The 70,141-nt window shown below is 41.0% G+C and overlaps 3 protein-coding genes across 8 annotated transcripts; 2 read left to right on the forward strand and 1 right to left on the reverse strand.

Moving 5' to 3' along the window:
• Window positions 1-8,129: 8,129 nt before the first annotated feature.
• On the forward strand, window positions 8,130-10,259 carry CCDC89 (coiled-coil domain containing 89). Its single transcript, XM_072610650.1, has one exon. It carries the CDS (start codon window positions 8,229-8,231, stop codon window positions 9,345-9,347), a length of 1,119 nt encoding a protein of 372 aa, XP_072466751.1. The 5' UTR covers window positions 8,130-8,228; the 3' UTR covers window positions 9,348-10,259.
• Window positions 10,260-32,019: 21,760 nt separating this feature from the next.
• On the forward strand, window positions 32,020-37,821 carry CREBZF (CREB/ATF bZIP transcription factor). Of its 2 annotated transcripts, XM_072610668.1 has the most exons (4): window positions 32,121-33,401; window positions 33,609-33,686; window positions 34,842-34,910; window positions 36,731-37,821. In XM_072610668.1, exons 1-2 carry the CDS (start codon window positions 32,260-32,262, stop codon window positions 33,622-33,624), a joined length of 1,158 nt encoding a protein of 385 aa, XP_072466769.1. In that variant the 5' UTR covers window positions 32,121-32,259; the 3' UTR covers window positions 33,625-33,686; window positions 34,842-34,910; window positions 36,731-37,821. The 2 variants fall into 2 exon arrangements, with proteins under 2 accessions (XP_072466770.1, XP_072466769.1); XM_072610669.1 differs by lacking the exon at window positions 36,731-37,821 and having other exon boundaries at window positions 32,020-33,401; window positions 34,842-34,923.
• Window positions 37,822-47,140: 9,319 nt separating this feature from the next.
• On the reverse strand, window positions 47,141-57,799 carry TMEM126A (transmembrane protein 126A). 5 transcript variants are annotated; one of them, XM_072610671.1, is made up of 6 exons: window positions 57,651-57,783; window positions 56,421-56,471; window positions 51,764-51,860; window positions 49,127-49,320; window positions 48,057-48,171; window positions 47,141-47,426 (listed from the first exon to the last, which is right to left on the reverse strand). In XM_072610671.1, the coding sequence occupies exons 3-6, from the start codon at window positions 51,850-51,852 to the stop codon at window positions 47,204-47,206; spliced, it is 621 nt and encodes a 206-aa protein (XP_072466772.1). In that variant the 5' UTR covers window positions 51,853-51,860; window positions 56,421-56,471; window positions 57,651-57,783; the 3' UTR covers window positions 47,141-47,203. The 5 variants fall into 5 exon arrangements, with proteins under 5 accessions (XP_072466772.1, XP_072466773.1, XP_072466771.1 ...); XM_072610672.1 differs by lacking the exon at window positions 57,651-57,783 and adding an exon at window positions 57,008-57,183; XM_072610670.1 differs by lacking the exon at window positions 56,421-56,471 and having other exon boundaries at window positions 57,651-57,799.
• Between the last annotated feature and the right edge of the window lie 12,342 nt (window positions 57,800-70,141).

Here is a 70,141-nt window from a genome sequence, read left to right on the forward strand (position 1 = left end):
TTGTCCAGAGGGGGTCCTCCTTGGGTGAACTTGTCCCAGGGTGTGTCTCAGCTGTCTGTGGCTGGCAATCCAGAGGAAGGAAGAGGTGTGGAGGATACCCAGAAAGGGGCAAGGTAAGTCTTATGGAGCTGCAGGTGATGAGAGGATGCCCGTCTGAAGCATGGTGGAATGGTGAAGAGCAGAGAGACCTTCCTTTGACTGAGAACCTTCTGTCTCCTCTAAGAGAAAGTGGCAAGGGGCCAGGTTGACTTCCATCTTCCACAACAGGACTTCTCTCTTTGCTCAAGATTTCCACCGCACTGCTGCACCTGCGTGATCTCCCACTGCAGGCTGCAAGGGGACAGCCAAGGTGATTTCCACCTCCTGCTGAACCTGTCAGCCTGGTCTCCTGCCTTCTTCAAAGTAGAAAGTCTCCAGTGCAAGGAGGAGTGACCTTCCCTCTGACCTCAGGCTTTCCATATCCTGCTGTGCCTGTTCTCTGAGGGAGAAAGGAAAGGAAAATCAGTGGAGAGGAAGACTTCCATCCCCCACTATGCAGGTTTGACTTCTGTCTCCTGCTGCTACATCTGCCGAATCTCCAATCTTTGAAGGAAAGAGGAGAGGAATAAGGCCTTCCATCTGACATGTGCCTTCTATCCCCTGCTGCATTTGCATCCTGCCTGACTCCAGCTTTTGACAAGTGAAGTAGCATCTCCTACTCAGTGATGAACATACATACACCTTCTAGTTATTCTGAACCTCTGTAGATTATCATCCAAGCCCTATTCCCCATCCCCTACCACTTGATCCCTTATTCCCATTCCCCTCAATTGTCCCACTCCAAAGTTCAACCCAACACCATCCGCTCCTTATACTGTGTCCTTTTTTGGAATGCCTAGGCAACATACACAGGCAACTAGCATCCCTATATTATAAATCTTTTCCTTTCCCTTCCCACTCCTTCCTTCTACTAGCAATCACTGAGACCTGGCTTCCTCTGATACTGCAGCCTCCCTGGTTGCCCTTTCCAGTCCTGGCTGCACCTTCACTCATTCTTCTGTTCTCCCTAAGTGAGGAAGGGGAGTTGGAATACTCTGTTCTCCATTACCCCTTCTAGGTTTTCCCTTTGGCTTCATCACTCACTAACCTCACCCTCTTTGAGATTCATGCTATTCATATCTACTACTCAATCAAAATCCTGGTAGCTATTGTCTATCCACCTCCAAGTCACTCCCCTTCCTTCCTCAACCAGTTCAGTACCTGGCTCACAATTTTTCTCTCCTTCCCAATTTCTATTCTCATACTAGGGGACTTCAATATAAATACTGGCTCTTACCTTAAACACCCTGGTCTCTCAGTTCCTCAACCTACTCACTTCCCATGAGCTATTCCTCCACTCTACTTTAGCTACTCACAAAGATGGTCATACCCTTGATCTAGCCTTCACCCACAAATGTACCATCTCTATTCAAGTTCCAAAATCACTTATCTGACCATAATCTATTGGCTTTCCACCTCTCCATCTACCCTCCATTGCATAACCTAGTCTTCATCCACACTGACCTCTAATCCTTTGATCTCTCAGTTGTCTCCCAAGCTATGGCCCCTGCACTAGCCACTCTCTTTTCTTTTTTCTCTATCTTGACTTTTCAGTAAAAGAGTTCAACTCTACACACTGTCCTCTTCTCTTGAATTCATGGCCCCCTTGTGTCACTAATTGTCCCCTGCCAAGTTTCAACCTTGGATCATTGCCACCATGTACTATTTTCATTCCTACATACATGCTGAATGAAGGTAGAGAAAAATGCACAACCATTCTGACTAGGCCCACTACAAATTTATGTCATACAGTCTCAACTGGGACCTTACTGCTGCTGGGCAATCCTGCTTGCCTCCCTTATCAACTCACTGTCCTGCTCCCTACAGTAGCTGTTCCAAACCTTTTCATTCCTCCTCAAACCAAAGTTACCAGTGATCTCCGAACTGCCAAAGTCAATGGCCTTTTCTCAGTTCTTATTCTTTATCTCTTTGCAGTCTGACACCATTGATCACCCTATTCTCCCTAATACTGTCTTCTGTCTAGGTTTTCAGGACACCACTCTCCCATTGTTCTCCTACCTATCTGACTACTCCTTATCAGTCTCCTTTGCAGGATCCTCCTCGAGGGTACGCCCTCTAACCAAACCAATGACACTGGCCTTTTTGCTCTTCCACAAAGAAGAAACTCTGTCTCCTGGTTCTGGGGATTTTCTCTGGTTGTCCCTCATGCCTAGAAATTTCTCTTTCCTCAGCCTTCTGGCTTTCTTCAAGTCCCAATTAAAATCTCTTCTTCTACAGCAAACCTTTCCCAACCCCTGTTAATTCTAGTGCCTTTCCTCTCAATAATTTCCTATTTATCTTGTATATATAGCTTGTTTGTACATATTTGTTGACTTGTCTCTCCCTTTGAATTGTGAGCTCCTTGAAGACAGGGACTGTCTTTTACAAACTCTTTTTGTATCTCTACACTTAGCATAGTGACTAGCACATAATAAGCACTAATAAATAGCACATAATAAGTGTTTATTGACTGACGGGTTAATAAGCATAGACTCCACAAAGCAGGCCCTGTGGAGCTGCTGATGGCCAGAAAGTGTGCCTTACTGGAGTGAGATAAAAAGGAGAGAGGAGGTAACTCTTATAATACAAGAAATAACTATTTTTGAGAGGAAGTAACTATTTTTTCTCTTGGGTTGTTGTCCTTCGTTTTCTAAGAGGACCAAAATGACATCACCATGATAAAATGAAGTTTCAGTGTGTCCAGTTGTGGCTGATCAGACCAATACGAACTCGAAATGCTCTAACATGGGTTGGTCACAGATAGTCCATGTGAATATTTGGAGTGGATACTCCAAATTTGTGCATTCTACATTTACTTTGTGCTGTCTCAGTTCTACTTCGCTCATAGAGCACAGCACCTTTTCTGGTGTGGGCACGCCAATCTGAGCCGTCCTGTGCCAGTGTCTCCCTTGTTGCACAGTCAAATCCAAAATTCTTGGGAGAGACTTTGAGAGTGTCCTTGTATTGCTTTTTCTGACCACCATGTGATCGCCTGCCCCATGGGACTTTTCCATAACATAGTCTTTTTGACAAATGTACATTTTGCATTTGAACAATGAGGCCAACCCATCATTGTTGTGCTCTCTGAAGCATAGTTTGAATGCTTGGCAGTTCAGCTCGAGTAATGACTTCAGTGTCTGGTACCTTATCTTGCCAGAAGATCTTCAGAATCTTCCTAAGACAGTTCAAATGGAAGCAATTCAGTTTCCTGGCATGGCGCTGGTAGACTGTCCATGATTCACAAGTATATAACAATGAGGTCAGCACAACGGCTCTGTAGACCTTCAGTTTGGTAGTCAGTCTAATGCCTCTTCTCTCCCAAACTTTTCTTCGGAGCTTCCCAAACACTGAACTAGCTCTGGCAATGCATACATCAACCTCATTGTCAATGTGTACATCCCTGGAAAGTACACTACCAAGGTAAGTGAACTTATCCACAGCATTCAAAACTTCTCCATTCGATGTGACTGATGGTTCCATGTATGGAGGGTGCGGTGGTGGCTGATGGAGCACCTGTGTTTTCTTGGGATTAATTATCAGGCCAAAATTAGCACAGCCAGCAGAGAATTGATCCATACTTTGTTGCATTTAAGCTTCAGAGGTTTCACTGAGTGCACAATCTTCTGCAAACAGAAAATCATTTACCAACACTCCTTCCACTTTGGTCTTGGCTTGTAGCCTTTTCAAACTGAAGAACTTACCATCAGTATGGTAGCTGACCTTGATGCTGTGTTCATCCTCACTGAAAGCATTTGACAACATAGCTGAAAACACCATGCTAAAAAGCATGGGAGCAAGCACACAGCCCTGTTTCACTCCATTGGTGACTGGAAAGGCACTTTTCTTATAAAGTGTATTGGAGGATAGGGGAGTTTTTCTTTTTTCCCACCGCCCCCCCCCCCCATCATCATGTTTTTCCTTAGTTTTCAAAAAGGATCAGTGACATTATGGGATGTCTTGACTTGCTTGTAAATTGGATTTAAGTGAGGCAGAGTTACACAAAGTAGTCAGCCTCACTCTCCCTGAATCATCAAAATCCAGTGGTAGGAAAAAAGTCAAGATGACTGGAAATGGCCCCCGATGCTGCAAATGACCTTGGCATCTTCAATGCCTGAATATCCTCTTAGTGCTACACAACACCTGCTTCAGCCACCTTCATGGCTACTGGAGCAAGTTGTTTACCCATTCTTCCAGGGAAAATCTTTACATGGTTAGGGTAGATAGTCTCCTAAGTCACCAACAGGTTTAAGACCTGTCATTTACCCTCAACCAAGTTTTAGCCCATCTGCTGAGACAATTCACCAGGGTGTAGCCACTGCATGTGCTACAGCTTCTTGGAGCTGCAGTTGGGTGAAGGTGGACACCCAAAGTGAATGAGCAGCCCTGAAAAGGGCTTAGTTAACCCTCACAGAGGTACATCTTGCTAAAAAGTAACTCACCCAATATACAAAGGAGAGAACAGGTCTAGAGAGCCCAACAGGGTAACCCGCTCAATAGATACACTGCTACCTGGGATCACTGAAAGAAAAATAGACATTGCAACACTGCAATACCTTGGGTGTAAATTGCTTTGGCCATATGCACTCCCTCAGGCTGTGCTTTTCTGCTAGAGTAGTTAATCTGTGGGTGTGACTGTTCTTTCCACTGACACTGTATTTGTGGGACAGTATTTGTTGTGTTTGTCCTTCATTCTCAAAGAAGACCATGACATCAAGATGATGACATGACTTGTAGTTGACTTTGATTTGAATGAGGGAGGGCTGTGCAAGGTCACCAACCTTACTTTCTTCTCCTGAGCCATCTGGGTCTACCAGCCTGATATTCATCAGGATGACTGGAGATGGCCCAGGATGCAATGGGAGACCCTGGCCCTTTCAGACTAAGGTCTTATCACATTCTAACTTTGAGTGAGATACACACATTCAATGAATAGGCTTCTTTAAGTTACTCCAGGGGTGGCCCCTTTAATCCAAAAAAAAAAAAATCAAAATGGGAGGGGAAGATCCTCAGGGTTCCTCGGTCAAAGAGAAACAATTATTATTTAGTTATTACATTCACTCTGTGCTAGGTAGATGGGGACTTGTCTAGTCTATGAGCTCCGGAGAGTACTGGGCTTAAGGTTTGTTCTTTGAGCAAGAAATTGAGTGAAACCAGGTTAAGTGAAAGTCCCTCAGGCATGAACTCCCCCAAACCCCCACCCTTCTTGCCAAAGCTAAAATGACTAAGTCTCTTAGGGGACCCAGCCTATACAAGCATGAATCAAGAATGTGGTTAGACAAAAGGGGACATTTCAGTTACATCTTTTCAACTTTCCTACAAGAACATCGTGATAGACTTTATCAAATGCAGTTTCCCCCACCCTGGGCGACCAGTCAAGTAATGGTATTTTTTAAAAAGAGAGAAATGGCATTAGTCTGGCATGGCTATTCTTGATAAATCCATGCAGTTTCTTTTTGTTCATTGATCCGCTTCTGAATATTCACTAACTCTTCCTTTAGTAATACATTTATACAGCACTTGAGTTAGGCTTTAAGCCAAGAAAAGAAATGGCTAGAAGGATATTTCTGGGTGTGAGAGCAACCAGTTCCAGGTTTTGAAAGGTTGCCTGGAAGAGCAGGAGCCTAGGAGTTGTGCATAGAGCACAGATATTGTGACATCCTGCTTTTCTTCTGCTAGGTGTATCATGCATCTCTAGGTTCCTTTTGTGTAGACACAGGACTTCAGGTTTACAAGTCTTTGTAAACAGAAACAAAGGTTTGTATGGCAATGAAAATGAGACCTCTAAACTTAAATATGCATGAAGCCTATCCTGATGCCCATTGGATAGATAGCACATTTTGTTAAAGAGTGTATCTAAGGAATTTTATTTAAGATAAACAGTTATGGGATCTTCAATGATAAAAGATATTGTTTTTCTTGATCAAGTTAAAGAAAGAAAAACAAGTAAAATGAACTTTTTAAAGAATTGCTAAAATTTGGTTTTTAAAAGCAAATTTTGTAAAGGGCCCTTTTTAAATTGAATGTTTCTTTCTTATCCCAAAATGCAGAGGAGTCTTTTCAACTTTATCCTCTTGTTTATAAAAGACTCTTTTCTATAACCAGACCCTGTTGCCCTGTCCCCACACTGCCAGCAGTGGAATTTAAGGACTAAACTAGAAGGCTACCTTTTTCAAACCTTAAAATTTTAATTTTTTGCCTTCTTTGTTTGAAGCAACCAGAGCCCTGGAATTAGCAAATACAATCTGAGCCATGTTTTAAAAAAAATAAGGAGGAGGGGAGCTGAGCATCAGAGAAGGGGAAAAATTGTTGAGATGTTTTAGCCTGACTGCAGTAGGCTGGAGTCCTAGAAGCAGCAGACAGCCTCCTGGGGTGGAAAGGAGGAGGGCAAATACCCTATCATATGGAGAGGAATTGGGCTGTACGTGCAGAAGTGCTTTTGAGCAGGTGAGGCAGCCCTGCTGAGAGTCTGAAAAGTCCTATATATTGTATATCACCAATTGAGTCACTGATCAAATCTCCTTTCTTCTGCTCCAGAGCCTTCCAGAAATGATGAAGGTGAAAAGTAGGCACCAGAGGAAGAAGGCAGCAATAGAGGTAGTGGTAGCTGAGTCACCCAGCGGTTCCCAGAGACAGCCCTTCCCCCGCCCATAGCAGACCCTTGGACAGCCCCACTGCCATGAAAGCACTGCTGGCACATTGGATCAGGCATTCTGGTATACCCCTTATTCATGCCTGTGCTAATATCCCAGTCTAGACGTGCTCTCTTCCTCCTCAAATTTCCTTAAAGCACTTTGGTTCTCTCATTTGCCCCCATCATTTACCTACTTAGTATTACATGTATCTGTGTACATCAAAGTGCCTAGTACATAACTGCTTTTAATAAATATTTGTTCATTGAGTAGAACAGGGCTGGGGAACCTATGGCCTGAAGGCCACATGTGACCTTCTAGGTCCTTGGGCATGGCCTTCTAACTGAGTCCAAGTTTTACAGAACAAATCCTTTCATTAAGGGGATTTGATCTATGAAGTTTGGATTCAGTCAAATGGTAGCCCTTGAGGACCTACAGGGCCATATGTGGCCTCGAGGCCTTCGGTTCCCCACCCCTGGACTAGAACTTCCTTTTTTCTATCTTACTTTCCTCAGCATCTTTCAGATACAGAGGGTACTTATATATTGAATTAAATTGAATTGTTTTCTCTAGGACCAGGTTGCTCAGAGAGAGCCTTGCTAGTCTAGAGATAGAATCAAGGTGGTACCAGGAAGAAAAAATTAACTTTAGAACTTGTCACAGCAGAGCTCTTAAGTTGAAAATTACTTGGTTCACAATTGTGCTGTACATGCTAAGTCAACAAGTACTTATTGAATGCTTACTCTGTGTGCCAGGCACCTAGCTCTTGCTGGGAAAACAAACACATTCACTGTCCTCAAGAAACTTACATTTTAATGGAGAAGGCAACACCAAAAAGGAAGTTGGAAAGGGATGGGGGAATAGGATAGCCATCTCAGGGCAGAGTAGGGAAAGTTCAGAGGGTCCAGGATGCAGCCTGTACGTGTAGTTGGCAAATCTTCCTTTCCAGTATTTGATTGTTTCCTCCAGTTATTAATGTTCAAACATGAAAAGTATCTTAAGCACCGTATGGATCTGTAGGATATTTTTTAAGTTATAATTTTGGCTCAGAGCTCAGTTACTACTTAGTAATTATACATCATGAAATATTAAGGAACCTGATATGTTTTCCTATTCTCATTGTAAGAAAGGAAGGAAGAAAGGGCAAGAGAAGATTTATTACATCCAGTGTGCTTTGTTTATTCCTGGTTAGAAACTAGGCTGTCAGTTTTCTTTCTACAGCAGCTGGCTGGTCATTGAGTTAATGAGTGAATGACGGGTAGGGTTTTGTACTGTAGGCTAAGAGCTGAGACTGGGTGCAAAGCCAAGGACCAACTGACCACAGTGGTCTTTGCATTGTTTCAGCCCTGCCTTCATTACATCACAGCATTCTGAGCTTTTCAACCAATCATAGAGCTCCCCATGGAATAATAAAAACAGTTGGAGAGTCCAGAAGCCTCCATAGCAACACTAAACATCCTTTGAAATTGCTGCAACTAGAGAGAGACTGAGCTGAGCACCTTTTGGGGAGGCAGTGCTCTCATGCCTCAAAAAGAGAAAACTCCCAGGATGAGCTCTTCGACCTCATCCTCCAAAGTCCCAGGGGTAGGAAACCCATTAAAAGATCTGGATGATGATGATGATATGGATTGTAAAGAACTAGAAGGTTTGAAAGAAGCCTTGGAGAACCTCCGTGGTCTGTCCAGTGAGGAAAAAAATGAAAAAGCAATGTTACGCTCCCGCCTCCAGGAGCAGTCTCAGCTCATCTGCATCCTGAAGCGCAGGGCTGATGAGACGCTGGAGCGCTGTCAAGTCCTGGAGCAGCTCAACACGGAGCTGGAGGAGAAAAGGATGAATGATGCTGAGCGTCTGGAGGCCCAGACCCAACGCACGATGAAGCTGGAAGCCCGCTTCATGGACTTGGCTGCCAACCATGAGGAGATGATCCGCTTCAAGGATGAGCACAAGAGGCAGAACATCAAACTGAAAGAAGAGAATGAAATCTTGAGGAGGGAGAACAGAGAACATTTCAGCCAAGCCCTGAAGGACCAGGAGGCCAAAGTGTGTCAACTCACAGCCCAGGGAGAAAAGTTGTCCAAAGAGCTAGAGGCTCTGAAGGGGAAATGTGCTGAAGACGCCGGCCGAGCCAAAGCCCGAGAGAAGGAGCTGGTGGACCTACAGCACCAGCAAGCCAACTTTCATGCTAAGGAAACCAGCTCCCTCCAGAACCAGCTCCACATGCTGGAGGAGGTGCACCGGAAAACCCTGGCCAAGATGGCCAAGACCGAGGAAAAGCAGAAAGGTGTGAGCTCCGAGCTGAGCAGCCGGCTGGAAAAAGTGACCAAGGAGAAAGACGAGCTGCTTCAACTCTCCATGGAGAGGGGCAGAGTGCTGCAGAACAAACAGCTGGAGATCCAGCAGCTGGAGGAGAAGCTGGAGATGGCAGAGACAGCCCGAAAGAACGCACTGGATCGTTTTGAGCAAGAGGCTGCCACCGTGAACAGCAGCCTGAGAGTTCAAGAACTGAGCTGGAAGGTGGAAGGAATCCAGAAGGCCTATGATGAGCTTTGGCTGCAGTCTGAAGCCTTCAAAAAACACAGTCTGGATCTTTTAACCAAGGAGAGGGAACTCAATGCCAAACTCCGACACCTCTTTCCATAAGGCAGGCCTTGCTTCTGCTGGCCTCAACCAAAGTGTTTTCTTCTTTACTGGAACAGTAACCAGCCTTCCATTTATTATATTTCTGTTACACAAAAACATTGTGACCCACTTTATTGTCACTATTTCTGTTGTTTCGTCATTCAATTTTTGGTTCCACCACCTAGAATACACAGTTTTGTCAGATGTCATTTGCCTCTGAAATTCCATCCTCTTCAGAGCTGCTTCCCTTCCCCTGACTTTTGTGCGGGTCTTTACAGGCTCCTGGAAATTCATTTTCAGCTCTTGAGATGTCCACAGCAAGTGGGAATTTCACCTGGTTATAGTTTCGAGGGATGTAAAATTATTCTTCATATGCAATATTTTTTGTTTCAAAATGGAGATTTATGTCTTTAATATGTACCCAGGGCATATTATAAGTCCATCTGCAAAGTGATGCTATGTCACTAATGCCTGTGGGATAGAGTAAATACTGTTAAGTTTTTCTCAGAGTAGGTAGACTTTACCACAGTTAATCTGTTCAAGAAGCATAGTTCACATAAGTAAAATGGGTTTATTTCGAAGTTGTTTTTTTCTTTAATAGAGTATTGAAATGGGAAACAGTAGTGCAAAAAGCTGCAAATTGGTTTAATATTGCCAACACAATATGCTAATGGGAGAAGAGTAACTTAATACTTAAAATACCAGGGAATACAAACTTCTATATTTTGGCAGACTTCTTTTGTGAGATTATAAGTTTTGTCACTGTTGAGTATACTGTGCATATTATACATTAGACTTTTTCTTTTCTGTTAGTATACTTCCTTCCATTGAAATGTTTAGTTTTTAAAAATCAAACAAAATATATACTTATGTATTTGGAGTAATGTTTCTGGGAAACCACAGAGAGCTATAAATAAACAGTACTGTTATATACATCTTGGAAATTTCATAAGTGTCTTTAAAGTATTTATTTATGCGTATATTTCCCTATATTTGTGTAATCAGATAAATTAATATTGTTTCTGGGCATATTTAACACCCCTTTATTTTATAGTAATTTTCTACCTCCCCACCCCACACACATCTTATAAGGGTGACTTATCAGTATCAACTTTCTATAGCACCGAAGATTGCCAACTATTCTATGTTTTAGAGATAGCATTGTTTAATAATAGATTAATAAATAAACATCCAGAAGATCCAGGGAATACAAGTTCGCACACTTAATTTTTAACCACATTTCCCAAACATACTACTACTTCCCAACACTACTATTCTCTCACTTTCCCAAAGGGATTCAGGAAAATAGATACTCTATCAATAACCGGTTTGCATGAGGTTCTGTTTCTATACAGAGTGTCCAGAAGTCTTAGTGCAGTTCATATATAATATATACACATATATCATATATGATAATATATTATAATCATAATATATTTATGTTACATAATATATTATATTATCATATATATAATATCAAACGGATATTTAAAATGATGTGGTTGGTGTTAATGCTCTGCAAATAGAATGTGTTATTTGTGGGTCTGATATGAAATAGCTGATTCTAAGTTCCTTGAGCAAAGTGACTGTCATATTTTCATCTTGAGGCAGCTAAAAGACATAGTGGATAGAGTACTAGACATGGATTAAGGAAGACCTGAGTTCAAATCCAGCCTCAGACACTTTACCATTGTGTGAGATCCTGAGCAAGTCACTCAAATTTTATCTTCCTCAGTTCCCCCATCTGAAAAAATTGGGATAATAAGAGCACCTACCTTCTAGGGTTGTTGTAAGTATAAAATAATATTTGAAAAGCACTCTGCAAACCTTAGAGTACTATGTAAAGGCTAGCTATTATTATGCTAGTACTATTATTATGCTAGCTCTTAATAAAACGCCTTGCAATAGAGCATGTGTTTAATATTTGTTGGAGTAAATTAACCTCTCATATTGCTTCAAGTCTAAAAGGGAAGATAAGATTTCTATAAAAAAAAATTTAGCTATAACGCCAGCTACAATGTGGAATTGCAACAGAGAGGTATGAAGGGTTGCAGGTGTTAAGAAGAATGAAAAGATCTCTAACTTTGACTTCCCTTTTTATTTTCCATCATTTGTTCTCAAAGAGGACCAAAGACATTACAAAGGTGAGGTCTTGACTTATGAGTGAATTGGATTTAAGTGAAACAGAGTTGCACAAAGTTGTCAGCTCACTCCTCCAGAGCCATCAAAATCCAGTGGCAAGATAAAAGTCAAGACGACTGACTTGGGCCTTTCTAAGTTAAGGTCTTTCCCAGACCAGAACCATCTCTCCAGTGTAGCCAACTGAATATCTTTACCTGGGCATTCTGCCAGCCTTAAAACTAAATATGTCCAAACTCCAACTTTCCCTCTATCTCAGAACATGATCATTCATCCGATTTTCCTATTTCTCCTAATGAAATTCTTGATGAATTCTCTTCATCAATCAGACCCATTTCAGAAATGTTAGTCATTTCTGATGTCTCTTTCTCCCTTGTCCCACAAACTTAATCAGCAGTAAAGCCTTAGGTTTGGAAGGGCTGTCAGAAGTCATCTAGTCCAGCTCCGGCACATAAATCTATGTCAACAAGCAATCATATCACCTCTTCTTGAACTTGGCCAAAGACAGGAAGCTCACTATTTTATGGCAGTCCATCATCTTTATGGACAGTCTTAATTGCTGCTAATTATAGAATTTATGAGCTGGAAAAGATCTTAAAGATCATCTAAGCCGGGGGTTGGCAAACCACTGCCCTGACCTACTGCTTGCTTTTAATTCCCCAAGAGCTAAGAATGGGTTTGTTTTTTTTTTACATTTTAAAGTTTAATTATATTTTAAAATGCAAAAACCACTCTTGGCTGAGGAAATTTTTTAAAAAGGGCAAAATCAGGATTTGACCATTTGGCAATAATTTGCTAACCCTGGTCTATTCCACCCACCCTGATTTTATAAGGAAACAGAGGCCCAGAGAAGTAAATGACTTCCCCAAGGAAGTCATTTCCAAACCATTATTTTATGTTGTTGTTGTTACCCATTTCCTTTTTTCTTAAAAATTATTAATTTATAAATTAAAAATTTATTATTGAAAAAATAATATTTTATTTTCTCCAGTGACAGGTAAAGACAATTTTTAACATTCATCTAAAATTTTTTTTTGAGTTCCAAATTGCTTCCCTCATCTCCCCCCCCCCCTAAGATAGTAAGAAATTTGATATAGGTCATAGATATGCAATCATGTAAAACATTTTCATATTAGTCATGATGTGAAAAGAAGAAAATCAAAAGTAAAAAAACATGAAAAAAATAAAGTGGAAACAGTATGCTTTGATCTTCATTCAATCTCCATCAGTTCTTTCTCTACATATGGATAGCATTTTCCATCATGAGTCCTGTGGAATTATCTTAGATCATTGTGTTGTTGAGAAGAGCCAAATCTATCATAGGTGATCATCACACAATGCTGTTCTTACTGTGTACAATATTCTCCTGGTTCTGCTCACTTCATTTTGCATCAGTTCACTTAAATCTTTCCAGATTTTTCCAAAATCTTCCTGTTTATTTCTTATAGTCCAATAGTATTCCAATGGACTCATATACCATGACTTGTTCAGCCATTCCCCAATGGATGGGCATCCCCTCAATTTCCAGTTCTTTGGCACCACAAAAAGAGCTGCTATAAATATTTTTGTATATGTAGGTCCTTTTCACTTTTTTATGATCTCTTTGGGATGTAGACCTAGTAGAGGTATTGCTAGATCAAAGAGTATGCACAGTTTGGTTATCCTTTGGGTATAGTTCCAAATTGCTCTCCAGAATGGTTGGATCAGTTCACAAGCCCACCAACACACATTGTGCATTAGTGTCCCAATTTTTCCACATCCTCTCCCAACACTTATCATTTTCCTTTGCTGTCACATTAGCCAACACCCAAATCATTATTATGTTAAACCCACATCTGCCCAATGGTAGCTTACTCTCAATTTCTCTTACCTTTTACAGACTGCTTTCCATGCCCATTGTTACCATTCTAGCTTAAATCATAATCTAATTACCTGAATAACTGCAACTAATCTAAAACATTTTTGAAAGTGCTTAATAAGTTTAAAGCACTGGATGAGGTGTAAGGATATACAAAGAAAATGAAAAAATCTAGCCACCAAATAATGTATACTCTCCTGAGGGTATACCATATGAGAACGTTTAAGTCTATATACACTTTGGCTACATTAAGCATTTATCAAGTATCTGCTATGTGCTAGGAACTGCATCAGACATTAGAAATACAAAGACGAAACTGAAACAGTTCTTGCCCTAAAGGAGCTTACATTCTGCTGGGAGGAAACAAATATAAAGATAAGTTAATACATTTTTTTCTTGTTGGAAGCTATGTTTTCATTGATATAGGTAACTTCCAGTGAGAAAACTCACTGTACCTGTACAGACCAACAACTGTCCTGCAATTGAGCATATTAAGTTGTCTAGGGCACTAAGAGGTTAAGTAATTTGCACAGGGTCATAATATCAATAGGTGTCAGAAGCAGGACTTGAACACAGATCTTTTTGGTTTGACTGCTTTTTATATAAAATACATATAACTAAATACAGAGTACTTTTGAAGGAAGTAGGGGAAGATTAACACTAACTAGTGGGCATAGGAAAGGTTTCCTTAGAGGAAATGGCACAAACTAAGTCTTAAATTCCAAGAGGCAGAGGAGGAGAGGAGGCAGAGCATTTGAGGCATGGGGGATAGCTGTGCCAAGATGGGAGATACAATGACAAATATGAGGAATGGAAAGTGAGCCAGTTTGGCTGGAACTAGGATGTATGAAGGGGAGTAAAGTGAAATCAGTCTGGAAAGAAGAGCTAGAGTCAGATTGGGAAGCACTTTAAAGAAATCAATAGGGATTTATTAAAAGCCCACTATGTGCCACTGCTGGGGATACAAAGACAAAAGATGACAGTCCCTATTCTTAAGGAGCTTGCTTCATAAATGCAAAACAAAGGAGTTTATTTTATACTGGAAGAAATAATCACTGAAGCTTCTCAAGGAAAGGAGTAATGTGATTAGAACAGAACTCTATAAATATCAGTTTGGTAGATATACAGAGAAAAACGAGATTGGAAGCAGGAAGACCAATTAGCAAACTGTTGCAATAGTCCAAGTGAGAAGCAATGATGTGCAGGTAGGTGGCATGGTGGATAGAGCAATAGCCCTAGACTCAGGAGGACCTGAGTTCAAATCTCACCTCAGACACTTGACACTTACTAGCTGTGTGACCTTGGGCAAGTCACTTAACCCCAATTGCCTCATCCTGGGTCATCTCCAGTCATTCTGATGAATATCTGGCCACTGGATCCAGATGGCTCAGGAGGGGAAAGTGAGGTTGGTGACCTGCACAGCCCTCCCTCACTCCACACAAAGTCAAGTGCAAGTCATGTCGTCATTTCTCTGATGTCATGGTCTTCTTTGAAAATGAAGGATGAATACAGATTTGAATAAGAAGAAAATATTACCAGCGTCCCTCCCCTCCACTCTTTCCTCCCTTCAATCCTTCCTATATACTAGACATTTAATGGCCAGTAAGGACAGCTAGGTGGCACCAGGGATAGACTGCTATGCCTGAAGTCAAGACCTGAGTTCAAATTTGACTTCAGACACTTACTAGCTGATCCTGGGTAAGTCATTTAACGCAGTTTTTCTCAGTTTTCTCATATGTAAAATACGTGGGAGAAGAAAATGGCAAACCACTCCAGTAAAACCTCAAAAGCGACCACAAAGAGTTGAACACAACTGAAATGCCTGAACAACAATAGCCAATGTCCGCTAATATCAAATAAGAATAGAAAGTATGCATTAGAACCTCACACAAAGCCTTATCATTCAACAATGCAGAGCCAAAGGCAGTGTGGTTCAGTGGTCTGAGTGCTGAATTTGACAGTAGGAAAGGCCCATTAGTGCCTTGGGCATCCAGAATATCAACTATGATGCTGAATAAGTTGTTCACCCTCTGTCATCTCTCATTCATCTCTAAAACAAGGACAATAACTGTAGCACTTCACAAGGTTGTGGGGAGAATCAAATGACAAAATGCCTGGAAAGCACTTTGCTAGCCTTGGAATGTTATGTGAATGACAATCATTGCTAACCAGTCACTGAACAGAAAACAAACAGAAAAAGTCAGGCATTTTCTATGAATTTTCCCTCTCTGCTTTTCTGGGCCTTCTTGGACTTCTGTTACTTCTGGTTTCATTTTCTTTTTTAACGTATAATTTTAGTTTATATACATATAAGCATGATTCTAGTTCTGTCATTCTCATGCTGCTTTACCACAACCAGACCTTTCTGTATTTTCTTATATTTGTAAGTCTTAGTTTTTTTAAATAGCATGACATTATTGTATGACATTAACATATTACAATTTATTCAACCATTCTCTAGTCATTGGACAGGTAGGTTGCTTTTTTTTCCTTTTCTTTTTTTCTTTCCTTTTTTCCCTTTCTTTCTTTTTTCTGCTATTGCTAATAAAAAGAATGAATGAATATTTTTATATGGCATGAACATATTGGAACAAATTTGCCTTTCCCCCTTTTCAAAATATCTTTAGGATTAAATATCTTAGTAAAGAAATTGTTGGATTAAAACAATGATCATTTTTGTAGGTTGTACTACATGCTTTCACAACATGGTACAATGGAAGAGAGTTCGGGATTCGGAACTGGAGAAACTGGGTTCAAATCCTGCCTACTTACTGCCTCTGTGACTGTAGGCAAGTCACTTACTCTCTCTGGCCTCAGTTTCTCCATGAGTGGGAAGTCCTAAATTAGGGGAACGTAGCTTATTATGCTGTTCAAATCTAGATTCAAGAGAATGTTTACCCAGTCTACAATTTTCAACAACAATTTCTCAGAAGGCCTGTTTCCCAAGCCACACATAATATTTTATCATTTTTTTAAAATTTCTGTTTGCTGTTCTAATGGGCACTGATATTACTGGTACATTGCTATCTCTTGGTGTGCTTGTCTTTGCTTTCATGTGATTATTAAGAGTTTATGCTGTGTTCTTTAAAAATTCTCTTTCCATATTCTTTGAACATTGATTCTCTGGAGAGTGTATATAAACCCCATACCAGGAAGAAAGAGCAAATGAATCTCTCGGTCCTTGGAGAGAGAGAAGGTAAAGAGAGGAGAAAGATGAGATCAGAGAGTTCTGGGAATTACAGGGAGAGGGAGCAGAGAGAAACAGAGGTAGAGACAGAGAGAGATAGAATGAAAATGAAAGAGAGGAAAGAGAGAGAAGGAGAGAAAAGGGGTCAAGAGCAAGGAGGAGGAGGGCGAGAAAAAAGAGAGGAGAGAAAGAGAAGAAGAGAGAGAGAAAGAATTTTTTTTTTAAAATTAGAGAGCATAAACACCAGTTCCTCTTAAGGGAGAGAGGGCAAGTGTTCTTTGGGATCCTTTCCAAGCCAATATATATATATATATATGAAACTCAAAATCACATTTCCTAAATTAAAACGAAACCTCCAGAAACAGAGAAAAAGAGGTAGGGAAGTTAAAATCTGTCTCTATTTTTCAATGCTAGTTTTCAAACTGCAGGACATATCTTATCACCAGGCTAATCCTAGGATGATGAATTTTTTTGGCCACAGGAACTGAGACCAAACTATAGAGGAGCTGAATTCTATTAGGGAAGGGAGCACTCATGTTGATGAAACTACAGATCCTTGAAGTAGTGAATTGGAAGCAGAACCCATAGGTAGCATTACCACTCACTCTTTATCCATGGTGAGTATGTACTAGAAAGGGTTCTTTGTTCTATTGTATCTCTTTTTTGTTCCAGTCTGACCTTGTAAACATTTGTTCCTTTTCAACTTACACAAGTTAGCTAGCTCACAAAAAGATCATTCCCTGTAGAGCAGTCAGGTATCTTTGGACTGTTTAACAATTTTATCAATGACTGGAAATAATGGCAGAGATGATAATGCTTATCAAATTTTTAGCTACAAAAACTGGGTGGGAGAGCTAATCCATTGGATAGCAGCTTTAGGAGTTTGAAAGATTTTGACAAGTTAGAACATTGGGCTGAATACAATGAGATGAAATTTACTAAGGATAAATGCAAACTCAACGATTTGAAAGTTCTTATTAATTGGTTCATGAGTATGAGAGGGGAAAAGTGTGACTGAATAGCAATGTTTTTAAAAGATCTAGAGGTTTTGTTGTCGTTCAGTCATTTTTTTCAGTTGTGTCCAACTCTTCATGATCCTATTTGGGGTTTTCTTGGCAGAGATACTGGAGTAATTTGCCATTTCCTTCTCCTGCTCATTTTACAGATGAGGAGACTGAGGCAAACAAGGTTAAGTGACTTGCTTAGGGTCACACAGCTAGCAAATGTCTGAGTCTTTCTGACTCCAGGTTATGGCATTCTATTTACCTAGCTTCCTACCATCTAGCTGCCCCAAGGTATTTTAGGGGGCTACAATCTCCACATAAATCAGCAGAGTGATGTGGCATCCCAAAATGCTGATAGCATAGCTAAATTGAGAGTTGGTCTCCAAGAATAAGGTAACAATAGTCCTGCTTTTTTATGCTCATGTCAGACCATATTGGAATTGTTGTGTTCAATTCTGGGGTATAGAGTTTAAGAAAGGACATTAATGAGCTGGAGAGCACCCAGAAGAGGCAAACAGGTTAGGAAAGGGTCTTGAGCCTGCTATGAAAATGAGAAGTAGCTGGGGGTGTTTAGACTGGAAAAGACTCAAGGGGAATGGGGCAGCAATTTTCAAATATTTTAAGAAGAATTAGATTTGTTCATTTAAGAAGGTAGGACTAGGAGAATTGGGTGGGAACTATAAAGGAAAAATTTAGCCAGGATGTAAGGAAAAGCTTCCTTACACTTAGAGCTATCCAAAAGTGGAATGAATGGAAGGTCTTGGGAGATAATCAATTTTTCTCATATTGGAGGGCTGTTTGAGTGTGGGCATGTGTTGGACTAAATGGCCTTTCAACTCTGTGAGTTAGTGAATTTTGAAGGGATGGGACCAATAGCTTGTGGGAACAGTTTGTCCTTTGCATTGTGTCAGATCTCAGTCAGGGAATTAATTACACACAGAATTTTCATCATTTTTTTGGAGCTGGTGTCTCTTAATCCCTGGGTACAGTTTGGTACCAGAATTGTCAGTTTACTCACTGTCTTCATGCCATCCCTAGGGGTTTGTGGGGCTGACCCTTTTCAACCAGGTGGGGCCTTTCAAGGGAAAAGAACAATGAGGCTTTCAGACAGTCTTACTTACCTGCCACCTTCACACAGTCCCTCCTCTGTCCTCCTTACATAGTCCCCATATATTTACAAACAGGACCGGTTTCAGTATTCAGATGTGCCACTCAAGACTCTTACTCCATCGTCAGTATTTTTCCATGAGCACGTCAGTAAACATCAAGATAGTAGAGCCAACTATATATAGAACATCAATAACTTTTTTAAAAAGAAGAAAAATCCGAGCCTCTGTATCTTTTATATTCAAGAAGAAAGGAGAAAGGAAGCCTTAAAAAACAGATTATGTGAAGCATTTTGGGGGGTAGAGAGATTAAGTGGTGATGAGGAATAGAAAATGCTTATTGCAAATGAAAATCCCTCTGAGTGTTCTACCTTAAAATTCAGTGCAGCTGAATCCTACAGTAGTATTCATAAACAAAATGTGACTCAGGCTGGTTGGCACTGCACTCCTCCACATACCCTATATCCAGTCCTTTTGTCCTTTCCCAGAAAATCTCATGAGAAATATATATCTTCTGAAAGGTTAACCCTTTGAAATGTCCTCTGAAACAATTAATAAGAATATATTAGATATCATTCTACATCCTTCAGGGTAGACAGTTGGCACAGTGGATAGATGCTGGGCCTGCAGTCATGAAGACTCGTCTTCATGAGTTCAAATCTGGCCTCTGATGTGTACCAGCTATGTGACCCAGGGCAAGTCACTTTAACCCTATTTGCCTCCATCTCCTCATCTGTAAAATGAGCTGGAGTAGGAAGTGGCAAACCACTCCAGTACCTTTGTCAAGAAATCCCCATATGGGGTCATAAAGAGTCAGACACAACTGAACAACAACAACAGTTCTATGTAGTGGGCATATAAAAACAGAAATGATATAGTCCCTGCCCTAAAGGAGGCTACATTCTTTCCAAGGAAATAATATGTTTATTATTTATTAATTATGTAATTATGCAATTAATTATGTATTAATATGCATAGTATATTATAATATATACTATACATAGTATGTATAGGCAAATTCAAAGCATATAGGAAGTAACTGAAAAATAAATTTATTTTGAAAAAGGAAGCATAGGGAATTCAGGAAAAAGCTTTTGTAAGAGGCGTTACTTGAACTGGGTTTTGAAGAGAACATGCAAATTCTAAGCAGCAGAATTGGGGAGAACATAGAAGGCACCTTGTGGAATCCTACAGAGGGAAGATGGGATGTATATGAAGAACAGAAAATAAGCCAGTTGGAACACAGAGTGTATGAAGGGGAGCAGTACGTGATAAGCCTGAAGAAGAAGGCTTGAGCCAGACCGTGAAGGGCTTTAAATGCCAAAATGAGGATATTCTGAGCAGAGGAATGACCAGGTCAGTTCAATGCTTTCAAAATATGACTTTGGAAGCTGTGTGGGGAATGGATTGGAGAAAGGAAAGACTTAAGGCTGAGAGACAAATTTTTGTGGTTCATTTTTTTAGTTGTGTCTGAGTCTCTGTAACCCCATTTGGGGTTTTCTTGGCAGAGATACTAGAGTGGTTTGCCACTGATGAGGAAACTGAGGCAAATAGGGTTAAGTGACTTGCCCAGGGTCACATAGCTAGTAAGTGTCTGAGGCCAAGAAAACCCTCAATGGGGTCATAAAGAGTGGGACAAAACTGAACCGATTGAACAACGAAACAAAATAATGGCAACATCATTGTCTTCCCAGTCACCCTCCGGGATGATCACATATTAGATCGCATCATCATCTGAAATTTGGCTCCTCCATGATTCTGACTCTGGATATTCCCTGATTATTATCACCATTGGCTCTGCCTCTGTCTAAATCTATTCCTCATACTTAGAGACTTCCATAGGGACACTGATGACCCTTCAAACATTCTTCCAGCATCTGAAGTTTTGCAATTTCCAAGGCCTACACTTTTGTTCCTCACACATCATAAAGAATGATGATAGCACCCTTGGTCTTCCTATCACTTCTTTTTGGTCAACTTCTAAGATCTGCAACTCGGAAACTTCCCTTTCTGATCCTAGCTTCCTACGCATACATCTTACCCTTTGCCATGCTCTTTGTAAATGTATTCTTCATTTTCATTGTGACCTCTAGACCTCCACCTATTCCTGTCATCCCAACCCCTTACCCCCAGCTCTGGTCTCACTTCCCTTTCCCTCCCTTTATAATCTTGACCATATAGTTGTCCATTATTATCCTTCAATAGTTATTATACCCTATGGGCTAATTATTTTGTCAGAGTTTCTTTTTACCATCTATGTTGTTAGGAAAATGTCTAGATAGCCTTAGATGATAGGTTCTCAAAAGAAATGTGGCTTGTAAAAATAATTTTAATAGGCCTACTCAATGTAATCAGTATTTCCTCACTTCTTTGTGACCTAATGAGTATCAGTGATTGTGTTAGTGAGTTAAGTAGAATAGAATTAAGTTTTGATTTAGTTAATGCTTTTAGAATGAGAGCCATGTGGGTTACAGTTAATTAATCTACCATGTATTGATGATAGTTTTACTTCTAATTGATTTGTAGGATAGATTTATCACTGCATTAGGCCTTTTTGAAGGATATATGGTAACTTCTGTTAGAGATTTCCTGTATTGGCGCTACTATGAACCGTGTCAGTAAACTATGCTCAAAAACCCAGTTTCCTTGTTTTATTCTTATCATAATGTTCTTCTAGCCTATGGAAGGCTCCAAGATATCGCTGGCAAAGTCACATGGCCTGTGGAAAGCCCCAGAATACTGCTGACAAAGTTCTTGTGGCTGATGGATATCTCCCTTAGCCAGTCACAGGAGTTCCCCCATTTCTGAAGATAACCAATCATGAAGTGTAACACCTCATTGGTGATCTCCCAAGGGTCATAAAAGGCTCACATGGATGAGCAGAGGGCTCCTTGACTACAAGGAAGGTCTTCAATCCAATTGCTTAGTGATCACAAGTCTCCTTAATAAATGGATCATGCTCAGAGGTCTGTCTCAGTTGCCTTTTGTTGTGGATTGGATTTTTGTGACCCACAGCTTCATCAATCCCTATTAATAGCAGACTATTAGCTATTTCTTCTTTGTTTTCATTGATATTGCATTCCACTTTAGACCTCTCCTATGTACAATTCATATTATTATTAATGCTCCAGAATATTGTACATTTGTTGCTACAGGAAAAAAAAGGATATTTGCATATGGACTTTTCAATTTCTAGGATTATAGAATCATAGAATTAGAACTAGAAGGGACTTTAGAAGCTACCTAGTCCACCCTCCTCCTCTATAGATAGTAACCATTCAGATTTCCTTTATAAATACAGAGACTGAGGTCCCCAGAGATGGACCAGAGTGACTTGTCCAAAGTCAGAAAGTAAGCAGAAGAGCTGGAATTAGAACCTAGGTCTTCTGACTTTGGACTCTTAGCTCTTTCAATGATACCATGTCGCACTGCTAAAATGGGTTGATTTTGAAAGGAAAAATTTCAAAAGGTTTATACATTTTTATTCTATATTCTTTTACATAGAATTACTGCATCAAGCATATAGTTAACATGAAGACTTTTTTTATAGAACGCTTCCAACTCAAATACAGATTGATTTTCATTCTGATGGCTCTATTTATCTTTGTAATTATCATCGTCCTTCTCGTGACAAAAGCCCAGTTGTAAGCCCCACTCAAATTATGCGCAAGCCAGATCTGAAGAGGAGACATTCAGTCTATATTTGGTTCAATGTAGTGATAATATCAACATTACCCTCCCCCAAAAGAAAACTTGGCAGTCGTCCTGATTTCCCTATTTTTGTCAGTGATGTCATCATTCTCTTAGCCAGTCAGACTCCAAATACTGGAATCATCTTTAACCCCTTCCTCCACCCTGCTCAGTCACTCACCAAATTCCTTCAATTCTTCCTTCAAAACTTCAAAATTCCTACTGTTAACACTGTAGCCAAGGTCATCTTTAACTCTCACCTATAGTATTGCAAAAGTCTTTTTAAACTAATCTTGTGCCTTCAATTACTCTCTCCTTCAATTTGTCTGGGGCACATCTGCCAAATTAATCTTACTTAAAAACTGCTTTTGTTATTTCAGAGAATTTCCGAGTTGGATGGGATGCCAGAGGCCATCTTGTCCAACCTGTATCTAAACAGTATCTCTTTTAACTCACCATTAACAAATGCTCTTCACTTGAAGAACCTCCAGTGATAATTTAGGGACAAAAAATTATCCACTAGCTATAGAGGCAGCTTGGTCTACTTTGAGATGCTTGTAATTGTTAGAAATATTTTTTTTGTATCATGCCAAGATCTGTTTCTATGCAACTTCTAACTATGGCTCCTGGTTTTGTCTTCTAGGGCCAAGCAGAACATGTCTAATCCTTCTTCCACAAAAATGAAATAGCCTTGTTCTCAAAGTATTTACATTCTCTGAGGGATTGCAACATGTGGACAGATGGTTACAATGGCCAACCCAGAACAACTTCTTACTCTGAAACTCTCCCCTTTGACTAAAAAGGGAACAGGTCATGAGAGGAGTGTTGTGAGGAATCAACGAAAGCAGAAGGGTGCCAAGCTCAAGGCTGTGGAAGAGGAGAGAGACATCAGGGCAATGGAAGATACAGAGCAATTTGTCCTTGGCAAGTGTAAAAGCAAGGACCCTGGTATACACAGGAGGACCTGCTGCATGGGTTCTTAGATCTGCTTTTCTAAAAGGAAAGCAACTTTTGAGGGGTCAAAATCTACTTTAATCAAACACATATATATCATTCACTTGGTTCAGGAGAAAAAGTCAGCACCCTAGACTTCAGAGAAAATACAAACAGAGAAATAAAGACCAACAGACAGGGCTTCCAACTGTCTGACCATTACATATATGCATAGTTACCAGACAGAGAAGCACCAACATCTGCATTTTCAAAGCGGGGTCTCCTTAGCAGCTACCCAGAGTCTTCTGGTCAAACAAACACTTCCAATGAGTAAGTCCCAAAGCAAAACCTCACCTCAGAGTATATATACACTTTTCAGAGCCAGAGAGCATCATAACCCTTGAGAATCAGTGCCTCACTAGAAATTAACAAAAGGTGTGGGCCTTCCTACAAAACAGATCTCCCCTAATCAAATGTCACTTAATGGGTAGGCTCATTAATGGGTAGGGAAGATCTTTAACTCTCATTAACATAATTAACATTACAGTAAGGCTAGTTGCTGAGTACTTACATCCTGCTCTGGGATGAAGAATGCTCTCTGATAACTATAGGGATTTTAGCACTTATTCAGCATTGCTACCCAGTGGAGCATTTACAAACCACCCATGTGAGCATAGGGACTTCCCAGGCACCAGATTCTTTTTGCTATACAGAAGTGAGTAAATGGTCATCAATGCCACTTGGTGGTTAAGTAAATAACTAATTAATACATAACACATTTATATGGTATACAATTTACATAGCATTTCCCTCATTTCAACCTCTGTAGTGGTTAATATGAGTACTATTATGAATTATACAAGCAGGGAAACTGAGGCTTAGGTTAAGCAACTCATCAATGGTCAGACAGCTTGTAAATAGTGGAGCTAGAGCTTGACCCCACTTGTTCTCACTCCCAGCCCAGTGCACAGCATAGTACAGCATAATTTTTAGATCAGGTATACACCAATGGTATTTTTGCTACTTTAAAAACAGAAATAGAGGTCAGAAAGACCTGGGTTCCAGTCCTTCCTCTGACTTGTGGTTGTGTGACCCTGTGCAAGTTCACCTCTCCATGTTCTAGGCCAGTGGTATCAAACTCAAATAAAAAAGGGGGCCATTAAACCATCCATAAGGATCCCTGTGGGTCATAAAGGGGCCAAGGTCTCCCAGTGCCCCCTGAGTCATCTCCAGTCATCCTGACGAATATCTGGTCCCTGGATTCAGATGGCTCTGGAGGAGAAGTGAGGCTGGTGACCTGCACAGCCCTCCCTCACTCAAAACAAAGTCAAGTGCAAGTCATGTCATCATTTCATCTTCTGATGGCATGGTCTTCTTCAGCAACGAAGGACAAGCACGATAATAATAATAGTCTCTTAGAAAAATAACCCATTATTTATTTATTTATTCTGTTAAATATTTCCCAATTCTGTTTTAATCTGGTGTAGGTAGACACATCTTTGTTGCCTCTGTCTAGTCAACTTTTTAAGACAGTATGTTACTGAAAAAGAGTTGACCAAATGAGTTTCCTCATATCATTCCCCTATATCAGTGAGTTCCTTATATCAATGAAATCACAGGACCAGTCACTATACTCCCTCTCCCCAAGGAGAATATTTATTGAATACTTGAACATAAAGCATATATTTTTTAAAATTAATCAAACAAAAGAAACTAAAATTTGACTAAACTTAATTTTAAACAAATTAACAATTTATCTTTACTTTAAAACGACAAGTTTAAAAAATAAGACAAAAAACTAAACTCTTTTGGCTGACATTTGGGTGTTCTCTGGGTGTAACTGACATAACTCATATTTTAGCAACATCTCTAAATTTATTTCCCACTGTCCACATCTTTCACTTACATCTTTGCCTTTCACTAGAATGAAGCTCTTTTTTCCTTTCTACCTAACTAAATCCTATCTAACTGCATAGCTAAAGCTTTGCCTTTATCTTAAAGCAGATAATAGGTAGAACAGCAAATAGATTTCTAGGCCTGGAGTCTAGAAGATCAGAGTTCAAATCTGGTTTTAGATACTTATTAACTGTGTGACCCTGGGCAAGTCACTTACCTCTGCTTACCTTAGTTCCTCATTTATAATATGAGCTACAGAAGGAAATGGCAAACCACTCCAGTATCTTTGCCAAGAAAACCCCAAATGGGGTCATGATGAGTTGGACACGACTGAAATGACTGAAAAACACATCTATATTATAGATTTGTGAAGACTGTGAAAGAATGTTGTGAAATAATTTTGTAAATAAGCTATAACTGTAAAATGTAAAACCACTCTAACTGCAAATTATAAATCTACTATACAAAGTATTATCATGAATAACAGACTGTACTATACCTGTATATTTCAGATAAAAGCATCTCTTGTATTGCTATTTTTTAGCTTTTCACATTGTGTCCACAAGCATTTGTCAAGTATTTCCCTAAGCAGATTAGAAGATCCCTAAAGGCAAAGACTATGTGTTATGTGTGATAGGTAACAGATTCCATGCTAGGTTATTAAAGCAGGCTTCAGGATGCTTGAGATAGATTCCAAACCTCAATTTTTTTTTCAATAAGCATTTATTAAACATCAACTTTGTGCAAAGTATTATGTTAGGAGCAGAAGAAATAAAGATGAACAAAAACAGTACCTGCCCTCAAGGATGTGACAGAGTGAATATGTATTATGCCAGGGAGAGGGTGATAGGACAAATAATCTATCCAAAGTGCTCTAGGAAAATTCTACTGAAGCTGCCACTTACTTCATTTTTTCTTGCTCCCTCTCCTCCTTGGACAATCTTGATACTTCAACTTTGTATGGTCCCCCCTCTCTCTCTCTCTCTTTTTTTTTGGTTAAAATAAATTATTTTATTTGTTTTCAGTGTTCTACAATCAATTCCATATATCTTAGATTTTTTCCCCCTCCCTCCCCCGCTTCTTCCCTCCCTCCTTACTCCCTCCTTGAAATGGCCCACAATTTTATACAGGTTCTACACATACATTCCTATTAAACACATTTTCACCTTAGTTATGTTGCATAGAAGAATTAAAATGAATGGGAGAAATCACAAAACAAAACATAATATAAAAGAAAATGATCTGCTTCTTTCTGTGATCGAATTCCATAGGTCTTTCTTTGGATATGGAAGGAATTCTGCCTCAAAGTCACTGGGAATTTTTTAAGTCCTTGCACTGCAATGAAGTACTAAGTCTGCCAGAAAAATTCCTCACACGCTGTGGTTTTTGCTGTGTACAAAGTTCTCCTGGTTCTGCTCCTTTCACTCAGCATCAGATCATATAAGTCTTTCCAGGCCTCTCTGAGGTCTTCCTGTTCATCTTTTCTTATAGCACAACAGTATTCCATTACATTCACATACCACAATTTTTTCAGCCATTCCCCAATTGATGGCATCCTCTTGATTTCCAGTTTTTGGCCACCACAAAGAGAGCTGCTATAAATATTTTTGTACATGTGGGACCCTTTCCCATTTTTATTATCTCTTGGGGATATAGTCCTAGAAGCAGTATTGCTGGGTCAAAGGGTATGCATATTTTTGTAGCCCTTTGGGCATAGCTCCAAATTGCTCTCCAGAATGGTTGGATCAGCTCACAGCTCCATAAACAATGAATTAAGTGTTCCAACTCTTCCACATCTTCTCCAACATTTATCATCTACCTATTGTGTCATGTTAGCTAATCTGATAGATGTGATGTGGTATCTCAGAGTTGTTTTGATGTGCATTTCTCCAATCAATAGTGATTTAGAGCATTTTTTCATATGACTATAGATAGCTTTAATTTATTCCTCTGAAAACTGCCTCTTCATATCCTTTGACCATTTATCAATTGGGGAAGTCTCCTTTCTTTGATTACCTAGCTTTCTTATCTTACTTTTGCTCATGCCAAAAGCCAACCCTAGTTACCCTCCTCCCCCATTTTTATCTCTGTTGTTGCTGTCCATTGCTGAGGAAATCACACAACCACCTAGTTCAGTCCAATGCAAGTCTTTGTTCATTTCAACTGGCTCCTCACTGCTGTATGGCAGATCTTCTATTCTTCCTTGATTAACTTACTTCCTCACAGCAGCTGTTCCAAACTTTAAGCCACTAACATCATTCTCTCCCTCCTTCTCAGCAGATCAGGCTCCCTAGTTTACTGAGGCTGTTCATTGTAAGCTTCATTTCTCCTATCCTATTCCCCCAAACCCCTTGAAATATCAACCTCCTTTCCCCCTCCTTTTCTTCAGTCCCTAACAAAGAAGTAGATCTTCTTGCCTAGACTAATCTCTCCACTTGTACCCTTGATCCCATCCTTTCCCACTTCCTCTGGGATTTTTGCCACATCGATCATCCCTACCCACCAGTCCTCTCCCTACAACCAATCTTCAATGCTTATCTATTGGTTTCATCACTGATGCCTACAAACAAGCCCAGATCTCTACCCTTAAAAAACAAATAAACCTTTACTTGATCCCACCATCCTGCATCCTTTTATGTCTTCACCATTTCACAGTCTTAGACAAAGCCACCTACACTTATCATGTCTATTGCCTCACCTCCAATTCACTTTTCAGCCCCTGGCAATCTGACTTCCTATCTTGCTGCTTGAATGAGACCACATTCTTTACTATTACAGACAACCTCTCTTGCTAAACCTGATGGCCTCTTCTCAGACTTGATCTTCTTGAACTCTACAGCTGGGTTACACTCAATGACCTCTAAAATCTCTCAGCTAGGAATCTGTGATACTAAGCTGCTGGGCCCACCAGTGCTTAGCAGAGTGCCTGGAACATAGCAGGCACTTAAATTCTGACTGACTGACTGAATGGTCCCTTCCAACTGGATTCTTTCCTTCCTCTGCTTCCAAGATATTTCCTTCTCTTGGTTCTTCTACTTGTCCAACTTCTCTCAGTTTCCTTTTCTGGATCATGAACCATTCCTCACTCCTTAAATGTATCATTCAAGGTTTTGTCCTTCTCTGCGTATACTTTCTTCACATGAACTCATTAGCCCCTATGCTTTCAATTCTCATTTCCATCCAAGTGAATATAATCAGACTTTGTTTAAGTAAACATTAAGTGTCTAATATGGAGGAGACATTATACTAGGTGCCAGAAATTTGTAAAGTAAAGGTAGTTGACGTTTTGGAGAAATTTGAATAGTGCCTCCATTAGTCAGCATTTTCTGGAATTTTAAACATGATTATGAAGTAGGAAAGGACTTCAGTGGCCATCTAGGCCAATCCATGGGCAGCTAGGTGGTGCAGTGCACCAGTGCAGCAGACAGGAGGACCTGAATTCAAATCTCACCTCAGACACTTGACACTCACTAGCTGTGTGACCTTGGGCAAGTCACTTAACTCCAACTGCCTCATCCTAGGTTATCTCCAGTCATCCTGATGAATATCTGGTCACTGGATTCAGATGGCTCTGGAGGAGAAGTGAGGCTGGTGACCTGCACAGCCCTCACTCACTGAAAACAAAGTCAAGTGAAAGTCATGTCATTATTTCTCTGATGGCATGGTCTTCTTTGGCAATGAAGGACAAACACACAATATCCAAGTAACTCTCAGATCTATATATCTACCCCCAATTTCTCTTGAACTCTAAGCTTATATCATCAAACACTTACAGGACTGTGCTAGGTAGTAGGGATACTCAATATTCAAATCCAACTGAGCATTAATTTTGGTGTATCCTCCAAAGAATCAGATTGCTACTCATCTATGCCTGCTTATTTTGTGTGACTCTTACCCATACATTCCAATATGTTTATCATGGGGGTTCAATATATTGGGTCTTCCTTAATTTTTCCTCATGTTGCATGGATCCTAGTTGAGCGCTTGGGATGCCTTCCTTATTCCTTGCACTTGCTACATGACTAGTTCATCTTTTTCACTCATGCATTTCCCTAATGATGTTTTTTATTCCAATTCTTTGAAATTCTTTATTTTATACAAGTTCCATTCTGCTTACACTCACCACAAACCTTTCCATACTGTTCTCTCTGTAATACCCATTTGCAATTTCTGAAGAGATTATAGTGTTTCATAATTTGCAGCTACATATCAGTGAATACAAAGATAAAAAAGTTCCTGTCCTTAAGAAGCTTATATTCTACTTGGGGATACAAACTGTAAACAGGTAAATACAAGATATTTTGAGAATGGAGAGAGTATTAATAAAGAACTAGGAGAATCAGGAGAAGTATCCTATCGAAGGTGGCACCTGAGCTGAAACCTGAAGGAAGCTAAGGATTTTAAAAGATGATGGAGGTAGTGTGTGTTTCAGGCATAGGGGTCACCCTATGCAAAAGCACACAGGCAGTACATGGAACACCCAGTTGGAGAATAGCCAACAGGGAAGTTTGGCTGGAACAAAGAGTTCATGAAGATTGGTTATTAAATGTTAGGAAGGATAGGCTGGAGTCACATTTAGAAAGATGCCAAGCTGAGAAGATTATATTTTGTACTAGAAGCAATAGGAAACCACTGAAAATTCTTAAGAATCAGACTTGTGCTTCAGAACATTGTTTTGGCAGCTGAATTCATGTGTTGGAGAGGGGATCATATTGAAATAAGGAGTCTAGTGAGCAGACTACTGAAATAGTCCAAGTGAGAGGTAGAGGCTGAATTACAATGGTAATTGGGTGAATGGAAAGAACGTGTAAGAGATAGTAAGAAGAACTGACAGGACACTGCAACTGACTGGATGTGGGGGTAGAGGGTGAGGGCAGAATCGAGGACGAAACAAAGGCAGCGAACTTAGGTGCCTGGAAAGATGTGGTGGCTTCCACAGAAACAGGGAAGCATGGAGCAGGTGTGGGTTTGGGGGGAAGATGAGTTATTCTGAAATGCCTAAGGAACATTGAGGTGAGGTTTAGCAGCTGGTTGGTGATTTGGAAGTAGAATTCAGGATAAGGATCAGAGTTAGATACATAGCTATGAGAATGGCCTTCATGAGTCAAACTTGTTAGTCTGGCGCTTAAGCCCCCTGCTCAAGCCCACCTACTTTTCATTCTCCTTAACATACTCTTCTTTCCAATCATATGGGTTTGGTAGCTGCTTCATGGTTCATCTCAGAATTTCTGCCCAAATGGTTTCCTGGTCCTGGAATGCATCCGATGGGGTGCTTGGGTGATTGTGCTTGGACTCCAATTCCAAGATCACATTTCTCTCTAGCTTCAAAACACTATCCCTGACAGTTTTCTCCCCAGCCCAAGGACACTATGCCTAGCAATAACTCATGAGTGGGCTCCAGTAGAACAAACTGTCTTTCCTCATCACAAAAAGAAGCTGACCTCTGAAGAAATTCTCTTGTAAAAACAGGACTATCCTGTAACCACAGAATTATGCATTGATTCCTAAAGTTATCATATTCAATCCAGAGGTCAAGCTATAGACATCAACTCTCAAAGCTATCTTGCTACAGTCATAACAGACCAAAAATACACCCCTGAGAAACCCCTTCCCCTAGTTTCCAGCAGTGAATGCCACCTGTGACTAAGGTTATAAATGATCACCTAATTAGCATATCTGTCAGATAATCCACTACTTCTCCTATATAAGTTACATAACCTATATAACTCCTGTTAGGTTGCAAGTTCCTTCAGGAGCTCTGCCTGCTATATTGGCATTACAATAAACCTTTTCCAACTTGACTGAATGCTTGAGTCCTAGAATTCATTCCAGATGACCCTGTCCAGTACTCCAGTCTTTGGGGGGATCCCTGAACCCCTTAAGCCTCATCATACCCCCTCCTCTCTCTTACTCCCAGAATCCATACCTTGTAGGCATGGGGGTCAATCAGCTCCTGCAGAAGCACTGAGATGAGTGATAGAATCATGTACAGAGAGCAGCTGGTAAACCCACGTCCTTGGAGAGTGTACCAAAGGGAATATGACTAGAAAAAGTAAGAGTCAACCCAAGTGCCACCTCTTAGGAATGACAATAGCTATCATTTATATTTGTAATTCATGCAGCACTTTATATATGGTATCTCATTTTATCCTCACAACAACCCTAAGAGTGGCAGGTACTATTATTATCCCTATTTGTCGGATGAGGAAACTGAGGCAAGAAGAAATTAAACGACCTGCCCAAGGTTACACAACTAGCGGGCAGATTTTGGACTCGGGTATTCCCGACTCGGGCTCTAGTGTTCTATTACTGGGTCACCCAGCCCCCTCCATTTACTCCCTTTCGTGATCTATTTCTTAGCACACTGTCCTTGAAACTTTGTATCCAGTTACTGGATTGTTACCTTTAGTAATTTCCTCCCACTGCCCCAGCCCTCAGCGGACTCTGAGCGATCCTGGAGCGCAGGTACTGTTTTATTGTGTCTTTGTATCTCCAGTGTTTGGCACTTGATGGGTATTTAATAAAGGCGGACTCGAACCCCCTGGAGGGGAGGAGATGTCTCCCAGAGAGTGATTGTAAAGGATGGATAAAGGGCGCAGCTTTCATTAATCCAGGATCCTATAGAATCCGTGGGTCTGAGCTGTCCTAGAGGAGGGGACTCCTATCCTCCCTAAAGACCGCAGTACACAAAGGAGCGCGTGGTCTGGAAACAAAACAAAGCTGCGCGACAGAGGACGCCCCCTTAAAGGATCCTGCACACAAAGGAGTGCTGGGTCACTGCGAGAATTCTCCAGTCTGCTTTCTCTCCTCGCCGCCTCTCCCCGAAGTCTCGCGATGTCCAGCAGGAGAGAGGGGGGAGCGGACGAGCGAGAGGTGCTGACTTCCGGCTCGCTCCAGTCAGTCGTCGCCCCGGCGATCCGGTCCAGTCATCCCTGTGCCCTGGCTGCCGCGGAGGCCCCCTCCCCCGACTCCACATCCCCCCGGGCTTTCTCCCCAGCGTAGAGTCTCCGCGCTGCGGCTCCCGCGGCCCGCACCCTGGGGCCCGGGGCCCGCGAGACCTGCGGGGCTAGCACCGCGGGGTCGGGGGCGGCCCCGTCCCCGCCTCGGCCCCTGGGACTCGATGAGGCACAGCCTGACGAAGCTGCTGGCGGCCTCGGGCAGCGGCTCCCCGGCCCGGAGCGGGAGCCCGGCGCCGGCGCCCTCCCCGGCCTCGGGCTGTCTGCGCGCCCCGGGCCTGGCCCGAGCGGTGGCCGGGGAGGAGGGCAGCGGCAGCGGCGGCGGCGGCGGCGAGGAGGAGGAGGAAGAAGGGGACGGGCCTCGGCGGCGGCAGGAGGGCGCCCCTGCTGAGGAGAAGATGGAGGAGGAGGAGCCGCCCGCAGCCGCCGCCCGCCCGGAGGAGCCCGAGGACATGGACTTTCTGTCGGGCCTGGAGCTGGCTGACCTGCTGGACCCCCGGCAGCCCGACTGGGACTTGGAGCCGGGCCTCAGCTCTCCGGGGCCGCTGTCGTCGGGGGGCGGCTCGGACAGCGGCTGCCTGTGGAGAGGGGACGACGACGACGAGATGGCGGCCGCCGAGATGCAGCGCTTCTCGGACCTGCTGCAGAGGCTGGTGAGCGGCGGCGGCTCCGGCTCCGGCTCCGGCTCGGGCGCCGGCTCCGGCCCCGGCTCCAGCGGGGGCTCCAGCGGCGGCGGCGGCGGCAGCGCCGGGGCCTGCGGCGGCGGCGGCTCCGGCGGGGGCGGCGAGCGGAGGCGGAGGAGGAACCCCGGGGCGGGGGGCGGTGACGGCGGCGGAGGAGCGGGAGGCCACGGCCCCGCGGCGGCCAAGAGCCCCCGCAAAGCGGCCGCCGCCGCGGCCCGGCTCAACCGGCTGAAGAAGAAGGAGTACGTGATGGGGCTGGAGAGCCGCGTCCGGGGCCTGGCCGCCGAGAACCAGGAGCTGCGGGCCGAGAACCGGGAGCTGGGCAAGCGCGTGCAGGCACTGCAGGAGGAGAGCCGCTACCTGCGGGCCGTGCTGGCCAACGAGACCGGCCTGGCGCGGCTGCTGAGCCGGCTGAGCGGCGGGGGACTGCGACTCACCACCTCGCTCTTCCGGGACTCGCCCGCCGGGGACCACGACTACGCGCTGCCCCTGGGCGAGCGGCAGCAGGAGGCCGCGGAGGACGAGGACCCCGCGGGAGGAGTGTGTCTCCACGTGGACAAGGATAAGGTGTCGGTGGAGTTCTGCTCGGCGTGTGCCAGGAAGGCCTCGTCTTCTCTAAAAATGTAGGGTCAAGTAACCTGCTCTTTATCCGTGTTTACCCCTTTCAGCTCCCTTACACCATGTAAAAACACGTTAGTGGGACATCTTCACTGGACACATTTCAGAGAAGAAAAGTAATAATGAATCATTAAGTGTTTAGCTAAAAGCATGAATGTGACACAGTAACCGACTCTTAATGATAACATGTGACTATTAAATTTCTCTGACAGTTTCTTTTTTAGGTGATTTCCTCCCTGCCAGGCTCCGTTGTAGGGGTTACAGAACAGTCGTACCCGCCTCACAACCTGGTAAGGATCCATCTCTTCCCCTAAAAGCTCATGCACTGCTGGTTAGTCTACTTTAATGGGCAAACATACACAATTGTTTGTATTGGGGGATTTAAAACAAAACAAAAAAAATACAAAAAAAAAAAACCAAACTAATTTGGGCCCTGTCCACCCTGGAAACAGACTTGTGCTGGCCACTAGTGTGTTTAAGATGCTTCCTCTGATTGAAACAGCTGTTGATGTGTATGCCCTTGTTCAAACTTACTTGTACCTAGCTGTTCTGTCCCCAGTGTGGACATGGCCTTCGATGACATCGTTCCAACTGTGCAGTGAAACCTGCTTATAGCCATACAGTTTGGACACAGTGAAAAAGGTGAAGTTGAATGGAAGTTCCAGTTGTACAAGGTGCAAATTGGAATTCCAGTTGGAGTGCAATTTTGCAGGGGTTGGCTATATGATTAAATGCTGTTGTACTTTTCAAACAGCTTTGAGTATTTGGGGCATGAACAAATATTCTGTAGTTCTAATTAGAGATGGTAAAATCTCTGGAATATTCAGGAATGCCTCTTAGTTTCCTCTATAAGACACATAAACTTATACAGGCTCGTTAGATTACAGAACTAAATATCATCGTTAGAGAATTGGAAATAATATGCATACCAGACTCCTTTATTTAGTTACCAGCCATTGAGAAGAGTAATAATGTTTAAATAAAACTGTTTCCTTGAGGACCAGCACAGTGATTTCAGTCACTGAATACGAATAAGTTGTTGAATATCTTTATTTTGTTGTATTAAAATTTATAGGTTAAATTTGTGTCTGTACTGTTAGAGATTTTAAAGATGGTTATATGAATGAAAAAAATGTAAAGTGAGGTTTCACAAAGGATGAATTTTTAGAACTCCCAATATAAAGATTAAGATATTGGTCTCCTTTTTAGTAGATGAAAATTTTGGTGTTAACTAACCAATGAGTTTAAAAACATTTGACACTTAGAGAAGCTTTTTCCATAGCTGGGCTGCTTCTCTTGTGTCTTTGAGTACACTAATTGTACCTATTAGAATAAGTAGGACTATGATGTACTTCAGTTGGAGACTGATAGAAATTCTTTGTGAAACATCACTGTTTGATAAAGTATACGTGTATTTAGCATCCTTGTTTTTCTTTATGCTAAAGTGGATACAGCTGTTGGGGCAGAAGAGACGGGACCAGCTGCTGGCCACATTTCCTGCTTTATTTTAAAAGGTAGTATAAGAAATGAGGAAAAAGAGGTAATATCAGGGCTTCTGCTGTCTTTTTATTTTAAAATTGTGCATAATTAAAAAGTTAATTCCAGCAGTCCAAAGATGTAGTTAACTTTCATTTAACATGTTTTTGTTTTGTAAATGGAATCCTTTTTTGCACAACTGTAAATGTTTTGTTGCTGGAGATAAGGTATTTGAGACTTAATATTGGTCTCTGGTTTGCAATTATGCATCACAACATATTTTGTAAAATCATCTACTGCACTTGAGCATGAATGGGCAATAGCTACACTTACAACACGAAATGATGAATCTGCTTATACCTAAGAGCAGGATTAAGTCCCCAAAATGCAACTGCATGGATTTTTAGTGCCTACTGAATCATACATATATAAACCAAAATTAGTTGGAAAATTATTTGAAACACTGACTAACTTGTGATATCTTTATGGAATATGTAAAACGTAGCTTTGAAACAGAAGCCTTGAATTGGAATTTTAACTAACAATACTTGAATATTTTGTATATATTTCTTTGTATATAATTTTGTGCAGTACCAATGACAATAAGAATATGGTGTCATAATAAAACCAGGTTTGTTGATCTTTCAGTTATGGGCTCAAAGAATTTGTTCATCTCTATCCTTATCTTAATATTGGAAAGAAACAGGAATGGAAATCAGGAAAATGTTTGTTAGAGTTGGCTGTGGGTCTTAAGCAGTTAAGGGTTCTGGAAACAGTAAGTGTGGTGTTTTTTCTAACAACACTATGTCCTCTTGGTGACATCAATATAATTCTTGAATTAATTGAAGTTTGGGGCTGGACGAATGCAGGAGAAACATTGATTAAAGCTTTCACAATTGGGATGCTGTTTGTTTAGAATCACCACACCATTGGAATTTTTGCTTTGCAAAAATGTCATTTTACAAATGACAGTATTTGGAAATAGTTTTACAAAAAACTTTAAATGTGGAAAAAGTTGAAGATACTTTTAAAGGCTGCTTATTTTAGGTTTTATTGTGTCTATTAACTGTCCCTTACTAGTTTCCATTTCATTCCTTTTTCCTGATTTTGATGACTAAGTGTTTTTGTGTCATTTATTACATCAACTTCATGTTCTTGTTTTCACATGGTAATCACTTGTTTTTTAGGACCAGCAAAGGTGTTAGTAAATATGGTCATATTTATATGTAAACACATTTTACTATAAATGTTTGGGCTTCTTAAACTAAGAACAAACTGATTACTTTCAATGTGTAGTGAGTAGAATACCCTAACACATGTCCCCTCTTCTTGTTGTTAATTAAAACAGTTATGATTATTAATATAAAGCTGTTGTCTTACTTTTTCTATAAGGCTGTGCTCTAAAGGAGTAGTGTTTGGATTCTAAAAGGCGATTTTGGAGTACAATAATACTGATTTGGGAAATAGTTACATTCTGATTTTGTTGTGAAATAATTTAACATTTTGGGATAAAGGAACTCTTTCTTGATGGTTAAGATTTGCAGTTCCCTACAGTTACATAGTAAAGTGATGCAGTACCTTAGCATAAATGGATGTTTTATCTATTGAAAGAAAGTAAAAAGTCTAATCAATGCTCAGCTTTTAAAATTTATCTTAGTGAGACAAGCATGCAAATATTAAGTGAATTATAAGAAGACATTGCTTTACATCTACAACTCCATCAAATTAAAAAAAAAAATCTCTTAAAACCTAGTCAGATGAAATCTCATGTGTAATCAGACCAACTTGTTAAGATATTTTGAATTAAATGTGCATTCTGTAATCGTTGAATTAATCTCTCTTTCTTCTCTTTAAACAGCTTAGCAGTGTCTGCAAAAACGAATCTTTTCCTACAACCTGTAACTGACTGGACTGATGGTAACAAAGTAGTTGTGGGAGCCATATCGGTCACAAATTTTGGCATCTGCTGAAAAATGAATGCCATTTCAAGCCCCTAAATTACTTCTATACTGATTTCACTTTCCTGAAGTGGAGATTTGAAAAGATTCTCTGGAATCCTTGAAAGACTTAATAGAAACACATGAGACTAATGGGTTAACTTTTGGATAAACTATTCTTGTCTTTCAGAGGAGTCATAATTCAGTTCTTTGCAGTACCCTTTAAAATTGGAACTGCCCCTTGGACAAGAGAATTACATATTTTATCTAGTACTTTTCGGTTTCTTTAGCAAGGAACATAGACTAGTGAAATACATTTCATAAAAGAGAATTAAATTAGCAAAGCCATCAATGGTTGTAAGGTGTATATAATTTGTGCTCACTTAACTGTATGTAACCTGGCAGTCTTTGTGAAGCTGATGCATTAACTTTGCTGAACTTACTAAAATAATCAATGCAAAGTTCAGTATTTAAAGGGCAGTCCTTTGGTAGATGTTAAATTGTTTTCATATTTGTGGAGGAATTTTGATTGGTAAAATGTGTGGGACTATCTTATATAATTGAGAAGTTACGTAGGCAAGAAATAATGGATTTTTTTCTATTATGATTAATGTTGGGAATAATTTGAAGCTTCTAATAACTCTTGTATTAGTTTTTATTCATATTTTCATGTCAAATGGTCTGTTGTTATGTGATGGCTTGAGCATTCTGGATTTTAGAAGTGACTTCTTTGTAGCAAATGGTTTTATGCCACATAACGTTTTTCTAGCTTATGACGTGATAGAACCTCCTAGGACTTGGATTTCAACAAGTTGTACTTGTTAGTCATCTTCCTCCCCCCCACCATCTTTGGGACTAATGTTAATAATAAGTATGTGTTCTAATTTTAAACCAGTCAATTCTATCTTACTGGATATCTCTGGAGTTACAGCATAAATATGGTTAGATTCAGGGAATAGGTTCCTGTTCTCCAGCAAGATTAAATTCAATAAATACATATTTATTGACGGAAGCATTCGAAACTTAATTTAAATCTGCTCAGCTCATTATTTTGTTCGTAGCAGTGAGGAGTCTTAAACAAGAATTAGTCAGAGGCTAGGGAATTCTGAAGAGCCTTTCTGGCTGTATCCAAGTACGGTGTTGATAAAAGCAGAGCCATCTCTTGGCCATTATTCATGGAGTTATGAACTTCTTTTATGCAAAACTCTTGAATAGTCCATTTAGAATTCTTTTTGACAGGATACCAGATAAAACACTGATAATTAAGAGTTGTGCAGTTCACTGTTCTAGAGGTCACTGCTAACTAACACCTTCATATGTATTATAGAACTTTATAGTTACAGGACCTTAGAGATCTTGGGAACTGAATTGACTGTGAATCAGTAATAAGAATTTTTAAATAGCATTTCTTCCCATACCCGCTGTGGATCTGAAGTTTGGGGAATCTTTGAAAATTTGTAATATTATCAGGTCCTTTGTTTTTATGCTTTAAAGTACACTAATACTTACTTTAAAATAAGCAGAATGTATTGAGAAGGTATTTAAGGATTCTTTCAGAACTCTAAGGAAAGCCATCATTATGAGCATTAATTATTGATGAACAATACTGTGAAAAAGTGATCTGGTTATTTATATTTTGGATAAATTGGGTTTTGCTATTTATACATCCTTTATCCCCCTTGTTATCTCTTAAATTGGTGCCACCTATTGGATTTCTCCGAGCTGGAATATTTGTTTAACACTATAGCTTTTTTCCACACTAGGAAGTATTTTTAAATCATTAAGTTTGAGCAGACAAAGAACTAAGTATATATAATGGACAAAACATTTTGTGTTTTATTTTTAACTCAGAGTTTTTGTTGAATCTTTTCATAATGGCAATGAAACCAGTGAAAACATTCTAGCCACTGGGTGTGTTTTGGAGAGTATAAGTTGTAAATTTTAGTTAAATCATCTTTTGCACTCTTATTAATGTTTTATCTAATTGCAGTGTGCAAGTTATTGGTAGCCTCAAAACAAAAAGACAGTTTCTACCAGACTAAGACACTTGTAGATATTGTATCTTTTCTTGGCTTTTAGAATTGAGTAGTACTTGGGTTATGAAGTTAGTGTATTATGGTAATTAGAGTATAATACAGTGTGATATTTTTTGTTAGAGGCAGCAATGATAACTTTCATACCACTAATTGTAAAGTAATATGCTGTAAGAAATGTCTGAGAATAGTAGAAAATAGATGACTATTTAAGAAAACGTGGGAAATTGTAAATGGTTAATGTGTAAATTAAAAAAATTGAATATAATTCAAAATATTAAGTTTTGAACCAATTTTCCTTCATATGAAACAGAAGGGAACAAACATTTATGTAATTTAAATTCATTGAAACATTTATTGAGCACTCATTATGTGCAAGATACTGTTGGGACCATGAAGGGGAGATGTAGTAAAGGTTTTTAAATAATTTGAATAGTTTTCAGGATCGTTTTAAATGATTTTAACAGGTAGTTCTACCAGTTTCATACATTTTGTCAATCATGGTTTTAGATGTTAGTATTGTGCCTATGTGTTTTGAGAAAACATGCTGGCAAAAAAAGAAAAGGGGGGGTTTTAAAGATATGATTCATTGATTCTTAATTGACCTTAATGTCTTGAGGGTGTTTGGGGGAAAAAAAAGACAATAAAATTAAAAACAAATTGGCTTTCAGTAATCTTTTTTTAAAAAAATCCCCAAATTTTCCATTTAAAAAAAAAAAGTAAATTATTTTGCATTCTTCTGACTCAGAAAATTTTCCCTTTATAAGAGCTCCAATTTCTTTTCTCTTTTGATTTTAATGGTTTTTGAAAATCCTGCCTCTTGCACTGACTTAAGCAGGCATGGCAGCATCCCCGAAAATTCTGCCTCTTGTACTGACTTAAGCAGGCATGGCAGCATTCCATTGCTGCTAACTCCTTAATAATGTACATTAATGTTCTGTATTACTGGCACTAATACTGAAAAAAATTTGTGTTTCATTTTGTCTTATTTGAGCTTTATTATAACCTATGAATAATTACTACAGCTTTCTCTGTTTTGCAATAGTAATATATGCTGCGGGGCTAGAAAATTTAGTAACTCTGACCTTCAGTGGCAGGGTGGGGAATAGATGAGTTGTCCCTAGTAATGTGAATGTATCATGCATATCATGCATCTTTGTTAAGTAGATTGAATAGGATGTAGTGCTATGAAAACTGGAGATTTGGGGAAATGTCATTTGAAAGGTAGAGAATATATTTGTTCTCTTGTATTTTAGAGAGGACAGAGAAATTTGTTGGAAGTATATTTTCGCTTTGTCTAAATTAACTTTACCAGAGCTCTCAAAAAACCTCTTCCAACTCTAAAGGAAAAACTTTTAAAAGCCATAGGAGCCATTTGAGTAGGTGAAAGGAGATGGGTTTTGTAAATGTTAATAGTGGCTGCAGTATAGTATTTCTGTGCACTCTACTTTTCCAGTTTGAGAAATTAAAAAAAACTATCAAACTTTCTGCTTTTTTTTAAAGGACAGTTCTCCACTGTTGGGACTGGAAGCTCAATTCCGTGTGGACAGTCTCGGGCAGGTAAAAGTGGGACTTCTAAATCTTAGAGTCTTACGAGGCCCTCCATGAACAGCGGGGGTTCGAGAAGGTCAGACCGAGCTAGCTCGGCTAGCTCGGGTATTTCCGCCTCTCCCCCGGAGATACCTGATGGGTGGAGTCTCCCTGCCCTCGAGGTCGTCCCGGATTGGAGCACACCTAGTTACCTAACAGCATGGTATTGAGATGCAAACTGTGTGGCTGAAGATTAAGTAGGATTGAGGAAGCCAGAAAGCTCTTAGCACGTGTGGAGCCAAAGAGAAAAGTAGGGCTCCGCTTCTTTTCTTTCCTCTCTCCCCTCCCCCTCTCTCCCCGCTTGTACTTCTACTTCCATTCCCTTAAGCTTAGCCTTCTTAGGAAATCTCCCCCTCTTCGTCCTAAGAAAGAAGAGCCCCTGCACTTGTAACCGAAACCCTGTAATAAAGCTCAACCCCTGTTTGACTCTGGAACGTCCTTTCTCTCATACGTGCATCCGGCGTGGCCAGCCGAAGACCTCGGGAGGTGAGGTAAGAAAGACTCGGGTAGCCCAATACAGGCCTCTAGGCTTGGCAGTTGGCGTCCCAACAGGGATTGGGAGCGTAGATAATCCTGGGTGCTTTTGGGGTACACCCGGAAGGGGCTGTGAAAGAAGCGAGTCCCGAATCCTAGATTCGGAAGGAGAGAAAGGGGAGAGAAGCTTCCCAAACCCCTGGGAAAAGGGCGGAGATGGGGAATCTATTGCCAGTAATAAAGCCAGAGGAACAGGAGGTCTGGGCTGAGACACTTCACAGGGAATGCAGGAAGGCGGGGGTCACAATAGAGTTAGATGACCTCCGAGAATTTTGTGAAAGGATTTGGAAAGTTTCTCCTTGGCTCAAGCAGGCAGGAATATCAAGAGAAAAATGGGGAGCGGTCGGAGAGCAAATGACTGCTTACGAGCAACAATACCCTGGGGAGCTGGAGGATTTAGATTTCCTGATATTCGGTGTAATTAAAAGCATGCTGGAAGGGCCGGAGAGGCCAGGGCGGGATTGGAATAAGAGTGGAAGCGGAGAGAGGGGAGGGGAGGACCCAGGCAAGCAGAAAGTTAAGCGGAAAGTTAAGGAGCATAAAGAAAAAATAGATTCGGAGCTCCATCTAGAGGATGGGAAAGGCGAGGCAGGGGAGAATACGCCGTGCCTTCCCTCCGCGCCTCCTTATAACCTGCTCCATTGGTCAGACAGTTCAGGGCCACAGTCCAGTTTGGAAAAAGGAATAAGAAAGGCTATAGAGAATGGAGAAGATGTAGGGACATTTCCTGTGTTAGAAATAGCGGACCCCAGTGTCCCCGGTGGGGTTCGGAGGAGCCACATACCCATAGAGTGGAAGAGAGTGGCGACTCTTAAAGAGGCTTGTACCAAGCATGGCCCTAATTCACCCTTTGTTATAGCCATGCTTGAAACTCTCAGCGGTCAGTTCGTTCTGACTCCTAATGACTGGAAGAGCTTAGCTAGAGCCTGCCTTACCCCTGGGCAGAATGTGATTTGGGTATCAGAATTTTCTCAGAGGGTAAAGAGCACTACCGGTGGGCTAGGGGCTCAGGCCCCCCAGGCTTATCAGCAATTTACAGGAACAGGGCAGTTTGAGGCTACAGGAAATCAATTACAGTACTCAGCCTCCGATTATGTTTTGATTGCCGGAATGGCTATTGCCGCCTGGAAGGTTATAGCCTCTAAGAAAGAGAGAGAGTTTCCCATGACTAGGATTACGCAAGGAAACAATGAGCCATTTACTAATTTTGTGGCCAGGCTGCAGGAGGCAGTAGGTCGAGATATGGGAGAGGAAAACCAAGGGACAGAGATAGTGTTGAGGACATTGCTGCGGCAGAATTGTAATCATGACTGCAAAAAGGCAATGCTGGGACTGCCAAAGAATGCATCTGTTGAAGAGATGATACAGAGATGTGAAAGGGTAGGAAGTCAGGTCTACTTGGCACAGGTGCAAGGGAAGTACCTGGCTGCCGCCTTAAGTAATATCTCTTTGGAGAAAAAATGTTTTAACTGCGGAAAACCGGGACACCTTAAGAAAGAGTGTAGGAAAGAAATAAGTACAGGGAGGGGCCAGGACCCTTGTTTTTCATGTGGAAAGCCAGGTCACTTAGCTAAACAATGTAGGAAGTCGGGAAACGGGGTGAGGGGCCCCTCGAGGGCCCCGAAAGTGTACCCTTTGGCAGAGAATCGGGATGGCCCCTTGGAGGGAGAATACAGGAGATTATGGGGCCAGAGGAAGGAAAGCAACACCTTTACAGCTTAGAGAAGTGCCAGCTTGCAGCTCATCAGTTTGCCATGATTCCCCTGAGAGACCCCATACAGGAGGAATCCCTCATATTACAGAACCCCTCTCATGCACCCGTAGTTATATATACAGGAGTTTATCCCACCGGCACCACAGCACTTCCATGCTCCAATGTGGTAGCCGAGCCAGCTCATATAGACAATCAGCTTCCCATAGCTATTGCCCTTCCTTTAAAGCACTCAGTTCAAATCCAGTTACTAAAGGAAATAGGACAGAATAGACCTGAGTGTACGATCTGGCTTAATGGAATTCCCATGACTGGCCTCCTTGATACTGGAGCGGATAGGACCTGCCTTAGCGGTCGCTCAGTACCCCGGCACTGGAAGCTTAAAGAAAGCCAGAGACCAGTGTGGGGAATAGGAGGGTGCCAAAATACCTTAGAGACAATGCACCCAGTAAAGTGGGAGGCAGAGGATCGCCAAGGGACCGTATGGCCGTTGGTGATTCCAGGACTTAGTTTTAACATCTGGGGCAGGGACATTATGAGCCGCCTCGGGATGAAGCTATCAAATTTTTAGTAAGGGCCATTGCAGTTGCACTGGAGTCCCCACCCTTGAATTGGAAGTCAGACACCCCGATTTGGGTGGAGCAATGGTCCCTGACCCCAGAAAAACTCCAGGCACTACAACTATTGGTTAAGGAGCAATTAGAAAAAGGAAATATAGAACCATCAAAGTCACCCTGGAATGCTCCTGTGTTTGTTATAAAGAAAAAATCCGGGAAATTCAGGTTCCTTACAGATCTAAGGAAGGTAAATCAGTCTCTCATGCCTATGGGAGCCCTGCAACCAGGTCTCCCTTCTCCTAATGCCATCCCGGAGGGTTGGTCACTTATAATCATTGATATTCAGGATTGTTTTTTTTCCATTCCTTTAAACAAAGTAGATTGTCCTCGGTTTGCTTTTACAATACCTCACCCCAATAACGAAGGACCTGCAAAGAGGTATCAGTGGAAGGTATTGCCCCAAGGTATGAGTTGCAGCCCCACCATCTGCCAGTGGTATGTTAATCAAGCCTTAGAAAGCCCCAGACAGCAATACCAATGCAAAATCATCCATTATATGGATGACATCCTTATAGCTGCACCTCAGCTCAAGGAACTGGAGAAGTGTTTCCAAGCAGTAGAAAGGAACCTTTTAGGACTAGGATTAGTTATTGCTCCTGAAAAGATACAGAGAGGACCCAATTACAAATATTTGGGATATCAGATACAGGGCACCATCATTCGGCCGGAACCCCCAAAATGGGATATAAAGATCCAAACACTCAATGATGCTCAGAAACTAGTAGGAGCTATCCAATGGATAAGATCAAAGGTGCCTATACCTTTACCTCTCATGCAACCTTTATATTCACTATTGACAGGAGACTCTGCTTTAAATTCCCCACGAACATTGACTCCTGAAGCAGCCAAGGCCATAGAGGCAATAAAAAAACAATTTTTAGAGTCCACCACATTTCGGTGGGATCCAGGAGGAGATCTGGAGGTATCTATTATCTCCACCACACCTCCCTATGCCGTCATACATCAAAAAGAGAAGCCCCTAGAGTGGGTATATTTAAGTAAAACAGGAAGCAGTTTACTAAACAAGTGGGAATTTCTAGGACGGTTAGCACTAGAGGCAGTAAGAAGAGCCACCCACATATACCAAAAACAGCCAATTCTTTATGCTACACTCACCACTAAGGATGTAGAAGAGTTAGCTCAGAATCATGTTTCTTGGGCCACTATACTCCACTGGGCCCAGATGAAACCAAATTCGACTTTTCTATTCAAAGAATTATTACAGTGGGCCCCAGCACCAGTGAAAAGGTACTCACCAAACCCAGTAGAAGGGCCTAACATTTTTACAGATGCCACGAAACATCACAAGGCATCTATTTATAATTCGGCCTCCCAAGAGATATATATAGTTAACACACCCTACACCTCTACTCAACAGAACGAATTGGAAGCTATAATCCAAGCTCTCCAAATATATAGTGACATACCCATTAATATTATCACTGATAGTCAGTATGCATCTTTATTAATTTCACGGATTGAGGACTCTATTGTAGATTATCGGTCCAATATTTTTTCACAGTGTGAGCGGCTATTGACCACCATTAATAACAGAACACACCCTTTTTATGTTTTACATGTGCGCTCACATACAAATGGCACAGGACCAATTTTTGAAGGAAATCAAATAGCAGACAATTCACTATACCTGGTAGGGCACACTGTGGAACCACAAGAAAGGGCCCAAAAGGCTCATGATAGGTTCCACCTAGCCACAGAAGCCCTCTGCAAATTATATGGGATAACTCAGGAACAGGCCAGAAAAATTGTTAAGAGCTGTCTCCAATGTATCCCATTCCACCCATCTCTAGACCAGGGTGTCAATCCTCGTGGCTTGGCACCCAATGAAATTTGGCAAATGGATGTCACCCATCTTAAGGGCCAGTGCATACATGTGACAGTTGACACATGGTCCGGATTCCTTATGGTGACTTTACAGCCAGGTGAATCAAGTGCTAAAGTAATTCAACATCTTTGGCACTGTTTTTCTGTTTCAGGCTTACCCTTAGAAATAAAGACAGATAACGGCCCTGCCTATACTTCTCAAACCCTTACACACTTCCTCCGCGATCTAGGGATTCGACATGTTACAGGAATCCCCTACAATCCACAAGGCCAGGCCATAGTGGAAAGGGCCAATCTCACCTTGAAGGCGATCCTCGCTAAACAAAGAAGGGGAAAAGGTCGCCTAACACAATCAGAGCTTGATACAGCTGTGTATACACACAATTTTTTGCATATCTCAAGAAACTCACATACTACTCCAGCTATGAGACATTTTGTGACTTTTCCAAGACAACCCCGCAAGGAAAGTAATACCCAGGCTGGATATAAAGACACATGGGCCATGGTAAAGGATATGGCCTCAGGGAAATGGAAAGGTCCGTATAAGATACTAATATGGGGTCCAGGGTATGTTTGTGTCTCCACAGGAAAAGGTGATGCGTGGATTCCCATTAGAAGGATCCGTAGGTGGGAACCGAGGTCGGAGACGACGGAGACGCAGGAGGCGGAGACCCCGGAGAGCCCAGAGACCCCGGAGAAGGATCATACACCACCTGAGCCTGCTGCTGACAGCTTTAACCTTGCTGCCCAGAGAGGAAGCAGCCCTCATCACAACCGCAGACACTGCTGCTGACAGCTTCCCATCTAGGCATCCTTTTTTCGCCAGCTGAATGAGGACTTTGATATCACAAACCCAGGACACTTGGGTGGGGAGGAGGTGACCAATTTTCCACCTGTATAGATCCATTTGCAAGATTAAGGGAGTGGTGACGTGTAAGGCGCCTACACCAGCTGCTTCTCTTAAAATATGCTTTGGGATTTTAGTTGATTGCACTTCCTCTGTTGTAACTCAGCCATTTAGTTTCATCTTTGTTTTATTTGATGCCTCCCTTTGTCAGTTGTGCTAGCTGCAGATTTCTGTGTGAATGAAGTCTTGTTGTAAGGTACTCATATGCTAAAGGCCTTCCTAATCCACTCAGCCTCCAGCCACTGTTTGCTCTAGAGCCAGGTGCGCTCCGCGCATAACAAAGAAGGGGATATGTTGGGACTGGAAGCTCAATTCCGTGTGGACAGTCTCGGGCAGGTAAAAGTGGGACTTCTAAATCTTAGAGTCTTACGAGGCCCTCCATGAACAGCGGGGGTTCGAGAAGGTCAGACCGAGCTAGCTCGGCTAGCTCGGGTATTTCCGCCTCTCCCCCGGAGATACCTGATGGGTGGAGTCTCCCTGCCCTCGAGGTCGTCCCGGATTGGAGCACACCTAGTTACCTAACAGCATGGTATTGAGATGCAAACTGTGTGGCTGAAGATTAAGTAGGATTGAGGAAGCCAGAAAGCTCTTAGCACGTGTGGAGCCAAAGAGAAAAGTAGGGCTCCGCTTCTTTTCTTTCCCCTCTCCCCTCCCCCTCTCTCCCCCGCTTGTACTTCTACTTCCATTCCCTTAAGCTTAGCCTTCTTAGGAAATCTCCCCCTCTTCGTCCTAAGAAAGAAGAGCCCCTGCACTTGTAACCGAAACCCTGTAATAAAGCTCAACCCCTGTTTGACTCTGGAACGTCCTTTCTCTCATATGTGCATCCGGCGTGGCCAGCCGAAGACCTCGGGAGGTGAGGTAAGAAAGACTCGGGTAGCCCAATACAGGCCTCTAGGCTTGGCACTCCACTTCTAATAATTTGGTAGCTTTCCTCCTAAATTTAATATTACCTGTATCAGTTATTTTTGAAAAAGACCATAGGCTTTTGTAATGAGCCAACTTGTAGATAATTTGTTCAGTAATAGTGTTGCCTGATTTGGGGCATTGTTTTTGATGTGCTAGCTTCAGGTAATAGGTATAAAATCACAGTAAAGTTGCAGTAAGTACAGTTTTATTTGTATATTTGTTGGGTAATAGTATCTTATTTTTACATAATTTTATTCTTCTAACTGTGTGCTATTTTGATTATCCTGGAATTGAAAGCCAGGTTCAGGTAATTCAAATGCTTTTATGAGTACTTCGTACTGTTTAGAACCAAGGTATGCTGCAAACATAGTCTGCAGCATTATGGGAAAGACCATCTTTCTGAAGACAGGTCGAGAGACTCTGATCCAGTAGGTCCAAATATTTCCTCTCTGTGGTAGTGGAGCCGAGTTGTACCTAAAAAGAAAACAATGGTATGTGAAAACATTTACAAAATTCTGGCAAATACATTAATTTTGGGGGGAATATATATTCTGATGTCTCAGTTGGCTCCTGGGTGGTGGTGAAAGCTATGCCCCCAGTGCAAAAACTCCCCAAGTCCTGTCAAAATCCTTTAAATACAAGTGTAACTTTAGTGACAGTTTGGAGAGGTGGGTGGCCATAGTACTTAAAGGACTATAGTCCACAAATTGGTGAAAGTATTTTAAATTATTGATGCACAAGAATAGGACTTAGGTTTAATAGGCATTAACATAAGGTATACTTAATTTTATGAACAGTTAACCCTTTGTAAAGGAAGTTTAGTTTAAAAACATACCTTTAGAATGGAGTCTGGTCAACTAAATGATTCTCAAATCAATCTAATAGTTGCCCAACCAGGACTACTAAATGAACAGTATTTTTACAGGGTGACAGAATATTGAAGCCTTCTAAGAAAAGAATAGCAAAGCCAGGTCCTCCTGAGTCTGAATTCAATGTTCTTTTGCCCCAGATGAATGTTAATTTTGAATTGGGACTGAGTTTATTATCTGGTCTGATAGTGGAACTACCAATTGACAAATAGAGGAAAGAATACAGCAAACATACCTGGCTGCCAGAGCACCATTTATAGGTATAGCCAAAACAACAGGGTAGAGACCCCCGATTATGAGACCGACCATTCCACTTCTTATAACAGTACAGGCTTCACAGCTTAGATCACCTAGAAGATAAAAACTTTGTTTTCTGGAATGAGGAGTTAAAGACACACAACAGACATGTCAAGACATCAGTCAGCTTCGTTGTGCAAGGTAGTGTGGTTGATTATCAACTGCATTTCACGATTGCAATTTCAGTAGTTGTTTTAAGCCATGTTGGCTATAATAAACTATGCAACTGGCAGTTTTGGAAGTTTTCAAAAGTGATACTAGTTAATGTCTATTATTAAGTTTTCAGTCAGAAGTAGAGGGGACAACAAATAATCCAGATAATAGTTTCTCTCAAATCATCTAAATTTTCAATCTTAACGACTAAGGTTTAATTTTATTGTCATAAAATGAAGTAGAGGCTGAAGAGGAAATAGCCAATCACAGATCAAACAGTTGCAATTTAAAATCCCATGCCTGTGAGGCCAAATCAGGGGCTTTCTTCACTTATACTAGTTGCCTGCTTTGTGGAATTACCTTAATATATTCTAATTTACTAGTGGTCTTAAAGCTAATATTTTTTTGGGAGTGCAGTATTTTACATAGCAAAAGGCACTTGCATTCAAGAACATTCAACTTTATGAGAGCAAATTGGTCATATTTCATTGTAATTGTCTTCTTTATGTTCAATATACTAAATGTCCCTGATATGTTCCTCCCCCCCTCCCTTTTTTTTAAGCACTTAAACTTTAAAACATAAGAAGAGACCTGAGCAGGCATATACCCTAAATCAACTAATAAACCTTATCTGACACCCCAAATACGAATGTGAATGTTAAATTACGACTGTAGCCTTTTACTACAAAGCCTTTACTTTTTAATTTGCAACCAAGTTGTCCTCTTGGTTCAAAGAATCAGGGAACAATTTCAATGAACTCTACAGAGTCTAACATACAATCTATATTATATAAAATTAAGGCTAATTTAAAAAAATTAAAACAAAATTCTTGGAAATGTTAAATTGTAATTTACCTGAACTCAAAGGCAAACTTACGGCAGTATTGTAAGTTACGTAGGTTGATAAAAATGGGAGAACAGCCATTGGTAAAGCTGATGCTATGGGAGCCTGTGTCACATTTAAGATGCGTCGGAAAAAACTATTTGCTATTAGGCCACAAAAAGCTGCATTTAGTCCAACATATGCTGATCCAGTCATAAGTAAATTCCTATGAAATAAGAGAAATAATTGTTGGAACTTTTTTTCATGCACTATTACATTGTAATCAATAGCTTGTATGTTTTGTAGCACTCAAACCTTTTGGAGGATGTCTAGAAAATCAGCGCAATTGCTCTTTGTACTTTCCCTCCACTTCTTTCCAGGTTTGTAATTCTATAATAAATCTAGATTTGAGAATATATTAAGGCTAGGAACTCTAGATAGTGTGGACAGGCAGGCAAATAATATGACTTCTGTATTGAAGAAAACAGGGCTACTAGATGGTGCAGTGTTGGTCAGGAAGATGAGTCTCCCTGAGTTCAAATCTGGCCTCAGACACTAAACTAGTTGTGTGACTGAGTTTGGGCAGTTCACTCTGTTTGCCTCAGTTTTCTAATCTGGAAAAGGAAATGGCAAACCATTCCATTACCTTTGCCAAGAATACACCAAATGGAGTTACAGAGTCAGGTATGACTGAAACAACTGAACAACAATTAAAGAAGACAATTAGACTTGGGAGCCCAAACGTCATACATAGTGCCCTTAAATGGAAAACAGACTTTACTTGGAGAAGTCATTTCACAAATAAAAATTGTCTAATAGGCTTTAATAGTTAGAAACTAGGGTTGGCTTCTGGGGATTACTTTAAAACCTAAAAAAATGAAATGTTTATATAAAGCATAATTTTTCTGTCAAACTTAAAATTACCTCAGAGTATCAGCGCTAGGAAATTTAAAAATACTTTAGTCGAACATCTCCTTCCCTTTCACCGTTTCCTTGTTCCTTCCTTCTCCTCCCGTCCCACCTTGCTGGACAAATGATGAAGCCAACTTGTCTAAGATCACAGAACTAATTAACAGCAAAATCTTCCTTGCCTGGTGCTGTCATACCAGGACATTTGATTTAGGGAACTGACTCTTCTAGTTTTGATTTCAAGGATAGCTCTGGAATGCTGAAGACAAGTTTTGATTATAAATTATTCATAGAATATTGATACTAACCTTTGCCATTCAGCCAAATGAGGGTTAAGAATTCACGCCTCCTCGAAGTCATATGCTCTAAGAGGTAGCAGTAAATATTTGGGATTTTACTATACTGTGTGGCTGCAAATGTTACAACAGCATCTAGAGTGGACCCTCCCACCCATTGTTTGTCTCTGCCAGTTTTATTAAGTGGTTAATATTTTCATGGAAGATGATGGTTCAAGTTGTCCTCCATGAAGTCTTTGTTCAAAGGTCTGCTATGTTATTTTTCCCATTAATGTTTTTGTATCTTTCATATGTTGCCTTTTCCTGCCTCTGTCTATCTCAATAGGCTAGGCATAAAGGAGTAGAAAAGAATTGGGCTTAGACAACATTAAAAGTTACTGGTAAACCTTTCTGTGATACTTAAATTTATTTAAGGATTAAAAGATGTGGTATTATTGGGTTTCTGTATTCCTGTTACTGAGTGCAACCCATCTAACCTTAGGTAATTCTTGTTCATGTCCTTTTATAGATCATCCATTTAATCTATTTGCCCACATACTGAATTCACCATAATGTTTTGTGTAAACACCCAAGTTGTTCTTCCTATATGACCAGCCTACTCCCTTTTCCAAGTCCTTGATGACCATCTATGGTGCTTGGAATAAGAGGAAGATTCAGCCAGCTATGAGTATTTCTGGACAGCTATATAAACATACACGTTTGTTGCTAAAGAAACTTAACCAAGAGTATGACTTAGATACAGATCTGTCTCGATACTACATTAACATGAAACTACCAGTAACCACAAACACTAGGTTTCTTGGATGATACTGGACAATTATGCAAAGTTATGACAGGTTTCAACTCTATTGCCAACTATGGTTCTTTTAAGCACCAGTTGTATTTGGGATGTGATAATGCAGAATTTTAAACAGTATATGACTTGAGCCCTTATCCAACATGATGCTAATCTTTTGGAATCAGTTGAAATTTAATTTTATGTGTCTGTGCCCAAAATAATACTGCTTATCATGTCATATGCATATTACTACCTCCAAGATTTTTACATAAATTGGAATCTTAAGATTATTCAGAAAATACAAAACTGTTTATATAGCACTATTTCACTGTATTAAAATTAAATTCATTTAAATGGTGTTCCACTACTATGCAAGGGACTGAGTATGAAGAAAAAAGGAGCTTACTTGTCAAGTATTTACTATGCCAAAAAAAAAAATCCTTACATAATATGTAAGGATATTGGTCAGCTTAACCTGGCCAACAATTTTGAGTAATCCTTCTAAAAACTGTTTCAGGTTAAATCAAACTACTATATTCTTAACTTTTTATTGTACCTGATGGATATGCTACTAAGGTAAGTAGGAAGTTGATGGACTGTCTATATTCAAAACTGAAAATGAAGATTCATCTGGTTGTAATATGTACATATGAAACTGACGTGCACATCAAATAAGGTTATCTTACTGATCTGATTTTGGAAGTTGTTCCACTTTTCTGGCTATGATCTCATTGACTCTTAATCTTCTTTCTGTATTTTCTTGATTATGTTCCATCTTGAGGCCTTAAAAAGTAAAAATCATAAGGTTATTTCTCAGTAATTTCCAACACAGGATCCATGTAAAACAAATGTACTTATGACAACTTACATATCTGATGGAAAAAGTTTGCCCAGAAATGTATAGAATGAATGTCTTAAGACCTAGTCCTAAATCTAGATACTCTGTAACTTAGTACATCCTCAAATATAATTCAAGAAGTACTTGGTTGTTTTAAAATACCCCAAGTACTTATGACAAAAAGGGGAAAAAATAACTGATAATGAAATCTCAGAAACTTAGCTGGAAAGCCTCTCAGCCAGCCATATTGTCTAACGAATCCCTGAAGACAGTTACTACAATGCACCAAAGTATCCAGTACACAGGACTTACCACTTTGAGGGGCAAGGTTTCCAGTGATGGAGAGCTTAATATCTTCTAAGGCAGCATTTTCTACCTCCTCATACCTCTAACATTCAGGAAATGTTTTGTTGTAACAGGCTGAAAGGGGCTATGACTTCTACCTATTTCTTGTTTTGTCAATTAAAACTATAACTTGAATTCTTCTTACATGACTACCTTTCAGATTCTTGAAAACAGCTGTCATGTGCCCCTTAAGTTCTTAGTCCTTTAGGCTAAACATTTTCAGTTTAACCAATCATCATATTCTTGTCCTCTGGAACTTTGTCCTATAATAGAGCTTCTAGAACTGAATACTCAACATGAAGGCTCATCATGGTAGCCTGGCAGGGCCAAGTTCCTTTTTCTGGATACTATGCTTTTATTAAATCTGGGGAGGTGCTAGCTTTGGGGGCATTATGGCATATTGGGAAGAGCGCTGGGCTTAGAATTTGGAAGATTTGGTTTCAAGTTGATGTCAGATCCTTACTGTATGACTGGGGCAACTCATTTTCAGCCTCGGTTTCCTTATTTGAAAAATTGGAATAAGAGTTATGTGTCTTCCTAGATTTCCTGTGAGCATCAAAAGAGATTTTATGTGAAGTTGTGTAAATGTTAGTTCATCTTTTGAGATGTGCCTGGTGTTGAAATCCATGTATTTGGAATAACATGTAAACTCTTAAAAATGGAAATGAAGCATTAGTCTATATTTGATGAAACGATGCTTTAGTAACCATTCAAAAATGTTTTGCTTGAAATGGAATGCAAGCTCACCCAGCTTTTAAAGAAAACTGCAGCTTCCCTTTTCAGTTATGGATGTGAAAAGTGAATTTTCAGGAATTATTTCTTTAAACATGCTTATGTATAGAATCATTTGATTCTTACAGAAACTGTCAGAGTACTAACTCCCTCCTTTTATAGATGAGGAAACCATAAAGGTAAATAAATGAATCCCTAAAAATTTATGATAACAGCTGGCATATATATAATGCATTAAGGCCTGTAAAAATCTCATCAAAACTATCATTTTATCCTCAAGACCCTGGGACTAGGTGCTCTTATAATCCTTATTTTGCAGCTGAGGAAATAGACATTTTGGGTCAGGCATTCCTGATTGCCTTTCCAAAGCTATCCACTGTGCCAGCTGACTGCTTCTTTTATACCATAAGGTGACAGCTCAGTAGATAAATGTCCTAAATCCACAGGTCTTTCCACAGTACTGGTACCTCAATAGCAACTCATATAAATTGACAGAAAATTGTATACTGTCTGGTGTCTGAACAAGAGCTATAGATTGAATGAAAGAAAAAGGATTTAAGTGATTCCTATGTACAAAAAGCACTATGCTCACAAACAAAAGTAAAACAGCCTCTGCTGTAAAGCACTGCACATTTTAATGAGGTATCCTCAACAAGCATGTCTGTGATGTCTTGTTTCAGATCACAACTCAACCTTTAGACTCAGAGGTAGCTAAGTGATACAGAGGATCGGTGTTGGACATAAAATCGGGAAGACCTGAGTCCAGACACTACCTGTATGTATGTATACCGTGGCAAGTCAGTTAAGTTCTTCTTGCCCCAGCTTCCCCCTCTGTAAAATTGGCATCTACCTCACAGTGAGGATAAAATGAGACTTTTTAAAACACTTTGCAAATCTTAAAGCCCCATATATGTTAGCTGCTATTATTACGCTTTATATTATGATCAAGGGATCTGCAAATTGCTATTGTTTTTTTCCCCAAGAATGAGGTAGGAAAATGACTTTCCACTTTATACCATTCCTTCTTTGTTTCACATTATAGCTCCACTTCTTATCTTTAAGAATTAAAAAGCAGAGTGACTGTCTTAGTACACTGCCCTCATTCTAAATGAATGATGAAGCTGCAATCCATGACATTATTACCAAGTCTCATTAGTGACTCCTACCTATTGGCAATCTCCCTGCTCTTTCTGTTGTACCCAATACTAATGACTGCCTTTTCCTGTACACTCTCTTCACCCAATATCAATTCTACATATCTATTCAGTTGTCAATTCAACCTCTACAGTATCTCTTGCAACTGCTCCCCTTTCCACTCAAATGACAACTTAGTTCAGACCTTCATTGTTTCTCACCTGGTTTAATGCAACTCCCTTTTAATTGGTCTCTTAATCCATCCTCCACCCAGCTGCCCAAGTAAAATTCCTTAAGCAGTGGTTGTGCCACACTGCAATTCCTGTTGAACAGGAGTTTATTGCCCCTGGGATCAAACAGCTGTTTGACATTTAAATCCTTCACAATTTGGCTTTAGCTTTTAAGCTAATTTAATTTTAAGCTAATTATGCATTACTTCCCTTCACCAGACTTGCTCTGCCCAAAGTGATTCCCCAATGTCAACTAACTCCCACTAACTCTTACCCAGTATACTAAGCTTGCTGTCCATGAATAAACCACCTGCCTCCCTAATCTTCTACTTCCCATTCTCTCATCCCCACCCACCTCAACCCCGTCCTGCCACCAATGTTGCTCTCTTATTCCATAACTAACAGATATTCTTTTCTTTTAGACCTCTTCCTCTCATAGTCCTTCTGTCTTCTGGTATTCAAAAAGCCCTGGCTTCCCAGAGTTGACAGCCTTTCTCCAGCCAGTTATACCTTCTCTCATCATTCTGACACAGGGGATATTCTCCTACCTCCTCCCTGTAAACACTTCCAGATGCTTAATGCCATCATTCTGCGACCTCTCAGAGGTTCACTCTTTTTCACCCATTATAGGTAACTGGCAGCTGCTATTAATCTTAACTACATTTTCCCTCTTTCCTCAATGAGTTCAGCCCCTGGGGCACAGTCTCTCCACCCCAACTCCTGCCTTATGCTAAGACCAATGTGCCAAGCACTGTGCTAAATGTGGAGGATATAAAAAGGTAAAAGGCAGTCCCTGCCCTCAAGGTTTACAGTCTAATAGGGGAGAAAACATGTCAATAAATATGTACAAAGCAAGTTATATACAGGATAAGTAGGAAAATAATTAACAGAGGTAAGGCAATAAGGGACTAAACACAATGACATCTCCTCAATACCCTTACCTCCTAACTGAGCACACAGATGTTCACACTATCCCTCACATCTGGGGCACAGAAGGGTCAAAAAAGAGGGAAAGTAGAGACAAAAGCAAATTCAAAAAATGTGCAGTAGGGCAGGTAAACAAGAACGTCTGTGAGGGAAGCCTATGGAAGTACAGTAGGATTAAATCAGTGTAAACACAGGAACACAGTGCTGTATTTAAAGGGGATTGTTTGTTCATTCGTTTCAATTGTGTCTCTGTACTCCCATTTGGGGGTTTTCTTGGCAAAAATACTGGCATGGTTTGCATTTCCTTCTCCAGCTCATTTTATAGATGAAGAAACTGAGGCCAGCAGGGATAAGTGACTTGCCCTAAGCTAGTGAGTGTTTGAGGCCAAATTTGAACTTAGGTCTTCATGATTCCAGGTCCAGCACATTATCCACTGTGCCACCTAGCTGCCCATTTAACCAGGGGTGGGGGATAGTGGGGGGCGAGAGGGAATAAAAATAAAAAAGGAAAAAATTATTCTCTCTATCTTTATATGCAAATAAATTAAACAGAATTCTATACTCTCCTTTTCTCTTAAATTTCTTTGCTGCCTTGTCTTATTGGGATTCTTCTTCTGTGAAACCTCAGCCTTGGATTACTCCCATCATCCCCCTCAATTTATAATGACAAGTTGATGAATGAAAGTGGAGGAAGTCTCACAACTGTGCTAACTAAGTTCATTACAGATTCTTGTTATCTGAGCTCAAATAGGACATCACTGCAGCAAGAGTTCTTTTTCATTCTTTTGATTCCCTATTTTACTCCAAATGAAAACTAATCCAACTTTCTTCACTTCTGAACCCTTGCTTGAAAGATGTGTCAGACTGATGGAAATGAACTGTGATTAAGAGATGAAGTCAAGGAATTTTAAAATAAAGAGAATCTGAGAAAAGGAAGTCACATTCAGTGGCCTCAATTTAAAGAGATGCAAGAAGCAAGATTCTCAGCTTGGTACCAGGCTCACCATATCAGTTATCCTGAACCCATCATTCTCCCTAACCCCGTGTATCTTATACCTTCACAAGATATCTCATATGTACTCCATTCTTTCTATTCATGCAGCTACCATCTTTGTTTAGGCCCTCATCACCTCTCACCTAGATAACTGCCAACAGCCTTCTGATAGTCTCCAACTTTTCCAGTCCATCCTATAAAAAGATGCACAAAGTAATTTTCCTTAAGTAGGAATTTGACCATGTGATTACTCAATCAATTCCAGTGGCTTCCTATTGTCTCTGAACAATAAAAAAAAAACAAACCCTCTAACTTTTAAATCACTATACAGACCTGCCCCTATTTACCTTTCTAGCCTCATTGGGCACTACTCCCCTTCTCACTCTGGCATCCTGTCAAGCTGGCTGACACCTCCCAGCCTTTACACCAGCCACCCCCCAAGCTTTAAAGAGTCTCCCTCCTTACCTCCAACTCACAGACCCCACACTTCCTTTAAGATACACAGCAGGAATCATCTTCAGCAGGAAGCCTGCATGATCGCCCCAACTGCTAGGGCCTCCCCTTCCAAGCTACCTTGCATGTAACTGCATCTAACTTTGCGGTTATACTGTATATATTTTTATACGCACTTGTTCTGCCCCATCTCCCCTGAGAAGGTAAGAACTTTACGTGTTATTTCACTGGATGCAAAGTCACAGAAGTCTGAGATTGTTTCACTCCTTGTACTTGCCTCCCCTTCACCCGGTCCAGTGCCTGGCACGCAGCCCGGCTGCCCGGATGTCTATCAGCAGCCATCTCCTCTGGCGGGGCCTGCGGCCGGCGTAAATGCACAGCCTCTCTACCAAGCCGTCTGCATCCCACCCTCGTCATTTATGAGGAAGCGCATGTGCATACACGGGTCAAAGACTGGGGAGAAAGAAGGACAGGGCAGGACAAAGCCGCGAGGAGTTTAAAATCTGGCAGGGTATAAAACACCGGCACCCGGAGCTACAAGAGGAGCGCCCATGCAATGCCTCCCCACGAAGGGCCTGGGGGAGATGCCACCAGAGGAAGCCTCTGGGAAAAGGAGCCCATTTCACCGGGGAGGGAGGGAGGGAAGAAGGCGGATGCAGGTCGTATATAAGCCTCTGAGGGAGCTTCCGTCTAGGGCAGAAGGGAAGGGACAACCAGCCCCGAGAAGGGCCGGGGCCGCCTGAGGTCGGACTCCCAGGCAGCTGCGCTCTTCCTCGGCCTCGGACCCGGCGTGGGCTCCCAGAGAGCTCAGCGCTGTAGGGCAGGCCGGGCCTGCAGGGACGAAGGCGGCCAAGTCTGAGGACAGACGGAGGCCGGGGCCGGGCAACGGCGCTACCTCCCTCGCCCCGGGCGCGCGATACCTGGTGCTCCGACGCGGCAGCGGAGAAATCACGGAGCAGACTCCACCGCAGCTCACACTCACCGCAACGTGGGTGATCCTGCTCTGGGCGCCGCCATGTTTGCCCTTCACGTGACCTCCGCCGGCCTCCCGGCGCCTGCGCACCGCCCCGGCGCTGATTGGGCAGCTCCCTAGAAGGAAGACGAGGCACTCTTCCCCGCCCCGGGGTCTGGGCTCAGGGGAGAGAGCGTGGGCTCTTTGTGTCTCCGCGCGCTGAGCTGCGAAGTGAGCAAAGGACACTTGTAGACTCGAAAAGCGTTTGAAAAGGCGGCCCGGTGGCCCAGCGAAGAGCTCCGGGCCCGGAGTGAGCACGACCTGAGGGCAGGGACCTCTTGGCGCTGGAAGCTGCCTAGTGAAGGGTGTGCGGGCTGGATTTCCGAGGCCCTTGGCACCCTGGATCTCCTGGGTAGTACCGCAGCGGGGGCCTGCCCGAGCACCCCTCAGCGGCTGCTTGGGGGCGCCCCGGCTCAGAGCCCACGTCAGTAGTGACCCTCAGGGTCTTTCCCTCCCAGCTTGATTTTTTTTTAAATTAAATTAAAGGGGCGATTCCTAAAGAGTCCTGCTCCCTGAATGGGTGTTACCCATGGCGTCCTGATCAATATCGGGCCCCAGACCCAGCTGGCTCCAGAGGAGAAAGTGAGGCTGGTGACTGCCCAGCTCCCAGATCCTCTCCCTGAAGTCGTGGACCTCTTGGAGAACCAACACCAGCTTCTGCTGGGCCAGAGGGTTACACAGCACTCTTCTCTCAAGCTACCTTGTGAGAATTGATTGCTTTTTCGCTTTTTAATTTAAAAATTAGGAAACTGGTGCAGGAAGCTTAAATGATCTTGCCTGGGGTCATTCAGATGTAGCATGACTCTCAGAACTGGAGTCTGCACCCAGCTGTCTTGCCTCTAAGTCCTGGGTGCTTTCTAGCCTGTAATCAGTTCACCATACTACCTCAAAAAGAGGAAAGAACGTAAGAGAAAAGATCTTTAACGCATCTAGAATGTTAGGGATCTGAGAAGCCATCAAATGATCCAGTGAGGATTATCATGCCCATGTTTTTCAGATGAGATGTGACAAATGAAAACCTTGGAAAACAAAGTGTCAGGGTAATTAGTAATAATAATCCATTTATTAATTAAGTTAGCTGGCCATCAATAAATTGATGGTCAGTGGTTTCTCTCAGTAACCAAAAACACCAAGGGAGAACCTGAATTACCTTAAATCTCTTCCGAAAGGGAATCGCCTGACAAGTGAAAAATCAACCCTGATTTGTGGATATTTAATGAGGAAGAGTGCTAAAACTCTTCAGCTCCTCCTCCTGAGAAAGTAGGTTGGTCTTGAGACTCAGCAGCCTCAAGGCATCTGGGCAGGAGAAGCCAACCATTTGGACTTCGGTGGCTAGTTTTCTCCTTTATGAGCTGGCTTGCCCTAAACTAATGGAAGGACACAGCGATAGGGGGTTCTCCCCTAAGTACGGGCTCGCCCAGACTGGATTCTGTTTATACACTAAATAGACATTAGGTCTCCCAGTTGGGTGGAGTCCTGTTTGCCTCAGTTTCTTCATCTGTAAAATGAGCTAGAGAAGGAAATGGCAAACCAGTCCAGTGGCTCTGCCAAGAAAACCCCAAATGGGGTCGTGGAGAATTGGACATGACTGAAAAGTACTGACCAACAACAAAAACAGATTGTGGGCTGCAGGAGGCCATGCCTGTCTTTGTATTTTCATCAGTTAGCACAGTGTGTGGCACTTAGTAGGAGAAACTTCTATTGACTGACTCTGCCTCAAGGTTGTTGTGAAGAAAGCTAGTGTGGGCAGGGACACACACGATCTATCGTCATTGCCTCCTATTTCGTGCTGTTTTCACAGACTTTCATGCTCCAATGATCACGGACACCCTTTAATTGATTTTCTTTGTGTCCTGCTGCCTTATTCACTGTCTGCCAGAAGATCCCTCTATATGTCTATATTGTGTATTCTTTTAAAAAATATTTTAAATAATTTTTAGTTTTATTCATATTTATTATATATTACATTGTATAATATTTAATATTATAAATATTATATAAATATATTTTTATTATTTTTTAAACTCATAAACTGAAAATGAGAATATGTTATGAGTTCCAAAGACAGGCAATGTGATTTGGTGCAAAGATGTGTTTCTGGGTCTGAAATTAGAGAACATTACAGCTCTATTTCTTACTTAGTACCCATGTGAAGCTGGGTGAGTTATTTCTTCACCTTTCTATGCTTCGATCTCATTTAGAAGATTAGAAGGTTGGATTAGTTAATCTCTACAATCCCATCCACTTCTAAATCTATGATTCTAAGATCTCTAATGGAAGGAATGGCGAGTGACAGAAAGATCAAGGACAGAATCTTGGAGATGATGTTTTAATTTAGATAGGGATTCTTAACCTGGGATTCCTGAATATTTATGTTTGTTTGAATATATTTTTATTCATGTCTTGTTTTTTTTTATATCACCAATGATTTTTTTTTTACATCTCTCTCCCTCCCTCTCCCAGAGAACTATTCCCATATAATAAATAATATTTTTTAAAGACAGAAAAGGAAAAGAGTAAAAAAAATCAGCATATCTGATCAATATGTTAAGTCTGAAAATATGTGCAATGTACAATCCTTCTGGGCCTTCTGCCACTGCAAAGGGGTGAAGTGGGAGAGTCTTCTCATATCTCCTCTCTCAAGCCATGATTATTCTTTATGATTTTATAATATTCACTTTAGATTTTGTTTTCGTGTTGTCTTTTCTCTTTCCATTGTTGTAGTTACTGGGTATATCATTTGCTTGGCTCTGCATACTTCACTCTGCATTGCTTCATGTAGATCTTTCTTTGTACACATTTATAACTTACAGCACTGTGATATTCCATCACATTCATGTACCACAATGTTTGCTTTTAAACATTTTGATAAATCTATTTCAATATAATTTATTTCCTTTGTAATACTATAGGTTTTATTTTTTGCGTTTAGAAATAGTATTTTAAGAAATGGCCCATAGGTTTCACAGGACTATTGGAGGGGTGTATAATGATACATTAAAAAGCTTAAGAACCCCTGTTTTATAGGATGGGGAGAGGAAAAGGAGCCAGTGAAGTTGATACAGTCTGAGAAGTATGCTTTGCAAGTCAAGTCAACATTTATTAAATACTTTCCATATGTCAGAAAGTGCTAAGTGCTTCTGGGTTTGAAAAGAAAGGCGCAAACAGTTCTTGCCCTCAAGAAGGTTGAAATCTAATGGAGGAAGGGGAACAACTTGCAGATCTATGTGCAAAGATGATATATACCTGATAGCTTGGAGGTGATCTCAAAGGTGTGGAAGTACCCTTGAGATTAATATGATTAATATGTTTTCTGTGAGTTAATTTATGAGGCAGATGCACTGGACATAGAGTAAGCCCATTTACCAGAAGGAGCCAGTCAGGAGCCTGTAGTGAACAAAAGTCTTGCTCACTCCCAGATGCTTTTGCTGGTATCTGCTGGCTGACTTTGCTGAGTTGTGCCCCTCGAAAATGGCCCAAACTAGCTTTGTGGTCAACTGTTCCTGGAAAACATTCTGCTTCTGTGGCCCCACCCCCACCCCCACCCTTGGGCTTTTCAAGCAGAAATCTCCTCTGCCTCTCCTGGGCTGTGAGTTCCCTGGTACTTTATTCTGGGGTGCTTCAGCACTAATGTCTGATTTCCCTCCTAGTAAAACTTTTCTGCTTTCATCTCAACTTGGACTCCTTTGTATTATGAGGGGTGGGCTTTGCCCAGTTGACAAAGGGAAGCATTAAGGGAAGATAAGCTTGCAGGAAGTGAGGTTTTAGCTGAGACTTGGAAGACGCTGGAGAATCCAGAAGGGAGAAACGAGGGAGGAGAGCTTTCCTGGAAGGAGATGGAGTATCTTGTGCAAGAAATGGCAAGGTGTCCATCGTTACTAGATCAGAGAGTAAGTGGGCAGTGAGTAAAGCGCAAGAAGACTACAAGGGTAGGAAGGGCTTTGGAAACCAAAGAGAAGATTCCATGTTTGATCCTGGAGGCAATGGGGAGCATTTGGAGTTTACTGAATAAGGGGTGCGGCGCTGCCAGATTTGTACTTTAGCCACAGAAGAGAAAAGAGATATAAGGGTACAGCGAGTTAGGACAGAGGGAACAAGTCAGGGTTTATTTGGGGTTTTTTGTTTGTTTTTATAATAGGGAAGATATGGACGTGTTTGTTTGTTCTTGATTCTTGAAAGGGACTGGTAACATCAGGAAGGTGATTAGCTTGCTAAATAGGGAGAGATGGAAGATTAATGAGAGTGAGGCTAAAATGGGGGGGGGGGGCGGTAATCTCCTGGAGAAGGTGAGATGGAATGGGATCATCTGTTCAAGTAGAGGCATTCAGCTTGGCAAAGAGAAGAGCCACCTATTTATGTGAGGCAGAGTAAAGGAGGAGATAGCCTGGGAAGGTCTACGAGTGATAAAAGAAGAAGGAACTCTCAGCAAACGTGTTGAGTTGAGCTAGGAGACCTGTGATTGAGTATTGTTAAAGTCCAGAAATAGAATTTCCAGAAGAATATACACTCTCTTCCTCCCGGCAAGAGAAAGCAACTCTTGTCAGCCAGTTCAGTTTCCAACCTCTTCCACAAAGGATGTTCTCTTTTATTAAGCCTGTGTCATTGGCATCTTGTTGATTGCAAGCTGCACGTGAAGCTATCTGACATCCAAAGTTTATTTGAAGGGATTTAGGGTTCCAAAGCTGAGAGAAACAGATATTTGGAAGGGAAAGATGGAGAAACCCTGGAGAAAACAATGGTTGGCTGATGGCTTCTGATCTAAATATAATTGTACAATTGAAACATCGCCCTGATGGGAAAAAAGTTGGCAGTGTAGACAGGACTTAGAACGCTGCTGGCATGGATGTGGACATCATCACTCAGAGAGCTGAATAAAATCAGATATCGCTTTTACCATTAATTACATGCTGCCAAAATAATTATGTGCGATTTTCTTCATGGTAACCATCACTTTTGCAGTTTTCTTAATTTGGGGAACATTTTCATGAAAACTGATAATTTCCCTTACATGTCTTTAAATATTTTGATACTCTTGTCTTCCATTCAAATAAAGAATAATTCTTGTCAACCTCCACCAAGCATATGTTTTATTAGAACGTACTTGACAAAATAGGAAAATAAAAAGATGGGAGAAGTTTTTTTAACTACCCAAACACACACAGACGTCATTTTGGCCTAATTCCTGGTATTGTACCAAATACCTTCTAGCTTCATACATCAATCAAATTATATCTTTACAATTAATTACATCTCAAAATTTTGGGGTAGGGAGCAAGGATCATGTAGTAGTAGTGGCACAGTTGAATTCTAGGAAGTTGGTCTAGAATTTTTCAGATAGGATTAAACAGGTAGATCATGAGAATGTCATATACATAGGAGGAAGTATCCGAGTTAAATTATCTGTTGATATTTGTATGGATACGATGAAGAAATGGAGGCTGGGGTATCATATAGTTACATGGTTTTGGACTTAGTTGAACTGTATTATTTCAATTCATCAATGAGTACCAAAGTGCAGGGAAGTCTCTGGTATTAACAGGGTCCTTGCCTACCTGTATTTTTATCAGTGACTTGGATGAAAATATAAAAAGCATGTTAATCATATTAACAGTGGGCAGAAAGCTTAGAAGTATCAGTAATATGCAAGATGCCAGAACCCAGAATCAAAAAGATCTTGACAGAAAGTAAAGATAGCCCCCAAATTACTTTGCTACCATGACGAATCTATGATCTCATCCGATAGCGGCACATCTATCCTTTCTCATCCTGTGCAGTCCTTGCCATACATTCCCCAGAATGTGCCGGGGGTCTTCCTCACTAGATAATTGTGCAGCTCACGGGCTGTCCACATGTAACCCTTGATTCTGGCTACCTGATGAATCCTCCTTTTTTGTTTAGAGATGTCCTGGATGATCTCGCATTCCCTAATCACATTCAAGTCATTGTTGCTGCCATGCTGTAGCCAGCTTTTACTTACCATCCAAATTTCTACTTTCCACCTGCAGTTTTCTTTCTGATTCTGTTGATTAAGGCATTTAATTATTTGTAGCCATGTGGCATCACTGGGATTAAGATCAGTGTTAAATATTAGGGTTCTTGTAGCAGTGAGTTGCTTGGCATCATTGATAGCAATGCACAATACTCTTAATATAATCTAGCCCAATCTCTTTAATTTTAGGTCCAGCTCATTGTCTGTTTTCACCTGCCAACATATACCCATGAGCCTGCTTAATAAATGCTTGTTGATTGAATGACCTATTGCTATTTAATTAATTCGTCACTTTAATTTCAGCCTAGAGAATGTTTCAGTTTAAAGATGGCATTATATTGACCATGAGAATCACAGGATGTTACAGGGTCTTTAATATCCTGCATCAAACAGGATATTAAAAAAATATTCAAAGTATATTCAAAGCAATCAAAAATTGCTTTAAAGATAAGGCATATGTTCTGAGTCCAGTCCCCTGGTAGTCTACATTCTACATTGGAAGGAAATGACACACTCCTAGGTCATTCAATGGTGAACCATCTAATCAACAAATATTTAAAGTGCCTACTTTAAAGCCTGGGCCCTGTGCCTGCCCTGCAGAGTGGGGACCACCCAAAATGAAATAGTTCTTGCTCTCAATCAGATGATATTCCATCAGGAACTGAAATCTATTTTATAAATCCAAAGTCATACAGTGAAGTAAGAGACAAGCAACCTCACATGTATAGAGTGGCTTGAAAGAAGTTCAGCACTTTATATGACAAGCCTGAGGGTTTTAGTTCACTTTATACTCAACACTGGCCACTGAAAATCAACAGTGTTGTGTTATGAATGAAAAGTCTGAGAGGTATACTTTCTGAACAATTAACAAAATTTATTAACTATGATTGGCAAATAGTAAGATGAGGTCAGTGGCACTCTTGAAAGCCAAAGTTGAACCTTGGGGTGGGGGTGGGGGGGGGCTGATAGTTTAAATACCCTTGGAAGACTGGGTGTTCCTGACAGGTGGAAATCAACTCTGATTGGTTAATAGTTGGCGAGAAAATGAATATTACAAGAACTGGGTTTATTCTAATGAGGGGTTTGATTACATCACTCAGATAAAGAGACTCTTCTCTACCCAGACCACCTCCACCTTGGGGATCTATTCTTCACCCAGTCCTACCTGAGAACAACGGTGGGTTACAGTAAGAATTCCACCTAGATAAGATAGTCTTTACCCTTTAATCAGAACTAAGCTTTCCAAGCTAGGTAGAATCCTGCCCAAGGTTGAACCCAATCTCAACATCAACTCTCACATTCAGAGGCTGCCTTGGCTTAGTAACTAAATGCGGAAATAGGAAAAAAAAACAACCTGGATTCCCCATATTAGTAATTGTTTATTAATAATCATTTCTCATATCATTATGATGATAAAGATGACACCGATTTAGGCTGCATTAATAAAAATCTCCATGGAGATAAGAAGCTTTCTGTGCTCTGAATTAGACCACATATAGCCAGCTATGGAGAGGTCACCTCTGGCGTTCCATAGTCAGTTCTGAGAACCCCATTTTAAGAACTATGTTGAAAGCTTTGAGTAGGTTCAATGAAGAGGTGAAAGGCACTAGGGATGTTCCTCCTGGAAAAGTCTTTGGAGATAATGGATGATATAGCTGTTTCCAGGCATTTAGAGGGGTGTCACATTTTATTGTTTGGGCCCTGATAAACAATGCTAGGACCTATGAAGTGAGGTTAAAAGGAAGCAGATTTTGACTCACTGTAAAGGAGAATTTCTTGTCAATTGGAGTTGTCAAGTTTTGTTAGGAAGTCTTTATTAAGAGATGTATGGCAGATAACCACAGCACAGTTTCACTCGATCTGGTCAGACAGGAAAGACACTAAAAAGACACTTTATTCTAGTCTAGTTTTCTCAGAAGAGGATTGCTGGTAACAGGAGCACAGCTCCTACAGCATTCCCTAATCAAGTTTTGGGGGAAGGAGGGGCAACTACCCCTACGTCTTGATGGGATCAATGGAGACAGGCACAACCTGTGCTTCCCCTAAATCCCCTCAAGCCTCAGTGGGGGCCAGTTGAAGCAAACACAGATTTCCCCTAAGTCTTGATGGGGGCCAATCAAGGCACATACAGCATTCCAGCTTGTGCACTCAACCCTAAGTTTCTCCCCTAGCCCAAGCTTCAATGGGGCCAGTTGAGGATTACACAGCATTTTGTGCATTCAACCCTAAGGTTCCCCTAAGGTCCCCCATTCACTGACCCACTTTATAGGGCAAAAGACAAAGAAGGAATATTGCCAGCAATAGCCTCACAAGTTTACATCACCTCATCCCTGTACCTCACTGTGAAGCCACAGTGGATGTTTGTGTTATTTATCATTATATAATGCTACACAGGGGTGGTGATGTTTTGAACATAACTGTGGGAACTCATATCTAATATCTGGGAACAAGAGATTGTTATGGCTATGGATCCTGGGAAACTGAACTCTAAGCAATAAAAACAAAACTCCATTTTACACACACTAAAATCCACCTTACTTACATTAAATTCACTTTACATACAAGAGCTTAAATGTAATGGGCTTCCTTAAAGTGTGAGTTCTTCAAGGACCAGAGGACTACTTACATTAGGAATACTGTAGAAGAGATATATGCTTTGAAGAGGGCTTGAGCTAGCTGACCTTTGAGGTCCCTTTCAACTTGACAATTCTACTTGAGTAATTCTACTGCAATACCTTGCTGCTCTGAGGTCCCTTTCAACTCTCAAGATCTGATGACCTGTGCAAGATTGTTTTCTTTATCAGCTTTTGAATTTTGAACTAGATTTGTGATTTTACCAGTAGAGGGAGTTCTGATGAGGAAGCTTCCTCTGTGGATAAAGATGAGCAAATAGGGTTTAACTGACATAGTTTGAGTTTTGTGGGGGCACTCCAAGGTTAAATGACTTGCCCAAGGTTACACACAGCCAACCTGTGTTGGAGGTGGGATTTTGAGGCAAAGTTTGCCAGTTTTCTATCTCCTTATTCCACACTGCCTCATCAGACCAATTTGGTCTAAATTGGTTAAATTTGGCTGAATTTGTTCATTCCAAAACCTGAACACTGAATGTAACAAAGTTGGAAAGAGGAAAGCAAAGGAGAGGAGATGGATGGAAAGAGAAAACCGTTAGAGAAAAGAGTAAAAAAAAAAAATAAATACAATGATGGCTCTGTCAATGCTCAATCAGTGTTTTTCAACGGACAAATAAATTTAAGGGAAAGAGCAACTAGTTCATAAAAGATGTCATAGCCAACATCACATCTGCTATTAAGTCTCTTCTGCATACCTTTAGACCTGGGGGTACTATGGTGTTAGGGCAACCAGGTGGCACAACACATAGAGCACCAGGGTCAGTAAAATCATTTTCTGAGTTCAAATTGGGCCTCAGACACCTACTAGTTGTGTGACCCTGGGCAAGTCACTTAACCTGGTTTGTCTCAGTTTCCTCATCTGTAAAATGAACTGGAGGAGATGCCTACCTATGTCAGGAAAATCCCAAATGGGATCGGGAAGAGTCGTACACAACTGAAAAACAACAACTGTAACATTAAATGTAAGTTAAGAGAGTGACAATCAGACCAAGCCCTGGGCTTTGCTGCCTCCCTCGCTTTGGCTCTCCTGGTTTTCACTGGAAGGATGTAGCAATTGGCTACAGTCTGACAGATACGGTGTCGGACTTTTTCAAGAGTCAAAAACAGTGAAACAGTCATGCATTCTTTTGCAAAGAAAGATCATGCAGAATCAAGGGAATGAGTTCTTATAAGGCCTCCTCAGTTTTCTACGTACTTCTGGATGAATATTTTTTAAAATATCGAACCAAATTTTTAATTCATGAACATAAAATTATATTCACAAGTGCATCATTAGCTCCATTTACATGTAGAAATGAAATTGGGTCAAAATATGAAAATTATCTATTTCAATTTACTTTTTCTATCTGGATTAGCCCTAAATTTTCTTCTTTGGGAATATATATGGACTATGAATCATTGGGAAAACATGGACAAAGTGGAAGGACAAATGTTAAGCAGAACATAACATTTAAAGAGTAATATATTCTTTTTTTGGGGGGGGGGGGTCCAGCTTGTTATCATAGTGACTCAGATATTACAATCCCACTTATCTAAAGTAGCAAAAGGAAACATATTAAGGCCTCCTCCCCACTCTCCTACACCTATACCCACCATCCATACCCCCATACCTTCCTTAAATTAATTAGTGTTTCAAATGGTTAGGCTTCCCACCTTACATTGAAATGATCATATATTTGGAGTTGAAAGGAACCATAGACACCTAGTCCTCCTAAGTCCTTTGATTTTATAGATAAGGAAACAGACCCAGAGAGGGGAAGTGATTCACTCAGTTTCACAGAGAAAGATTTATGATTTGAACTTAGGCCCTCTGACCCTAAAACCAGGGCTCTTCTCCACAATGCCATGCTTCTTAATTCCAGGATTCTTACCTTATAATTCCTCATAAGTTTATGATCCATCTTAGGGATATGTCACAATATATTTGACACATACAATGCAGAAAAGAGCCTCTGGCTCTGCTCCTGAATTTTTCTAGCTCTACAGGGCGAATTTTCAGGGAACAACAGCCAGAGTGGAGGGCTTTCTGGTGGACCATCTCCAGTAAATCCTCATAGCCCTTCTGTGTGAGTTTTCCTTCTCCTCTGTGGAATGCCATGGCCTCCTTCAATCAGTGTTTCTTAACTATTTTTCCTTCTCAAAACTGAGGCAGCTAAAGATATCAGCAAGAGGAGAAGGGGTTCGAATCAGGGCCCCAATACTTACGTTTGGTGACTGTGGGCAGGTCAATTAACTCTCGAGACTCAGCGTCTTCATATGCAATACTTTTATTATCTGACAGGGTTGTTGTGGGAAAAGTGCTTTGTATAACTTGAAGTGCTATGTGTTATTACATCCTAAATATTAAGAATAGCATTTAGGCTTTATAAAGTTTTTTTTTTAAATGGCATGAGTTCTAAAGCTGATTTAAATAGCTTTACAAGTGTATTATTTTCATTTTTAAAAACCAATTGGTTAAATTTTCAGCACTCTGCAATAGCTCTCCATTTCAGAAATAATGGAAAAGTTATAGCTGGCAAATATTTATTAATATTCTCCTCCAAACTGCTGGTGGAGCTGTGAGCTAACTGATAACAGCCATCCTGGCAGGCCATTTGGAACCGTGTCCCAAAAGTCCCCTGTGCACACCCTCAGACTTGGGATAGCAGCTATACCACTACTAGGTCTGGTGCTCAAAGGAATCCAAGAAAGAGAAAAAGACCCACATGTATAACAGTATTTACGGGAGTTCTTTTTGTAGTAGCAAAGAATTGGAAACTACAGGGGTCCCCCTCCACTGGGGAATGGTGAACAAATTATAGTATAGGAACACCATGGAATACTATTATTGTGCAATAAGAAAAAATGAAGAAATGGTTTAAGCAGGTAAGTAATACAACATCCATGATACCCATTATATATATTTCTATAGTAGTCACATTGCAAAAAAAACCCAAGAAAAATAAAGAAAATGGAGATACAGCATGCCTCAATCTGCACTCAGAGTGCATTGTTCTCGGGAGGAGGACAGTATTTTTCTTCCTGAGTCCTGGAATGCCTTGGATCACGTACTGATCAGAGCAGTTAAGTCTTTCTCAGCTGATCATCCTCACAACATTGTTGTTACTGTGTGCACTGTTCTGCTTCTGCTCACTTCATTTTTGCATAAGTTCACATTAAATCTCTTCAGGTTTTTCTGAAAATCATCCTGCTTGCCTTTTCTCTTAGCACTATAGCATTCCATTATAATCATATACCACACTTGCTTAGCCATTCCCTAACTGATGGGCAAGTGTAATGCTAATTAGAAAGTTAAAGGTCTTCTCCACCCATTGATGGGCCTGCCCACGGAGGGAAGCTTGGTCAGGGGAGGTCCACACCTTTTATTAATTTCTAATGAGGCCCTGGTTCTCCCGGGTTGTGATGCCCTCCGGCTCTGAATGAGGTGAGGTTTTACTTTGGGGCTTACTCATTGGAAATGTTTGACTCTGGGAAGCCGCTAAGGAGCCCTCTGGCTTTGAAAACCCAGAAGCTGGTGCTTCTCTCTCTGGTAACTATGTATGTATGTAATGGTCAGACAGTTGAATATGCCTGTTGATCTGTGATGCATGTAGTGCTTATGGTCAGGCAGCTGGAAGCCCTGTCTGTTGGTCTTTATTTCTCTGTATTTTTTCTGAAGCTCAGGGTGCTGACTTTTCCCTGAACTAAGTGAAATAATATATATGTGCTTGATTAAAGTGATTGTTGACCCCTCAAAAGTTATCTTTTCTTTTAGAAAAGCAGATCAAAGAACCTGTACAG

Source organism: Notamacropus eugenii, chromosome 5, assembly GCF_028372415.1.
Source record: "Notamacropus eugenii isolate mMacEug1 chromosome 5, mMacEug1.pri_v2, whole genome shotgun sequence".
NCBI classification, from domain to species: Eukaryota; Metazoa; Chordata; class Mammalia; order Diprotodontia; family Macropodidae; genus Notamacropus; species Notamacropus eugenii.

Excerpts from the sequence above, each read along its gene's own strand:
- CCDC89 (XM_072610650.1), top strand. The coding sequence starts at position 8,229 with ATGCCTCAAAAAGAGAAAACTCCCAGGATGAGCTCTTCGACCTCATCC.
- CREBZF (XM_072610669.1), top strand. The coding sequence starts at position 32,260 with ATGAGGCACAGCCTGACGAAGCTGCTGGCGGCCTCGGGCAGCGGCTCC.
- TMEM126A (XM_072610670.1), bottom strand. The coding sequence starts at position 51,852 with ATGGAACATAATCAAGAAAATACAGAAAGAAGATTAAGAGTCAATGAG. Across the intron at positions 48,172-49,126 it reads AAGTTTGCCTTTGAGTTCAG|GTGATCTAAGCTGTGAAGCC; the intron begins GTAAATTACAAT and ends TTTATCTTCTAG. Across the intron at positions 47,427-48,056 it reads AATGGTGCTCTGGCAGCCAG|GTACAACTCGGCTCCACTAC; the intron begins GTATGTTTGCTG and ends TTTTCTTTTTAG.